This window comes from Mus caroli, unplaced genomic scaffold (genome assembly GCF_978045245.1).
Source record: "Mus caroli unplaced genomic scaffold, Mus_caroli_1 scaffold_9, whole genome shotgun sequence".
Lineage (NCBI taxonomy): Eukaryota > Metazoa > Chordata > Mammalia > Rodentia > Muridae > Mus > Mus caroli.
Window position 1 is genome coordinate 76842477 of NW_028227264.1, and position 72089 is coordinate 76914565.

The window sequence follows — 72089 nt, forward strand, 5'->3', positions numbered from 1 at the left end:
TCCCTGGTCATCTGGAGAGCCCAGGGAAGTCTCTCTTCTCCCTATTGCCTCAGCCCCAAACAATTACCACATCTGAGGCTCTGTTGCTGTGTTAGGAGGCACAGAGATTTACCATGGGTTCCCTGGGTGGGTGCGGGTTCCCCTTCTTCATATGGTTCCTCCTCACACAGATTCCTGCTCCCAGGTCTGCCTAGGGTCACCCTAGAGCAGCAGCTCTTAACCTGTGGGTTATGAACCCTGGGGGTGGGGGTGTGGTGGGGGTGGGCACTGAACAACCCTTCCACAGGGGTTACCTAAGACCATTGAAAAACACAAGTTTTTACATTACAATTCATAATAGTAGCAAAATTGCAGTTATGAAGTAGCAGTGAAAATAATTTTATGGCGGGGGGGGGGTCACCACAATATGAGGAACTATATTAAAGGGTCGCAGCATTAAGAAGAATGAGAACCATTGCCCTAGAGGGAACACCCTAGTCCACAGAGTGATTGGTTTTTTTTTTTTTTTTTTTTTTTCTGTTCTTTGTCCAGCATCCCCAGCCTGAAAGTGTCCCCAGCTGGTCTAGGATTCCATCTATCTTTAGGCTCCACACTGATTTATTCAGGTTGTGCTCTCCAGTTTCAGATGGCTCGGTTGGTAAAGAAAGAAAAGAAAGCCAGGCGTTTTGTGGTACACAGGTAGTCCCATTGCTGATGAGGTGGTGAGAGCAAACTCCTGGCTGGTTAACTAGCCTAGCCTTCTTGGCAAGTTCTTAGAAGAATCCTGTCTCATAAAGGAAGGTGGATAGTGCTGGAGAGCGGTGGCATTCACCTTTAACCCCAGCACTCCGGAGGCAGAGGCAGGTGTTTCTCTGAGTTCGAGGCTAGCCTGGTCTACAGAGCAAGTTCCAGGACAACCAGGGCTACACAGAGAAACCCAGTCTCAAAAAATGACACAATAACAACAGTAACAAAAAGATGGATAGTGTGTCAGAGCAATGACAAATGAGGTGGTTCTTTGGCTTTCATACACACAGACACATGCGTGCACACACACATAAGCTTGTGCACATATGCAACCTGAGGGCTGGGTAATGTGTAAGGAAAAGGCCTTCCTGCCTCAGCTTCTCCAGTAGCTGGGATTCCAGGTTTGTGTCACAACATCCAGCCTCCATATTTCTTTTTTACCAGGGATCTGAAGTATCCAGAATTGGAGGACTGCATTTAGTTTTTTAAAAATTCCAAATATTTTACTCTTTTTATTTATTAAAAAAATCCTGGAGACTAGAGAGATGTTTCAACAATTAAATCCTGGCTGCTCTTCCAGAGGACCCGTGTTTGATTCCCAGCACCCACAGTGGCTTACTGATGTCTGTAACTTCAGTTCCTATAGATGTTTGATGTCTTCTTCTGATCTCCCAGGGCACCAGGCATGCACATAATTTAAAACACTTTTTTTTTTTAAATCACATTTTATATATTTCATGTGTGTACCACAGTGTTTGTGTGAAGGTCAGGGACAACTTGGAAGAATCAGTTTTCTTCTAACACCACATGGGTCCCCTGTGTTAGGTCATCAGGCTCAGCAGGTGATCACACATCTCGCTGGCCTAGAGCTGACTGTACAGACCAGACTGGCTTGGAACTCATAGAGATCCACCTGCCTCTGCCTCCCAAGTGCTGCTGGTGGTGTTAAGGGTGTGTGCCACCATGCTCTTCTCTTCTCTTCTCTTCTCTTCTCTTCTCTTCTCTTCTCTTCTCTTCTCTTCTCTTCTCTTCTCTTCTCTTCTTTTTCTTCCTTTCTTTCTTTCTTTCTTTCTTTCTTTCTTTCTTTCTTTCTTTCTTTCTTTCTTTCTTTCTTTCTTTCTTTCTTTCTTTCTTTCTTTCTTTCTTTTTTGAGAATCTTAACATGCAGATCAGACTGGCTTCTGACTATTTATCCTGCCTTGGTTTCATGAGTACTAGATGACAGGAGTGTGCCACCGTGACAGCTTTATTTTGTTAATTTAAAATTTTGCATTCACTTATTACTTACTTATTTTGTGTGTGGGGCATGTGAGCTACATTGTGAGTGTGGGGGGTCAGAGGACAACCGTGGGAGTTATTCTCTTCCCACTGTGTGGATTCCAGAGATCAAACTCAGGTCATTTGGCTTGGTGACAAGTTATCTCTTGTTTTTATAATTTAATTAAAATATCTTTTTTTTCTTTAAAAAATATTTGTTTGTTTTTTTTTGATACAGGGTTTCTCTGTGTAGCCTTGGCTGCCCTGGAACTCACTCTGTAGACCAGGCTGGCCTGGAACTCAGAGATCTGCTTACTTCTGTCTCTTGAGTCCTGGGATTAAATGCATGCCCCACTGCCACCCAGCTAAATATTTATTTTTGTGTATATGTGTACACATTGGTGTGTGTGCCATGGCAATAGGTGGAGAACCACATTTAATCTGCAAGTACGCTTACCTGCCGAGCACTCTTCCTAACTGTTTTATTTTTTTGAGACAGCAGTTTGTCCTTGGTCTCCTACACCTGGAGACAGCTTCATCAGCAACACCTGTGGGAATGCCCACCCCTTTTCATTACTGCCTCTCCCACACCAAATGGGAGATGAGAGCCTGTATCTGTGTCCCTCCAGGTAGAGGAGCCAGGCATGGGTGCTGAGAAGCCTGAGGACCCAACACCACCTGGTTGCTGCTGATATCCGTGTGGCACTAGCCACCGCCCTGACTCCACCTCAGGGAGATGCAGATGCAGGTGGAGTGGATGTCAACGTCTGAGGGCCTGGTGAGTGTCCTCCCCAAAGAGGTCCTCATTGGTCCTACCTGCTGGATCCCACATGGGGGTTCTGGGAGTGTCTGGGCCTCTGTGCCTGCTGTGTGTGTTGTAAGTGATTGGAATGCCATGCAAAGTGAAGCAGAAGGCAGGCTGGCTGCAACTGAGAACCCTGAGGCTGTGTGGACCCTGGACTCTTTCTTTTATGAGATTAAGATTTCTCTCTCTCTCTCTCTCTTTCTTTTTCTTTTTCTCTTTTTGTTTTTTAAGACAGGGTTCTCTGTGTAGCCCTGGCTGTCCTGGAACTCACTCTAGACCAAGCTGGCCTCGAACTCAGAGATCCACCTACTTCTGCCTCTTGAGTGCTGGGGTTAGAGGTGTTTGCTCCCCCACCCCCAGCTTTTTCTTCCTGTGTAGCCCTGGCTGTCCTCGAACTTACTCTGTAGACCAGGCTGGCTCCAAACCCATAGAGATTCGTTTACCTCATCCTCCCGAGTACTGGGATTAAAGGCTTATTCCAGCACCACCACTGCCTGGCTCTTTCTCTTTTTCCTTCTCCTTCTTCTTCCTCTTCCTCTGTTTCCTTTTCCTCTTCCTTCTCCTCTTCTTTCTCTTCCTCCTCTTTGTTGTTATTCTTTTATATAAGATTTCACTATGTAGCTCTGGCTATCCTGGAACTCATAATGTAGATCAGGTTGTGAAGTCACAGAGATCCTCCTGCCTCTGCCCCCACCCCCAAGTGTGGAATTAAATGCGTATGCTATTACATCCAGCTGGGATTTATTTAAAAATCACATTTATTTGTGTGTATTAGTGTACTCAGAAGTCAGAAGACACCTTACTGGAGTTGGTTATCTCCTGTCTTGGTCCTAGGGATTTCATTCATGCTGTCCAGTTTCTCTGCAGCGCCTTTATCTATTAAGCTCCTGGATCCTAGATGTTCAACGCCCCTACCCCCAACCCCCCTAACCCCCTTAGCTTCAGCTGTACGGCTTGTCAGGCAAGTCTCAGATTAGTCCTGACAGGGTGAACTAGAACCACACACTTATTCTTGGGCCAATCAATGTGGCTAGGGCCTATAACATGCAGATAAACCAATCCCCATCTGGTCTAAGTAGGGCTCACTATTAGGGAATTCGTGAGAAGGAAGACTAGGGAAAAGTTGGTACCCTTCCCCTTTATTCCAAGTGCTTGGCTTCCTGGGATCACTTTTGCGGTCCATCGTGTAATCTTTGTGGGGTGGCTTTGCAGTTGGGGAGAATTTACGTCTGTCTGTGGCGCTGTGTGTTCCAGCTGCACCTAGTACAGTGTCCCTGACATTTGCCCCAGGAAGACCCCTATGCCTGTGACACACTACTGGTTCCTGCAGATGGCTTCACCCCACTCCTTCTGTGTGTGTGTGTGTGTGTGTCGGGGGAGTCCTGGAGCCGATGCCAGCTGAGGAGGATGAGGCGGATGACACATTAGCCAGCATCATTTCAGATCTGATCTGTCAAGGGGCCCAGCTCGGGACACGGACAGACCACACTGGCGAGACAGCACTGGCAAGACCGCCCTGCATTCGGCTGCCTGCTATGCAGCCAAGCCGCTCCTGGATGCTGGGGCGAACACCAACGCCCAGGATCATTCGGGCCGCACCCCTCTACACACCGCAGTGACAGCTGATGCCCAGGGTGACTTCCAGGTGAGACAGGTCTGTCTCTTTAAACTGCAGAGCTGGTGGGTGGGGATCAGACACACCTAGATTGGAGCCACGGTCTGTCTTGCAAGGCTTTTGTCATTTGGAAATAGAAATAGGTAGTGTCTCACCTAGATGTTTTTTTTTTTTTTTTTTTTTTTCCAGGACAGGGTTTCTTTGTGTAGTCCTGGCTGTGCTGGAACTCACTCCATAAACCAGGCTGACCTTGTACTCAGATCCATCCACTTGCCTCTCTGCCTCTGGATTAAAGGCATGCACCACTACTAACTGGATAGATTTTTTTTTTTTTCCCCGAGACAGGGTTTCTCTGTATAGCCCTGGCTGTACTGGAATTCACTTTGTACACCAGGCTGGCCTCAAACTCAGAAATCTGCCTGCCTCTACCTTAGAATTTTTTTTTAAAGTATCATTAAAATTACATTTATTTGGTGTGCATGCTCGTGTGTGTGTGTGTGTGTGTGTGTGTGTGTGTGTGTGTGTGATATGTGGACCTGGGTATGTACATGCCTATTGCCCCACTTGCTGAAGCTAGAGGAGGCTGTTGGATGTTCTGCTCCATCGTGCTCCACCCAATTTTTTGAGACAGAGCCCATCAGCGAGCCTGGAGTTAAGCTGGTGGCCAGAAAGCTCTCTTGATCCTCTTGTTTTCTCCCACACAGCCCTGGGGCACACATGGCCAAGACTGGCTTTTTACATGGACTTTGGGCTCTGAAGTCAGGTGCTTGTCCCTTGAGCCATCTCCCTGTCCTTCCACATCATACTGTTATTTAAATCCATTTTGGATGAGCATATCTTTGATTTACAATGTGCCTAGCATTTTAAGTCAGGAAATATTGGAAGCTCGAAGCTCATGGGTTCCAAAGCTGTGGTGTTTGGGGCCCTCAGGATGTGGTAACGTCTTTCCCTTGGCATGATGTCCTGCCATGCATGGCTTTTGTTGTTGTTGTTGTTGTTAGATTCTCATCAGGAACCACTCCCCTGACCTGGATGCCCGGATGGCAGATGGCTCTGCTGCACTGATCCTGGCAACCCGCCTGGCAGTGGAGTGCACGGTGGAAGAGCTCATCGCCAGCCATGCCGATGCAGTGGATGAGCTTGGTAAGTGCTTCGGAGGGGATGGGTAGGGCCTGTGGGTGCTGCTGCCCTCTTAATGTGAAGTCACACCTATGTTGACAGCAAGCATAGGCTTAGGTGTACACACCAGGGCTCCCAAATGGATGGAACAGGACCCACAGGGTGCTCTTAGTTCAGAAAAGGTGTAGACTCTCTAACACATACTCCTTTCTTCTCCTCCCCTCCCTTCCCTTTTTCTACCCTTCCCTTCTTTTTCCCTCTCCTATCTCCTTGACCCCATCCCCCACTTTCATGTTGTGACACTCCTCTTCCTCCCTTTCCTCTTGGGCTTCTTTCTAGGCTCCAAATAGTTGCTTGTCTTTGAGTCTGACTTATTTCACTTACTGTGATGATCTCCAGTTCTATCAATTTCTTGAAGATTGTTTAATTTGACTCCCCCAACTTTTGAGACAGGGTCTCATGCAAGCTAGACTTGCCTCCAACTTACTGTTTAGTCAACAACCTTGAAATCTGGACCCTCCTGCCTCTGCTTCCCAAGTTAGGCATTTGTCATCACATCCAGCCCAATTTCTTTCTTTGTTTTGGTTGAGTAGCACTCCATTGCACACAGTGCTGATGGACACCTAGGCTGACTCCATAGTGTAGTGGCTGTGAATAGCAATGTGGGTGTCACAATTGTCACAGGCGTGCATATGTCTCTTATTGTATGCTGACTCAGATTCCCTCAAGTATAGACCTAGGAGCATAGGAGTGCCATACCTGGACCTAGGGTAGTTCTACATTTAGTTTTTTGAGGACCCTCCATAGCGTTCTCTATACTGGCTACTATACTAGTTACTTTATCATTAATAGTGCATGAAGATCCCTTTTTCTAGTGTTTGTATTCTTTCTTTTTCCCTTTTTTGGCTGTTTTCGTGATTAAAGCCATTCTGGTAGCATCTAAGTATAGTTTTTGTCTATTTTTTTTTGTTTTTGTTTTTGTTTTTTTGTTTTGTTTTTTTTTGAGACAGGGTTACTCTGTGTAGCCCTGGCTGTCCTAGAACTCACTTTGTAGACCAGGCTGGCCTCAAATTCAGAGATAACCACCCTCTGCAAGTATCTGCCTCCCAAGTGTTGGGATAAAGATGTGCACCACCACCATCTCATTTTAGTTTGGTTTATATGTATGTACTTTTTTTTAAAAAAATTTTGTAAGTTTTCTTTATGGCTGAAAATGAATGATAAGAGCTTTTGTTTGTTTGTTTTGTTTTTGTTGTTGATGATGTTGTTTTGTCTAAGACAAGGTCTCACTATGTAGTCCTGGGTGGCCTGGAACTTGCTATGTAGACCAGGTTGACTTCAAACTCACAGAGATCTACCCTCCTTTGACTCTGGAGTGCTTGGATGAAAATTGTCCAGCTAATTGGTTTATTTATTGATTGTGTTGTTTGTTCTTTAGGCATATAATATTTTAAGTTCTTTATATATTCTGATTATTGATTCTTTGTTAGATGAATAACGAAATTTCCCCATTCTGTGAGGAGGACACTATAGAAGCATGGGGCTTTTCTATGCCCCTCCTTGTTCTTGAATAATGACACAGACACTTTTATATTTATTAAACGCTTCAGGCACTATGGCTGGGCAGACACTCAGCTATTTTAACCTGACTATGCTGACCTTGGGCTACTCCCCAGCCATGTGGCCTGTTACCTGCCACCCTAGGCTTGCTCTGCCACCTTTATTTGTATTCCACCTGAGACCCTCTTTTTCTGCTGGGCACAGAAATGCCTCCTTTTGCTCTCCTGCCCAGCCATTGGCTATTCAGCTCTTTATTTAACCAATCAGGAGGTGATGGAGAACACTGTTTTACAAAATACCAAGTTAGACCAAAGTCTGGACTGTAACCAGATCTCTGGGAACAGAAATCAGCATATAAATACACAGTGCACAGAAACATCCCCCAACAGGACACTTCATCACCAACTGGGGATAAGAGCTCATGCTTTGTTCACACTGACCTGCTTCTTAGTGCTGTACCCTGAGCCTGTCTAGATGGTTTGTTAAGGAAACGGACTCTCCTGCTACCTGCTAGACAGTGGGATAAACTTGCATGTGGTGACCTGTGGGGGCAGCTTCCTGGTAGTGGCCTCCTTGTCTTGGGTCTGTCATGAGCAATGGTCACCACAAGCTGTTCTTGTATCCAAAGGCCTCACACAGCTGTAGACTCTCTAAGACATTTACACACATTTGTTTGAAGTAGGCTTGGTTCTCAACTTCATCAGCATTGTATCTATGGTTGGGTAATTCTTGGTCTGCATGTTGGATGAAGGTCTGTGCTGTGCACTCCGGCCTGTGGGGCAGCATCCCACCAGGAGCATCCCACCTTTACAACGTTACTGAGTAGGGTGGGCTTCTTCCCTGGGTGGGCCTTTGTTTCAACAATAAGAGGATTTAGAAACGGTCTCAGAAGGAAGCTCAGACACAGTTAAATTAGAGTTTGATAGAAAAGCAACAGATCAAGCAAGCTGTCAGTCTCCCTGGAATAGAGAGATGGGGAAGAAGATACATTCATGTCTTTTGAGCTGTGGCTGGAAAGTGGCAGCCTGGTGGGAGCTGGGGGAGAGGTGAGCTTCTGAGGACAAGTGTGGGCTCATGTCCAGGCTTTAGCCAGGATCTGAAAGAAAAGGAATTGAGAAGAAAGAAAAGAGGCAGCCGGGCGTGGTGGCACACGCCTTTAATCCTAGCACTCAGGAGGCAGAGGCAGGCGGATTTCTGAGTTTGAGGCCAGCCTGGTCTACAGAGTGAGTGCCAGGACAGCCAGGGCTACACAGAGAAACCCTGTCTCAAAAAACCAAAAAAAAAAAAAAAAAAAAAAAAAAAAGAAAGAAAGAAAGAAAGAAAAGAGGCCAATGCATTTGCTATGCAAGGTCAAAGACCTGAGTTCGGATCTTCAGAAACCTGTGTAAATGCTAAGTGGGTGTGATGATCACCTGTAATTCCAGAGACAGGAGATCTTTACAGCAAGCTGGCTAATAAGATTAGCAACACTGGGGAGTTCTGGATTGGATTAAGAGACTTACGTCAATGTATATGGTGGAAGATCCAGTCTACACACACACACATACACACACACCCATGTATACACAGAAAAAGAGAAAAAACATATTCAGAAAAGCTGGCAGGGTGCATAGTAGTGGCTCCAATGTGCTGCCTGATGGAAGTCCTGCAAGCAGCTGCTTTAAGGGAGAGACTCCTAGGAAGGGAAAATACAATATGTCATTAAGGGGATAATTAGTCCTCTCCTGTCCTTAGCATGTCTTCAGGTGACTCAGATTTTTTTGAGGGACAAAGGCAGACTCCTGGACAGATAATTGACAGGCTCTATTGGGATACCTTTAAAAAATAGTCTATTTATGTTTACTTTATGTGTAGGTGTTTTGCCTGCATGTATGTCTGTGCACCCCATGCATGCAGTGCCCACACAGGCCAGAAAAGAAGAGGGCATCAGAACCTCTGGAACTGGAGTTACAGTCTGTTGTAAACTGTTACGTGGGTGCTGGGAACTGAAACTGGGTCTTCTGGAAGATCAACCAGTACTTTTTTTTTTTTTTTAGTAAAGATTTATTTATTTATTATATGTAAGTACACTGTAGTTGTCTTCAGACACTCCAGAAGAAGGCACCAGATCTTGTTACGGATGGTTGTGAGCCACCATATGGTTGCTGGGATTTGAACTCAGGAAGAGCAGTCAGTGCTATTACCTGCTGAGCCATCTCACCAGCCCATACCAGGACTTTTAACCACTGAACTATCTCCCAGCTGCCTGAATTAACTCTTGAAAGGAGACAGTTGTAAGTAGCATGTTGGGCTTCCATCAAGGATTGGAACTAGAACTCAGATTCTATTTAAGAAGCAGCTTTTTTTTTTTTTTTTGGTTTTTCGAGACAGGGTTTCTCTGTATAGCACTGGTTGTCCCAGAACTCTCTTTGTAGACCAGGCTGGCCTCGAACTCAGAAATCTGCCTGCCTCTGCCTCCTGAGTGCTGGGATTAAAGGCATGCGCCACCATGCCCAGCAAGAAGCAGCTTTGTATTACGTGGGACTCAACAAACTCAGACACTTCCAGCTTTTTATATGGTAATTTGAATTCTAGTGAATGGCAAGTTGATATCTCTCCAAAGTAGTCTTAGTCCTCCTGTAAGACTACTGTAACAGGCAAAGGGTGGGGGTGGGGGTGGGAGGGATGGGTGGGGGGTGGGCAGTCATTCATGGTTGATATTAGTTAATTTTTTAAAGGCAGAAATAGAGAGGCCAAAGGTAGAGAGAGAGAGACTTGATCTGACTTAAGGTGAGACTTAGGGCGTCTTGTGCGGATGGCCAAAATGCCTACAGGGGAAGATGGGATGTGGAAATGACTCCTGTAGTCCACAAGGGAAGCTGGGAAATGTAGTCCTTCAGCAGGAAACTTGGTCCTAATTCTGAGAGAATATAAAAAAATGCAGGGCAGAACGTTATAGCTTTTTCTTTTCTTTCCCCAGAGGAGAGTCTTTATCAGAGGGGTTAGTTCTGAGTCCAGTAAAGGCATATTCTCTGGCCATGTTGCCTGGTAGAGTCTTGATCAGGCCATTGTCATTCCGAATTCCTGAGAAGAGCTGGAAAATATTAGAGGGCCACAAGCAGATGATTTGGTTATAGAGTGGAACTGAGAGATTTTCTGGGAAGGTTGAGGGGTGGGGAGGAGCAGGAGCCTAGGCAGAAGAGACAAGAGTGGGACAAAGTGGGCAGAGGAAGGTACCAGGGTAGCAGTGACTGGTCCCATTGCCAGGACTGCTAGGTAAAATAAGCTAGCAGAAGCAGCAGGGAGCTACACAGCATCAGGGGAAGGGAAAAGTGGTCGATAAAGGGTTAATGTGAAGAACTTTATCTGGCCTGTGGTGAAAGAGATGTAGGTCCCTTTTCCATACAGCACCTAAACAGTCGTTTTGCAGATGTGTCAGGAAAAAATGGAGCTGTTGTGGGGCGAGAGCCTCTGAGAGAGCTCGCATGGGAAATTCTGTTTGGGTTCAGTAAGTACAACATTTAAAGACAGGATAAAAATGTAGGTATTAGGATAAAGAAGAGAGAAAGCGTGATGTAGGGGAGGAGCCAGAGTGGGAGGGAACCAGAAGGAACTTTTGTCTGGTCCCTGTGCCTTTAGTCCCCATTTCAAACCAGACAGCATTTGTTGGCGTGGAAGCAGTGCTGATCAAGGAGGGCAGCAGTCAGAGCTAGTCCTTTTGAACTGTGGAGTACCGGATCTGTCAAGGAGTTGACCTGCTCCTGGAGGGTGTTAGGCCGATCTGAGCTGGTGACACAGAGTTCACTGATGCAAAGAAGGCTTCGGTCCAGCTGTGACACAGAGAAGTTCACTGAAGGCTTCAGTCCAGCTGTTTCAGTCCAGAGTGGCAAGAAGAGGGGTGGCTTGGATCATTCATGGCCCATTATCCCCTTTTAGATGTCATCCAAACTGCTCTTAGGGGTCTGGGGTGTTGATCTCCCTGTAACTTCTTTAAGGCTGACAGAAGTGGGACGAGGGGAGCAGCCGTCAGAGTGCCTCAGAAGAGGGTCCATCCAAGGGGACATGATAGAACTTAAGAGTTGGCAAAGATCCAGAACATAAGTCCCAGGGTAATAACACACAGCTGAATGGAGATTGTTAAGAGACAAAGTTACAGAAGGAAGGCTTTGACAACCAGTTGAATACAACTGGACAACTGACCGCACCAGAGTTCTGAGGAAGAATAGGGTAGCTGTAAGTAAATGACTGTGGCTCAGTGCTGGTCACTAGAGCTTTCTCTGAAGATTGGAAGGAACATTTGTTGGCCCGGTTCGGTTTGGCTGCCACTGGCCTCTTGTGGCTGATGGCCACTTGGAAACGGTCTTGGACCAATGGAGAGTTGTCTCCTTTTAGTTCATCCAATGTTTACAATATTGGGCCAGGGATATAGCTCAGTTGGTGAAGTAATCCTGCTAGGTTCATTCTCTACCACATAAAATTAGGCAAGTTACTCTTAGGCAGGCCCGGGATCCCAGTGCTCAGGACCCATCTGCAGTTAGGAGGATCAGAGGTTCGACTTCAGGTGCACAGTGAGTCACAGGCCAGCCCAGGACACTTGAGTCCTTGTCTTTTTTTTTTTTTTTTTTAAAGATTATTTATTTTATGTATATGAGTACACCATAGCTGTCCTCAAACACACCAGAAGAGGGCATTGGACCCCATTACAGATGGTTGTGAGCCACCATGTGGTTCCTGGGAATTGAATTCAGGACCTCTGGCAGAGCTTTTAACCGTTGAACCCTTTCTCCAGCCTCTGAGACCTTGTCTTAACAACAACAACAACAGCTACAACAACAACAACAAAATTAGCAGTTAAAATCACATGCTGTTCTTGCAGAGGATCTGACAGGAGTTCTTACCACCCAAGTTGGGCTACCTACAACCATCTGTAACTCTAGTTCCAGGGAATCTGATGCCCTCTTCTGGACGCTGCAGATACCTGCACCCATATGCACCTCCCCTGTGCAAACATGCATATACACATAATTAAAAACTATAAAAATAAATAAATCTTAAAAGGAAAAGCCCACCCAGAACAGGCAATATAGGATATAAAGACAGAAACTATATAGACAATTGCCTAAGGCTTGGGATGGGAGGTGACTGATCAATGATGGACAATTAAAGTGATGAAAATGTTGTAAAAATGGATTAATTGTAAATTATGACTCAAAAATATATTGTCTTGTATATATTCAAAAAAAGATATTAAAAATAAAAATTTTGAGACATAGTCTTAGTTAGAGTTAACTGTCAACTTGACATAGCCTAGAGTCTCTGAGAAGTGTGTCTCAGATCAGTGTGAGATTGTCTTGATTGTTAACTGATACAGGACGGTTCAGCCCACTGTGGGAGGCACTGTTCTGGGGCATGTGATCCTGAGCTATACAGGAAGGTTAGCTAAGGAAGAACCTGCAAGTGAGCTGGCTGGCAGCACCGTCCTGCATTGTTTCTGCTGTGCTTTGGCTGGGAAGTGAGCTCCTTAGTTGGAGGTAATGTTGTGGAACCTGCCTTCAGGTTACTGCCTTACTTCACTCAGTGATGGATTGTGATCTAAGAGTGTAAGCCAAATAGGTCCCAAGTGCTGGGGCTACAGCTGTGTGTGCCACCACAACTGGGGTACTAGGGATTAAACCCACAGCTCCATGCATACCGGGCAAGCACTCTACTGACTTATCTACAAGACCAGCACATGTTCTAAATATTCTATATTTTAAAAAGCTTTACTATTAAAAAACATGCAAATAAGTGAAAATATCATATATCAAGTTCAGTAGTTAAGAGCACTAACTGCTCTTACAGAGGATCTGTGTTCAGATCCCAGAATACACAGAGTTGTTTATAACTTCCTGTGGCTCCAGATCCACAAAGATATGATATCCCCTCTGGCCTCCTTGGGCACTACAGTCACATGCACATACCCACACACATACATATAAATAATATTTTTTTAAGGGCTGGAGAGATGGCTCAGCACTTAACAACACTGTTCTTCCAGAAGTTCTGAGTTCAATTCCCAGGAACCACATGGTGGCTCACAACCACCTGTAATGGGATCTGACTCCCTCTACTAGCCTGGGTGGCCAGGGAGCCCCAGGATCTGTCTGTTTCTGTCTTGCAGAGCTAGAGTTACACACTTCCACACCCAGCTTTTACATGGGAGCTGGGGATCTGAAATCAGATATTCATCCTTACAGAAAGTCATTTGCCTGCTGAGCGGTCGTCCCAGCTCTCTTCTCTCTTCTCTTCTCTTCTCTTCTCTTCTCTTCTCTTCTCTTCTCTTCTCTTCTCTTCTCTTCTCTTCTCTTCTCTTCTCTTCTCTTCTCTTCTCTTCTCTTCTCTTCTTCTTCTTCTTCTTCTTCTTCTTCTTCTTCTTCTTCTTCTTCTTCTTCTTCTTCTTCTTTTCTTTTCTTTTCTTTTCCTTTCATTGCATGTCTTTTCTTTCTTTTTACAATTTTACTTGATTAATTGTTTAGGTCAAAATACAAAGTAATGGGCCAAGCCCATTATGGGTGATGCCATCCCTGGGCATGTGATCCTGGGTTCTATTAGAAAGCAGGCTGAACAAGCCATGAGGAGCAAGCCAGTAAGCAGCAATCCATGGCCTCTGCATCAGCTCTTGCCTCCAGGTTCCTGTCCTACCTGAGTTCCTGTTCTGTCTTCTAATAGTGAACAGTGACATGGAAGTGTAAACCAAATAAACCCTTTCCTCTCCAAGTTGCTTTAGTTATGGTGTTTCATCACAGCAATAGAAACCTTAGCTAAGACACAGAGAGGGGCCAGGCAGTGGTGGCGCACGCCTTTAATCCCAGCACTTGGGAGGCAGAGGCAGGCAGATCTGAGTTCGAGGCCAGCCTGGTCTACAGAGTGAATTCCAGGACAGCTAGGGCTACACAGAGAAACCCTGTCTCAAAAAACCCAACCCCCCCAAAAAAAGACACAGAGAGGGGGGAAGGGGGAGGGAGAGGTAGAGGTGGTTGTTGCACATCTGCAACTAGTACTAAAGGAGGAGGCAGGGGTATGCTGGGTTTGAAGCTAGCCTGGGGTAAAGAGTTCAAGGCTAACTTGGCTACTATAAAGACAATGTCTCAAAAACAAAACAAATAGAAATCAAAGAACAAACAACTACAACAGACATGAGAGCTGGCTTTTAAAATGAGATCACTCTGATGAAGGTGGGTGGAGAGGTGAGGGGAGAGTGGAGGTCTGCACCATGTCTGCCTGCGTGGTGCCATGCTTCCCACCATAACAATGGAATGAACCTCTGACATTGTCAGCCAGCCCCAATTAAATGTTTTCCTTGATAAGAGCGAGACCATTTTCTAACCTCATTAATCCATTAGTAGTTCAGTCCTTGAAGGAATCAGAGCCCTCATGATCCTATCATTTCCCAAGGGCTCTGCCTCTGAATCCTGCTACACAGGGCAACAAGCCTTCACCATGAGAGCTTTTTCAGGGTATTTGAGATAAATGAGACGATTTGTGGGAGTAGCCTTCAACAAATCAGAGCATGGCACTTTTCACACACATATCCCAACCTCTTTGCCCTTCCCTAAGGTTAATTCTGAGGTTGATCCACCGTTCCTTAAAGGATCATTCTCTCTCTCTCTCTCTCTCTCTCTCTCTCTCTCTCTCTCTCTCTCTCTCTCTCTCTCTTCCCACCCAAGAGTCTCATGTAACCTAGGCTAGACTCAAATTCAGTATGTAGCCAAGGCTGGCCTTGAACTTCTAATTGAAGATCTCTCTATGAGGTAGAATTCCTTGCATTTGATTGTTGGCCTGAAGAAGCCCACCTTTAGCCATGTGCATGAGTAAACTCCAGGGAGTAAACACTGAAAAATGCAATGACACTCAAGCAAAGAGAGAGCTTTTCTTCCTAAGGGCTGTGCACATGAAGAGAGTCACACAACTCTGGCTTTATGTGAATGGAAGTATCCCATAGAGGGAGCCCTCTCCTGCACCTAGTACAGCTAACTTCATTGCTAGCACCTGTGAGACTCTTTAGTTTTTTCAGGGGTGAGTGTGTCCTGTAATGGTTGGGGGAGAGGTCTTAGTCAGGGACTAGGAAGCTGTGATGATTGGTGATGGGAGCTAGGCCTCTGGGCATGCCTGTGGAGGATTATTTTGTGTTAATTGGAGTGGGAAGACTCATCCACTGTGGTTAGTGACATTCTTTGGCTCGACTGTACAAGATTACATCACAACAACCGCTGGGAAAAGAGAGTTGGTGGAATTCAAAGATTCATGTGTTCATAACTTCACTAGTGCCCTAGCTTCAGGTGTTTTATCTCAGTGGGCCTTGTTCAACCTCCCCACCCCAGGCAGACACGGTGCAAAAGGAGCTGAGAGTTCTACATCTTCATCTGAAGGTTACTAGCAGAATACTGGCTTCCAGGCGGCTAGAATGAGAGTCTTATAGCCCACACCCACAGTGACACACCTACTCCAACAGGCCACACCTCCAAATAGTGCCAGTCCCTGAGCCAAACATATTCAAACCATTACTGTTGCTATACTAAATATCCTGACAAAAAGCAACTTAGGGTAGGAAGGGTTTGATTTAGTTCACAATTCCATGTTAAAGTCTGTCACAGCAGGGAAGGCACAGTAGTATGAGCTTAGGACAGCTGGTCTCAGCACAGTGACAAGAGCAGAGCAAAGTGAATGCATGCATGCTCACTTCTTACCTTGCTTGTGTTTAGCTTGGTTTCTCCATTCTTACACAGCTCAGAATCTCTTACATAGTGTCTTAGGCAGGGTTTTATTCTGTAAACAGACACAATGACCAGGGCAACTCTTATAAGATAACGTTTAACTAGGGCTGGCTTCTAGGTTTAGTCCATTATTGTCAAGGCAAGAGCATGGCAGCATCCAGGCAGGCATGGTGCAGAAGGTGCTGAAAGGTCTATGGCTTCATCTGAAGGCTGCTGGTGGAAGACTGACTTCTAGGCAGCTAGGGTGAAGGTCTTAAAGCCCACACCCACAGTAACACACCTACTCTAACAAGGCCACATCTCCAAATAGTGCCACTCCCTGGGCCAAGCATATTCAAACCATGACACCTAGGGATTGATGCTGCCCACAGTGGGCTAAATCTGTATATAAGTGAGTTAAGCCAGTCTCCCATAGACATGCCCATTGATCAACACTATATAGACAATCCCTCAATCAGTTTCTCTTTCCAGGTGATTCTAAATTTCAGTTGACAATTCAAGTTAACTGTCCCAGTTACTTCTTCTGAGCACCTTTAGAAGCAGAGCCTACATAATGAGCCAACAGAAGATTATTTACCTTAGGAACAATCCAAAAAATTATGACAAGGGTTGAGTATGTTATCTCACTAGTAGGTTGCTTGCCTAGCAGGCAGGAGGACCTGGACTAAATCTTCAGTACTGCTACCAAGGAAGCAACAACAAAGAAATGATTTTGGAGGTGGCTTTGAGACAGTTAAGGAACATAGCCAACACAAAGCATGTCTGTCATCTTGGACATTTACTACTGTGGGCAATTGAGATGACATCCTACTGGGAATCTCTCAAACGTGTTGAGAAACACACATGTCAGTGTCATCCTTCTACGAACGAGGGGTGTGGGACTTATTTGCCAACTCTCATTAATCACTTGGTTAGGGCTGAACACAAAAAGGCAGTTGCTGGGCGAGCTCCATGACCTGAATTCAATCCTTGAAACCTTTATGGTCCTTGAAACCTTTATGGTGGGAGAACTGACTCCTGAAAGTTGTCCTCTCATCTCCAAATGTGTAACTTGGCATGTTCATCACGCCCAAAATGATGATGGTAATGGAAGTGACATTATCATCATCATCATAAAATAAAATAAAAATTATAGGAGCTGCTGAGATGGCTCAGCAGTAAGGGAAACTGCCACCAAGGCTGACAACCTGCATTCAATCCCTGAAACTTTCATGGTGGAAGAACTGACTCCTGAAAGTTGTCCTCATGACTTCAGGGTCAATCTGGGCTACAGAGCAAGCTCCTGCCTTCAAAACACATCACAAAAGGCACGGAATTTTCATGCAACCCATGAATTCCTATTTATACCTTAAATCAGCTTGAAGTTACATTTAAGATATCATATAACTTGAATACTATGGAAGTAGATATACTATATTGTTTAAAGGAATAGTGCTTAAGAAGTTGCATCTGTTCAATACAGATATCACTGTAGAAGACCTAACTATATTTCCTTTTCCTTTTATTTATTCATATTTTGAGTGTATACACATCTACGCATTTGCATGCAGTGGAAGGCTGGGGTTGATATTAGGTGTTTTTCTAAATTGCTCTCCACCTTATATATCAAGGCAGGGTCTCTCACATGAGCCCAGAACTTACTGATTCAGGTAGGCAGCTTGCTTCAAGTCTCCCCTCTCTTTATCTCTTGAATGTTGGAACTACAGGCAGGCCACCATGGCCACCTGGAACACACATGGTCCTCAGTTGCATGTGCACCTGTTTGCACACATATACAAAACCTGCATGCACACATACAGACACACACAATCATACACCGTACACCAATACACAGAAAATATAAAGTCATTGAAAGCAAACAAAAAAGAGAAAGTTCAATTGATAACCATGTCCTAATGCCTTTAAGAAACACACTTCTGTGTTGACCCAGAAAAACAGATTCAAATACATAACTCAAGTTCCAATCTGTTGCAAAAATATTATTAAAGAAGCCAGACACAGGGTTACTTTCATGGTTTCCTATCCATAACCCAAGTTATTACTTATTATACTCCATCTGGGCTGCTCTTAGCAACCAGGCAGTCCTCTGGGCTGTGTTCTCTTAGCCCAGACGCCATGATGACTCTTCTTGTTTCTCTGTCCCATAGACATTCTTTCTTCTGCACATTCTTTCCATCCCACTGTGGCTTCCTTTCTCCACTCTCTCCTTCCTTGTGGTCCCTAGTCCAGGAAACCTAAACCTGGTCTATGTCTCTTTTCCCTAGCTATTAGCTGTTGACATCTTTATTTACCAATAAGGATTAAATGAGGGCAAGGTCCCTCAGGCAGACTCCAAATCTTGGAGGCCAACCCTTAGCATTACAATAAACAGTAAAAGACAAAACTTCCTCACTGATTATCTTAACATTTATGTTTTATGTGTATGGTTGATTTGTCTGCATGTATGTACAATGTGCTGTGTACATGCCTAGTGATCACAGAGGCTCTGGGATTTCCTGGAACTGAAGTTAACAGATATGTTATGAGCCATCATGTGGGTGCTAGGAACGAATCCAAGTCCTCTGCAAGAGAAACAAGAACTCCTAATTAGCCAGACTCAGGTTCCATCGTCCTGAAAGCTGAAAGGGCCTGGCCCAGAGCAAGTGAAAGCAGGACCTTCATCTTCATCTGCTCACTTGGAGCACATGAAATGTGCACCCTATGAAGGTTCCAGAACAGCACTTGCCTGCAGGGGTTTCCTGTGGGTGCTGAGTTCAGGGACCTGCCAGTGTCATCCCCACTGTGATAGCCAGAGACCCAGGGTTCTTCCTGAGAAGTGTGGGAAGGCAGAGAACCAAGAATGCTGGGGAGAGAGGGTCTGGTCCCTCCTTTTTCTATTTCTTCTCATCAGGAACCCCTAAGGCTGAAGCCCTCTCCCTGCTGCTTCTAGCTCTCACCATACAAGGTTCTCCCCCCTCTCCCTCCCCCTCTCTGTGTGTCTGTGTGCCCATGTAGCTCTGGGCTGCAGGATCATGTAGCTCTACACTCCCAAGACCACTTGTTTCTCTCTCGCCACCATCCGTGTACCAGGGTTCTGTGTCTGCAGGGCTCAGAGCTGGAAGGGGCTCCCTCCTGTTCCCTTCTGAGAACAATGCAGATTCTCCTGGATTATGCAAACCCAACTTAAAATTGGAATTAAAAACCTTCTAAAGAACCTCATGGAAGGATGTCACTGTTCAGACAATCTGAAAACTTTGCCTCCCTCCATTCATTTTTAGGCCTTTGCCTAAGGTGGGGATGGTCAGATGGCTTCTGTAGCCAGAATGTAATTCACCATAGCTATGATAGGTTCTCACATCACTGTGAATGTCTCTGTCTGCCTAAGAAGAGAGGGGATGAGGACCAATTCTCATATTCTGGGGTCCCTAGAGCTTCCGTCCCAGAGGCTCTACACTCACTAACAAGCCTCCCAGGGCCAGGCTGGTGTTATGAGAAATTCTCTTTCCTGGTCCTAGGGTCTTTTCCCCTAGTATCTAGCCCTAAGCCTCATAGCAGGCAAGGATTAATTGGAATACTCCTTTGCGGACTATAATTTTGCTTTTATTCCCTCAGATAGAGGGAGGAGATGACAGCTATATCCAAGCTGTAAATACACAGCTTGGACTGAGTCCAGAGAGTTTCTTCCTCTGTTCTGACTATCCCCAGGCCAGGTCTCCAGGCTTCTTGTTTCTGTGCAATCTAATCTTCTCACTGACTGATTCATTCCATCTTCTCCCATCTTCTCACTGAAGTGTTCTACCTGAACTCATATTAACTTTGGCAATATGTTCTAATCTTCTGCTTCCTCCTCCTTCTCCCCTGGCTTGTTCTGTCTTCACTTGTGTCTAGCTTATTCTCTCTGCCACCTGTTTTTGCAAAACTATCCTGCTAAAACACACACTCTCACCCTGTGCTGCTCTAAAATAGCATCTCCTTCCTGCGCTGTTCTTGTGAGAGCTGGGCATATCCTAGCTCTGACCCATTCTGTCGTCTTTCTCTGATTTGTCTCGTTGTCTGCCCCTCCATTAGATGTTACTTTCAAACATGGCTGTTTCCTTCTACAAACTAACCTTAGCTTCACTGTTAGGGATCAGAGGATGTGCCTGTATTCAGGCCAGATCATACTGTAATCCAGAGCGTGTGTGTACTCCAGCTGATCATACAGACCTAGATGCTCTTTGCATCGATGTGATCCCTTGCCAAGGCAGCCATGTCGGATTAAAATTTCCTCCACAGAGGGCCAGTTACAAATGCATCCCCAGCTCCATCAGTTCTTTCAATGATAGTATCACCTCAGCAGGTCAAGGCTGCTTCCCCAAGATCCTATGTTTGTGGAAAGAAGTAGTAGATAATTTGATGTGGTTACTCAGGATGCCAAAGCCTAATTTAGGGTCCCACAACCCTCAGAGGCTTGCTCTTTTTGGATAGTTTTAGTCCTGTAAGTAACCTCAGGGAACTCACTGGTTCATCAAGCTAGACCTGGCTGGAACTGTTTCTCCAGGTTGCTGTTGGTGTCCCCTCTATGGGGTAAATACACTTTACTTAAGTCTTTCCTCAAAAGTCACAACAGTTAATGCCTGAATAGAGACTGACAGAATCAAAGATGAGCTGAGGAGAGCAGTGCTTGCCAAGACCTGTGGCTTCCATGATCTCCGAGAGGGTGGAGAATCCACACAGGCAATCCTGGTGCGGCTCGCTCGATCCATGTGTTGTGGGACGGTGGCTCTCTTTGCTGTAGTGGTGGCTGCATGTTCTCTGTGATGTGTGACTGGACATACAACTGAGACTTGGCTGTCTGACAGTGGAAATGAGTCTCTGATGACTGGCTTACTCTTACCATGACAGGTAGTTGATTATTTCTGTCTGAGATTCCTATGTAAGGGGAACCCCAAGATATCTGTCTTCCCTTGTGTGAAATGGAGTGTCATGCATCCGTGATGAGTGGGATCTGCCACCTGAATGTAGAGAAAGTCTTGTGTTCCTGGAGAGAAGCATGCATGGAACAGGAGTGCTGGTTAGTTGTTGAGGCAGTTGCATGTCACTGCATTGAGTAATAAAACATGAAGCTGAGGGTGGGATGACTGTTCAGAGGGAACTTACCTGTTTAAGGGAGTAACTGCAAGTGGCAATGGCATCCCCCATGTTAGTCTCTAACTTGGATAGAAAAAAAGGGTGAGATGCAAGTATTGGCTTGCATTTCTTTTTTAAAAAACGTTATATTGATTTCTCAGTCTCTCTCTTTCTCTCTCTCTCTCATCAGTGTGTGTGTGTGTATGTGTGTGTGTGTGTGTGCTTGTCTCTGTGTGCATGCATTAGCATGTGCAAGCACGTGCTTCTGGTCAGAGGACAACTTCCAGGAGTCGATTGTCTCCTCTTACCATGCGGGCTTCTGAGACTGTACTCAGATCTTCGTGCTTGGTAACAAGTGCCTTGGCCCTCTGAGCCATCTTGCCAGTATGTTTTGTATTTCCTGTAGCTAGGTAGAAGGTGAAAGTGGAAATCAAATACAAGTTAGATATGTGCTGAGGAGTCCTTCCTGGGACCCAACAACTTGCAACCTATGACAAGGTCACAGAGACTGAGGAGGGAAAGAACGTAGTAGAAGTAATAGAAGATACCTTGAAGGTCCAACCTTTACTAGAGAAGAAGAATTCACCATACAGACAGGGGCTCACCATGTGGACAGGGGCTGGCTAGATGGCTTAGCAGATAAAGGTGACTGTTGCACCTATGGTCCCCATGGCAGAAGGACAATCATTACCTGCAACTTACCATACAATATGGTACACTTGCGCGGGTGCACGCGCGTACACACACACATGCACACGCGCACACACATACACACACACACACACTATATGTATAATATATAGATTTAAAAATATATATTATAAGCCGGGCGTGGTGGCACACGCCTTTAATCCCAGCACTCGGGAGGCAGAGGCAGGCGGATTTCTGAGTTCGAGGCCAGCCTGGTCTACAAAGTGAGCTCCAGGACAGCCAGGGCTATACAGAGAAACCCTGTCTCGTAAAACCAAAAAAAAAAAAAAAAATATATATATATATATATATATTATATATTTACTTGTTTTGTTTTGTTTTTTCCTCTTCTCGCTCTGGCCCCACTTGCTCTGGCCCTAAGATTTATTTACTCATTATATGTAAGTACACTGTAGCGGTCTTTAGACACACTAGAAATGGGTATCAGATCTCATTACAGATGATTGTGAGTCATCTGTTGCTGGGCTTTGAACTCTGGACCTTCAGAAGAGCAGTCAGTGCTCTCAACTGCTGAGACATCTCTCCAGTCCCTATTTGTTTGTTTTTTGAGACAGAGTTTCTCTGTGTAGTCCTGGCTGACCTGGAACTCCCTGTAGACCAGATTTGGCCTTGAGCTCAACAATTTTTTTTTTTTTTCGAGACAGAGTTTCTCTGTATAGCCCTGGCTGTCCTGGAACTCTGTAGACCAGGCTGTCCTTGAACTCAGAAAGTCGCCTGCCTCTGCCTCCCAAGTGCTGGGATTAAAGGTGTGCGCCACCACCGCCTGGCAACAATTTTTTTTTTTAAATGAAAAAGCAGACATGCATAGAGGATGATAACCTTGGACAAGGAAGGGAACATGGTAGTGACAGAAGATGTCCTTCAGGTCCAACTTTTAATAGTGAGGAAAGGAAATCCATGATCCAACATGCAAGACAGGAGACCGAACAATGGCCCAATATTATGACATGGGATTAGAGAGATGGCTTAGTGGTTAAGAGCATTGGCTGTTCTTGCAGAGGACTGTGTGTGTGAACCTGTCTTGCACAGGTTCTATTACCAGCACCTGCATGCAGATTATAATCATCTGTAACTCTAGTTCTAGGGGATTCAATGTTCTCATCTGACCTCTGTGGACACACACTCAACATACATACATGCTTGCAGATAAAAACATTCATACACATAAAATAAATATTTTTTGTTTTTGATATTATAATATAGTTACATTTCTCCCTTCTCTTTTCTCCCTCCAAATGCTCCCATATACCCTGTTCTTCACATTCATGGTCTTTTTTATCACTAATGGTTATTGCATGAATATGTCTATGCACACACAGACACAGACAGACAGACACAAATCTAAATATAACCTATTTAGGAGCCTGGTGCAGAGGGTTGACAGATGATGGCAGCAGTGGTGGGTGCTCTATGTAGTCAGTTGCAGCAGGGCAGAACATTAATTAGTGTGGTTCTGAGGGGTGGGGAGAACTTGAGGAGAACATGGATGTGGTGGTTTGAATGAAAACAGCTGCCAGAGACTCACAGAGAGTGGCATTATTGGAGATGTGGGTTTGTTGGAGTAGGTGTGACCTCAGAGTAGGTGTGGCCTCGTTGGAGGAAGTGTGCCTGTCACAGTGGGTGGGTGTTGAGGTTTCAGATGCTCAAGCCAGGCCCAGTGTCACTCTCTCCTTTCTGTCTGCATATCCAGAAGCAGAACTCTCAGCTACCTGCTACCTCTCTAGCATGCCTACACGCAGTCATGCTTCCTGACATCATGACAGTGGACAAACCTCTGTACTGTAAGCCAGCTCCAATTAAGTGGACATGGTGTCTCTTCACAGCAATAAAGCCCTAACTAAGATGTTTAGTGATGAAAAACTAGCTAGAAAGAACAGACATGCGGAAGCTCTGGGACTCTAAATTAGCCCTGCGCAACCCAAGTAACAACATCAAATCATCTACTGTTTTCTTCCACAAAGGCAGAGTTTTTGGGAAGCAGCCTTGACCAGCTGAGGTGACACTCCTTATAGATCATCAGGAGCACTGATGGAGTTAGGGATGCATTTGTGACTGCTGTCCTTAAAGGAGGATTCCAATTATTCTTTCCTTACTCTGAGGCTTAGGGCTGGATGCTGGGGAAAAAGACCCCAGGGTCTCTAGTTCCAGGAGAGAGAGTACTTCTCAAAACATCATCAGCCTGGCCCTGGGAGGCTTGTTAGTGACTGCAGAGCTTCTGGGACAGGAGCTCCAGGGACCCCAGAATATGACAGTGTGGGTCCTCAGCCCCTCCCTTCTTAGGCAGAAAGGGACATTCACAGGGATGTAAGAACATATCATAGATATGGTGAGTTACATTTTGGCTACAGAAGCCATCTGACCATCCCCACCTTAGGGGGAGATCTACAAATGAATGGAGGGAGAGAAAAATTTTCAGATTGAACATGACTTCCTTCCATGGAGCTTGTTTCAAAGGTGTTTAATTCCAATTTTGGGTTGGGTCTGCAGCACCTAGGAGAATCTATAATGTGCTCAGAGGGAACGGGAGGGAGCCCCTCCAAGCTCTGAACCCTGCAGACACAGAACCTGTGTACAGGTGGTGGCGAGACAGAGAGAAGAGGGTTAGGGAGTGTGGGGCTACAGGCTCATGCAGCCCAGAGTTACATGGGCACACAGACACAGACACACTTCTCAGGAAGGACCCTGGGTCTCCGGCTGTCACAGTGGGGATGACACTGGCAGGTCCCTGAACTCAGCACCCACAGGTAACCTCTGCAGGCAAGTGCTGTTTCAGGATCTTTGTTGGGTGCACATTTCATGGACTCTAAGTAAGCAGATGAGGGTTTCAGGTCCCATCAAGTGACTTCTTGGACTTGACGGTCTTCCTGCCTAAGAAGTGGGAGCATGAATCTGGTCCTGTGTTTACAACGTGTCTCAGCCAGGTTCTTTTAGCTATCAGAATGCTTGTACCTCGAGTTCTGTGTTTGAATCAGGTTTCCGGTTCATTTGGAAGATGTGTCTTAATGAAAGATCTTAGAGTCCTGGCAGTCCAGCCACATGCAGGATTTCCAGTTCTCAGTTTTAGGGTTGGGAATTTAGTCATAGCACTATTTGTCAACTGTGAGTTCATAGGAGTTGTCTTTGAGTTCACAGATAAGACTCAGAGGGGTTCAGCCAGCTGTCAGGAGTCATCATGTCCCTTACAAGTCTGTTCTGGGGATTCACACTGTCCTCACACTTGAACAGCAAGCATTCTTCCCCCCACTGAGCATCTCCTTAGCTGAGTAGTGCACCATTATTGGCTGTCTGCCTTCCCTGCTTCATTTTGTTTTTCATACACTGTTAGGTCAGGAGTTCTTATCTAGGATTTCTTTCTAGATCTACATAAGCTAGCAGTGGCCTTACTGTCTTCTTTCCCCATCTGAAGATCTGTACTTTGTGTCTATGGCCATATTGCCCTGAGTGTACCTGACCTTGTTTGTCCTTAGAAGCCGAGCAAGATTAGACCTGCTTAATACTTGGATGGGAGACCTAGGAATACTGGGTGCTGTAGGCTTCAATTTGTTTCTTTGTGATTTTTTTTTTAAGATTTATTTTAATGTGTGTGTGTGCCACCTACTCTTGGGTCTAAGAAGGAAACTCTCATCCTCCAAAAGAAGAGGAAGTCCTCTTAACCTCTGAGTCATTTCTTCAGGCCCTGATTTATAATTTTTTCCTTTGTTTTGTTTTTATTTCCTGTGTGTTTCATGTACATCCGTGTAAGAGTGTTGGATGAGAGACAGTTGTGAGCTGCCGTGTGGGTCCTGGGAATCAAACCCGGGTCCTCTCAAAGAACAGCCAGTACTCAGAGCCATCTCTCCAGCATCTCTTTTCTTTACCCTCCCTCCCTCCCTCCCTCCCTCCCTCCCTCCCTCCCTCCCTCCCTCCCTCCCTCCCTCCCTCCCTTTCTTCCTTCCTTCTCCCCCTCTCTCTGTGTCCGTCTCTGTCTCTCTGTCTCTGTTTCTCTCCTTTCTCTTTTCTTGCCCCTCTCTCTCCCTCCCTTGCTCTTTTGAGACAGGGTTTCTCCGTGTAGCCCTGGCTATCCTGAAACTCACCCTGTAGACCAGGCTGGCCTCAAACTCAGAGATCTGTCTGTCTATGCCTCTACTGGGATTAAAGGCGTGTACCACCATTACCACCTGGTTAATTCTTTTATCTTCTTATATGTTGAGGAGACACCTTGCTGGTTGGGTAATAAGTGATCATCCCTGAATCCCTCTGTCTTATCTGCAAGCCAGTGATGATTCTCCTACCCCACACCTGGTGCCTAGCCAAGCCTCACTGCTCTGCCTTGTTCCACTAACCCTATCTCCTCTCAGGCTCCTGAGAAGCAGCAGGACAATGGGACCTGGCTGGTGACAGAGTTCCTGCTGGTGGGATTCTCCAACCTCCCAGAACTGAGGCCCACTCTCTTCATCTTGTTCCTCCTCACCTACCTGGTCACACTCAGTGGCAATGCCACCATCATCACCATCATCCAGGTAGATCGCACTCTCCACACACCTATGTACCGCTTCCTGGCTGTGCTCTCCCTCTCTGAGACCTGCTACACACTGGTCACCATCCCTAATATGCTGGCTCATCTGCTGATGGAGAGCCAGGCCATCTCCATCGCGGGCTGTCGGGCCCAGATGTTCTTCTTCCTAGGCTTGGGTTGCAGCCATTGTTTCCTCCTTACCCTAATGGGCTATGACAGGTATGTGGCCATCTGCCATCCCCTGCGCTACTCTGTGATCATGAGACCCACTGTCTGCCTGTGTTTGGGAGCCTTGGTTTTCTGCTCTGGTTTCTCAGTGGCCTTGATTGAGACCTGTATGATCTTCTCCTCGCCCTTCTGTGGCGCAGGCCTTGTGGAGCACTTCTTCTGTGACATTGCGCCTGTGCTGAAGCTCAGCTGTGATGAGAGCTCACTCAAGGGGCTTGGCATCTTCTTCCTGAGCATCCTCGTGGTGCTGGTCTCCTTCCTCTTCATTCTCCTCTCCTACGCCTTCATTGTGGCTGCCATTGTGAGGATCCCTTCGGCCTCTGGCCGGCGCAAAGCCTTCTCTACCTGCGCAGCCCATCTCACGGTGGTCATTGTGCATTTTGGTTGCGCCTCCATCATCTACCTGAGGCCTGACTCTGGGGCTAATCCCTCCCAGGACCGCCTGGTGGCAGTGTTCTACACCGTGGTGACACCGCTGCTGAACCCTGTGGTTTACACCCTGAGGAACAAGGAGGTGAGGGTAGCGCTGAGGAAAAACCTGGCACGGGGCTGTGGAGCATTTAAGTAAAAACTTGTATGTGTCTATTTGCTTCTCTAATAATACAAGTATATTTAAAGAAACAAGACCTTCATCCCGGAACTCTAGCTCCCTACTGGGAAGAGAGGAGGCAATTCTGTGCCAGATGAAGTAACTTCTGTTATTTGCCAGTGCCTGAGAAAATGTAACCACAGTAAAGGGTGCCTTATCTTTCTCATGGGTTCTTGGACTTGATGTGGTGCAATGTGATCTGTAGTGCCTAATGTTTGCCAGTGGAGGGCGCCACTGATACAACCTATGGATGGAGAGGGGCAGAGGGCAGTTTTTTTCTTTAACATTTTTGTTATTTTTATTATCATTTTAGTTTCTTAATTTTTTTCATGTAGCATATTTTCATTATAGTCTTTCTTCTCCGAGGTCCTCCTTACCTCCCTACCCACTCAACTTCATGTTAGTGATCCTCCCAACAAAGAACAGTGTTTAAAGAAAAACTGTGGGTTTTAAAATATTATTTGAGGACTTCATATATGAGAACTACATTTACATCACTTCCGTTTTCCACCCCACTCCAGTGTCCACACAGAAGTTTTAACCAGGAAAGGGAGTGAGGACCACAGGCCAGAGTTGTAGCTCGGTGGGAATGCAAGGGTGGGTGTTTTCCCCCTCCCCCCCCCCACCCGGCTGTTCAAGGCTGCCTTTTGGTCAGAATCACACATTTAAGTGCAATTTTTTAAAAAAGTACTTTTAGTTTAGCTTTGTTTGCTTGTTTTTCAAGACAGGGTTTTTCTGTATAGCCTTGGCTGTGCTGGAACTCTCTCTGTCATCCAGGATCTTGAATTTATAAAAAAATCTGCCTGCCTCTGCCTCCTGAGTGCTGGGATTAAAGGCGTGTGCCACCTCTGCCTGGCTAAAAAAATTTTAAGTTAGCATACAAAATAATGGATTTAAAAAAAAAAACTTCTTCTCTCATATATTATACTGACTCCAGTTTCCCCTTCCTCTTCTCCTCCCAGTCCCTCCTTCCCACCTCCCCTCTCTCCCAGATCTGCCCCTCCTATAGTGGATTTCTTAGTGGCATTTCATACATATGTGTTGCTAAACTTTGTTCAATATTCATCCTCCTCCCCGACTTCCACTCCAGCCCCTTAGCCCCATCTTGCTGGTCCCTTTCTTCTCCAAAGAGTGTTCTTCTGCTTTTAAGTCAGATGTCCTCCATTCTTCTGTTTACCACACCCCAAATGTGCATTTCCTTGAATGTGCGTGCGCACGCGGACACACACACACACACACACACACACACACACACACACACAGAGCAAAGATAAGGGATCTTTTCTCCCGTCTCATGGTCCCATTTCTAGTTTCACTATAGCACAGATCCCTCTGTATGAACACATGTATCAATTTAAATCTAGGAACCACTCATGAAAAAAAATTATACTTGTATTTCTCAAAATTTTATTTAAAACTATTATTTTAAAAATGTGTATGAGTCTTATGCTTGCATAGATGTCTGTGCACCAAGTGTGTGCTTGGCACTCAACAAAGCCAGGAGAGTTGCACTGGTTCTCCTGGATCAACAGTGATAGACAGTTGTGTGCAGTCCAGTGGGTGCTGGGATCCCAGGTCCTCTGGAAAAGCAGCCAGTGCTCTCTTAACCACTGAGCCATCACTCCAGCCTCAGAGTCAGTTTCCTGAATCTGGCTTATTTCACTTAAGGCAATGATCTCTACTTCCATGCATTTTTCTGTATGTGCAATGATTTCAGTTTTCCTTATTGCTGAATAAAATTCCATTATGTACATTGCCAGTTTTATTTTTAATCCATTCATTTTTTTTTGTGGGCATTTAGTCTGGTTCCATTTCCTTGCTATTGTGAATAAAGTAGCAATAAACAAGTACCTTTGTGTTATTTTGTGTGTGTGTGTGTTAAGTCTCCCAGATATATGTCCCATGGAGGTACAGCTGTGAAACCTGTATATTGATTTCTATGGTGGCTACACCAGATTCAGTTCCCACTGCTAGTGTTGAGAATTCTTCTTTCCCTACATCCTTGCCTATATTTATGACAGTGGTTGTCTTGGAGATAATTGTTCTGACCAGGGTAAGATGGCATTTCAAAGCAGCAACCAGACCTTCCAGAGCTCCCAGGGACTAAACCACCAACGAAGAGGGACCCATGGCTCCAACTGCATATGTATCAGAGGATGGCCTTGTCTGGCATCAGTGTGAGGGGAGGCCCTTGGTCCTGTGGAGGCTCGATGCTCCAGTGTAGGGGAATGCTAGGGAAGTGAGGTGGGAGTGAGTGGGTGGGAAGGGGAAGCACCCTCATAGAAGCAGGGGGGATGGAGGATAGGATAGGGGGTTTGTAGAGAAGAAACTGGGAAGGGGAATAACTTGAAATGTAAATAAATTAAATAACCAATAAAAAAAGAAAGAAGAATGCTGAACACTTTTTCAAGTATATATTGAGTATTTTAATTTCTCTTTTTGAAACTTGTCTATTCTGTTCATTAGCCCATTTATAGGTTATATGATTTTTGGTGCTTAATTCTGCAATTTTTCAAAAAAAATTTCAATGAAAAAAATTTTTAGTGTGTATATGTGTGTATGTGTATGTGTGTGTGTATGTGTGTGTATATGTGTGTGCATGTGTATGTATATGTGTGTGTGTATGGTATGTTTGTATGTGTGTGTGTGTGTGTATATGGTGTGTGTATATGTGTTATGTGTGTATGTGTTTGTGTGTGTATGTGTGTGTGTGTATGTGTGTGTGTATATGGTATGTTTGTATGTGTGTGTGTATATGGTATGTTTGTATGTGTGTGTATGTGTGTATGGTGTGTGTGTATGTGTGTGTATATGGTATGTGTGTATGTGTGTGTATATGGTATGTGTGTATGTGTGTATGTGTGTGCATGTGCATGTGTGTGTGTGTGTGTGTGTGTGTATATGGCATGTTTGTATGTGTGTATATGGTATGTTTGTATGTGCGTATATGTGTGTGTATGATGTGTGTATGTGTGTGTGTATATGGTGTGTGTATGTGTTATATGTGTGTGTATGTGTGTGTATATGGTATGTTTGTATGTGTGTGTATGTGTGTGTATGGTGTGTGTGTATGTGTGTGTGTATATGGTATGTGTGTATGTGTGTGTGTGTATGTGTGTGTATGTGTGCGTATATGTGTGTGCATGTGTATGTATGTGTGTATGTATGTGTATGTGTGTGTATGTGTGTGTATATGTGTGTGCATGTGTATGTATGCGTGTGTGTATGTGTGTATGTGTATGTATATGTGTGTGCATGTGTATGTATGTGTGTGTATGTGTGTGTATATATGGTATGTTTGTATGTGTGTGTATGTGTGTGTGTGTATATGGCGTGTGTGTATGTGTTATGTGTGTGTATGTATGTGTGTGTGTGTATGTAAGTGTTATGTGTGTGTATGTGTGTGTGTATATGGTATATGTGTATGTGTGTGTATATGGTGTTTGTGTATGTGTATGTGTATGGTGTGTGTGTATGTGTTATGTGTGTGTATACACATGTGCCATGGTGCTTGTGGAGGCCAGAGAGCAACTTTTGATTCTATCCTTCCACCCTGTGGATTCTAGGGATCATACTTAGGCCACCCAGCTTGGAGCACATGCTTTTGTCCACGGAGTCTCCTGCCTGCCTGAACCATGCAGCTCTTTGTATATTTCAGTTATGAATCCATCAGTTGATGCAGAGTTGGTAAAATATTTTCCACTATGTAGACTGTCTCTTTGTTCTGGTGGAGGTTGTCTTTGCTGTGTAGAGGCGTTTTAATTGTATGCAACCCAGCTCTTGGAACTTTGTCTTGTGTTGTTGGCATCAGAATGCCCCTGCTTATGCTTCTATCTGAAAGTATTTCCCTAGTGGTTTTAAAGTTTCATGCGTACAGGGTCAGGTTTTACTTTGAGATCTTTGATACAGTGTTAATTGTGCAAGATAAGAAATATGGATCTAGTTCCATATTTTTGGCATAAGTATATCCATTCTTCCTGTTGCCATTTATTTTATTTTTATTTTTAATTTTTGTTTTGAGCCAGGGTTTGTAGTTTTGGCTGTCCTAGAACTTGCTATGACTCAACTTGCGGGTCTTAAGCGCACAGTGATCCTCTTGCCTCTGTTTCCTGAGTTCTGGTACTAAAGGTTTGTGCCACTATGCCCAGCCCAGCACTATTTAAGAAAGACTTTTTAAAGGGACATCTGTGCCAAACATCAGGTGTGTTTGTGTGGGTTTGTGTCTGAGCCCTCTGCTCTGTCCCATTGCTTGGCATCTTGTTTTGTGTCAGGATCATGCTGTCTTGTCACTATGGCACTATAGTATAATTTAAGATCAGATATTGTAATACCTCCAACATTGTCTTTCTGCTCAGGATATCTGTGTCTGTTTTCAGTCGTTTATTCATGCTTCCATATGAACTTTAGGATTTTCTTTTGGTCGGTAGATATATCTTTGCAATTTTGATGGGAATTGTATTGATTTTGTACATGGCATTAGTCAATACAGGTCTTTTCATGTTACTAATTCTGCTAGTCCATGAGCACGGGAGAGTTTCTAGGTTCTAGTGTTGCCATGGACCAGCCACAACCGGCCTCAGTCGGCCCCCCTCAATCTGCAGGAAAAAAATCAGGGTTCCAGTACAGGTTGGCGAAAAGGATGACAAACAGACATGGACACAAGGGAGTGTGGTATCTGAATGTAATTTGTCACAAAGCAAGCAGACTTATAAGTGACTTTTATACAAAACAGAGGAATGTATACAAAAAGCTAAAAGGAACCAATTGGGATAAAAATCAATGTTGACAACTGGGATCAAAAGCAGTCCTACCTAAGGTCAGCTTAGTAACAGGAGCCAGGTGAATGGTCTGACGCAATGCTAGTTTATTGTTAAACCCACCACCAGGGGTCCTTTAGTAAATACCTGATTATGCTATTCCTCTGGGCCTAGTGATAAACATGCACCAGGGGAGTTCTGTTCTACTCACCCTTTCATGAATAATACAATATTCCAGTTCCTCCTAAAACCACAACCCACCTTCTTCCTAGGCCATTGTAAATTCCTGTGTATGGGAGTGACTCGGCTATTGATCTAAGTATTTACTATGTAGATTTCTAGCTCAATTCAAGTAAATTGTAATGCCTGATTTCTTTCACTGTCTCCCTTACAAGACTAGAGGTAATTCTGAATGTTACTGAATAGGTAACATTCTTACTGAATTCCAAGCCCAGGGTTGGCTCAAGGACTGCCTAGGACATTAGAACACTGGTGGAGGCTAATCTAACTTAGCTATATGTCAAAATCAATCCTTAAAGGCACTCATAATGAAACAATATTGAAGGAAAGCACACAGATCCGTTTACCAACTAAAGCAAGGACATTGGAGCATTCGTTATTACAGGATGCCACGGTTCCAGGAGACTAAGTTTCCATGAACTTTTCACTTTGGGACTGCATCCAAGCTTTTGGGCCTGTCACTTAAGTGGAGTGGGTATGGCATAGTGTCATCTTTTAGTGCCATTTGATAGATGCTATCTGCATACTGGGCACTATCTGTGGGGATCTTATGGGCTCTGGCCCCACTGGAGCCATCAAAGAGTTGCAGTTCTCTCCAAGGGGGAGCCAGAGCAAGGTGGGCTGCTGGGCCTTTTCGGTGGCTGGGCTGCAGCTTCCCTGGAGTTGGTGGCAGGCAGCAGCAGGACACAGTAGCCAGTAGTGGGCAGCTAGGAGTCAAGGTGTGTGTGTGGGGGGGACACCAAGCAGGAAGTGGCTGTGGCAGAGTCCACAGCAGCTTCTGTAGCAAAGCTTTGGGAGAGATTACTCTTCCCTGGAGTGTTACAGCTCGACAAGACAGGCACGCTCAGATGATCTTTGATGGAATAACTTGTGCACTTTATTCCTTGTGGATAGGATCTTATAAACCTTTTGAGGTGGATTGGGGTCTGGCAGCAGATGCTTTCTATTGGCTTGGTCTGAGATGTTAGGGATGCCTCATCTGCATGTGGAGGGGCTGTAGGTGTTGTACCTACATGACTGACTGACACAGTTCTCTCCATGGAATGTCATGGTCATGTGTTCCAGGACAGGAACCTGCTGGGAGTAAATTTAGATGCCAACCATTCTCAATCATGAGAACTGCCTGGGCTCCTGAATCCATTTAGGGGTGAGTGTTCAAAGGTCTCTCATTCTGCATAAAGTCTGTCCTTGGGTCTCTGTATTTTTTCCTCTCTGCTTCTCTGATGATGGCTGAGCAAGTCACTGATCTGTGAGTATAGCAGAATGTTATTGGTATTTGGCTTTACCCTAAGTTCCTGAGCTATCTAGCCTCAGGTTCTTAGTCACTCAAACCATGTCAGGTTTGGGTTCCATCTTGTGCTGAAGTCAAATCGACATTGGTTAGTTACTCTTACAAGCTTTGTGCCACCATTGCATGAACATGTTAGCATACCATTGTAGATCAAAGAGTTCGTGGTTGGACTGGTATTTATGTTTCTCCTTTGGTAGCATTCAGAGTACCTTCCTGGACTAAAGAATCTAGAACACTTCGGAGAATGCTCTCTATAGGTACCAGCTTGACTCCTCCTTGTTCACGGAGTTGTCTTCAGCTATGGGGCCTTGCTGTTAGTTTATGGGGCCACTTACAGTCCCAGCAACAGCCTCGGTTGTTTGGGGATTCCCACGGACAACTTGATTAGATATAACCTAATCCCAGGACTAGAAGTTTCATTTGTGACAAGAGCTGGCCAGTTGAGAGTCTGTCTCCCCCATTATTTGATGATTCCATTTAGGCTGCCTTTATATATGTGTCTATTTTAGAAAACTTCTACTATATTAGGTTTCCATATTACCCAGTGGCTCTTAATTTTGGCTGTCTCCCTCCTTTTTTACCCTTTACCCTCCCCTTACCTGCTTTAGCTTCCCATTCCAGCTTTCCCATCCATACATACCTGTCTATTCTATTTCCCTTTGCTAATAAGATCTCTACCTATAGTCCCTTACTCTAGACCTAACCTCTGTCATTCTACATATTGTAGCTTGGTTATCATTGACTTAACAGGTGATTTCTGCATATAAATGAACACATTCTATGTTTGTCTTGCTGGGTCTGGGTTACCTCACTCAGGATGATTTTTTTTTTTCTAGTTCCACCTGAAAGAACCTAACCCACTCAATTTTAGAACAGACAGTCATGTGTAACCTTAACTTTCAATTTCCTGGGCTGGAGAGATAGCTCAGTGGTTAAGAGCACTCACTGCTCTTCCAGAGGTCCTGAGTTCAATTCCTAGCAACCACATGGTGGCTTACAACCATCTGTTATGGGATCTGATGCTCTCTTCTGCTGTGTCCTAGAAGAGCTACAGTGTACTCACATACTTTAAATAAAACAAACAAACAAACAAACAAACAAACAAACAAACTAAAACAAACCCCCAAAAATCAGTTTTCCCAAAGAAGCAGGCCAGCCTCCTCAGGAGGAGCCACAGATAATGGGTCATTAGTCAATAGTAGCCCTGACATTTGGCGGAGAGGGAGGATGAACTAGGAGTTGAGTCAGTTCCTAAGACATCTGGTCAAGAGAGATAATGAGCCCTGAATTGGGACAGTTCTTGAAATTTCTCTAATGCCTGACCAAAAATGGTAAAGCTAATATAGTAATCAATCAGAAATTGTACTAATGTAATTTCCACAACCTAACCAATCATGTTAGAGATTACCTAACACCCCAGAAAATTCCCTTAGCCCTGCATAAGAAGAGGCTGTGAGCTCCCCTCCTTTTCCTCATTTTGATGAATGGTTGATCCGGAATGCTGGTTGTTTCTGAAGAATAAAGGAATGCGATCCCATTTCGATACTTATTGCTATTCATGAATAAACAAGTGTTGTAACCTGACCTCCAAGTCTGAGGCTTCCTTCTCACATTTGTCCTCAATTCACAACAGTTTGCAACAGTTTCGAGACAAGCAGGCCCCCCCCCCCCCCCCCAGTTTGCCTTCTTGTTTAACTTCTTTGGATCTGTGGAATGTATGCTGGGTATTTTGTATTTATGGATAATATTCCCTTGTCAGTGAATAGATACCATGCATGTCCTTTTGGGTCTGGGTTACCTAAATCAGGATAGTATTTTCTGATTCTGTCCATTTGCCTGCAAAATTTATGATGTCCTTGTTTTTAATAGCTAAATAGCATTCCATTGTGTAAATGAACCATATTTTCTGTCTCCATTCATTGTCTGAGGGCCATCTGGGTTGTTTCCAGCTTCTGGCTATTACCAGTAAGGCTGCTATGAAACTAATGGAGCATGTGTCCTCATGGTATGGTGGAGCATCTTTTGGGTATTTGCCTAGGAATTATATAGATGAGTCTTCTGATAGAACTAGTTCCAGTTTTCTGGGAAACTGTCAGATTGATTTCCCGAGTGGTTGTACAAGTTTGCAATCCCACTATCAATGGAGGAGTGTTCCCCTTTCTTCATATCCTTACCAGCATGTGATGTTGCTTGAGTTTTTGATCTCAGCCATTCTGATTGTAAGGTGGAATCTCAAAGTCATTTTGATTTGCATTTCCCTGATGACTAAGGATACTGAGAATTTCTTTTAAGTGCTTCTTGGCCATTTGTGTTTCGTCTGTTAAGAATTCTCTGTTTAGCTCTGTGTGCTATTTTAATTGGGTTGTTTGGTTTCCTGGTGTCTTATGTCTTGAGTTATTTATATTGAAAGGGCAACATAAACCCCATATTCTCGATTTAAAGACCCCCATTTGTTTCCATTTAAGGACCCCATTTGTCTCCATTTAAGTACCAGGGCGCAGGAATAGACCATAAGTCCCAGAAACTAAGTCATAGGACACCAGTTCTAGGAACAGACCATAAAATCTAGAACGAGATCATAAACTCTCCTCCCAAAGAACAGCCTGGAGGTAACCACACAAATTGGGAAATGTCTCATCTCAGAATGGACCATCTGCACTGGGCAGCCCTATCTCATCCTAGAGTTAAATGTTTATGAAATGGAAATGCAGACTACAAATAACCCCATTTAAAAATGGGGTACAGAGCTAAACAAAGAATTCTCACCTGAGAAATACGGAATGCCTGAGAAGCATGAAAAAGTGTTCAACATCCTTAATCATCAGGGAAACTCAAATCAAAACAATCTTGAGATTCCACCTCACACCAGTCAGAATGGCTAAGATCAAAAATTCAGGTGACAGCAGATGCTGGCGAGGATGTGGAGAAAGAGGAACACTCCTCCATTGTTAGTGGGATTGCAAGCTTGTACAACCACTCTGGAAGTCAGTCTGGCGGTTCCTCAGAAAATTGGACATAGTACTACCAGAGATCCAGCAATACCCCTCCTGGGCATATACCCAGAAGATGTTCCAACTGGCAATAAGGACACATGCTCCACTATGTTCATAGCAGCCTTATTTATAATAGCCAGAAGCTGGAAAGAACCCAGATGTCCCTCAACAGAGGAATGGATACAGAAAATGTGGTACATTTACACAATGGAGTACTACTCAGCTATTAAAAACAATGAATTTATGAAATTCTTGGGCAAATGGATGTATCTGGAGGATATCATCCTTAGTGAGGTAATCCAACCACAAAAGAACTCACATAATATGCACTCACTGATAAGTGGATATTAGCCCAGAAACTTAGAATACCCAAGATACAATTTGAAAAACACAAGAAAATCAAGAAGAGGGAAGACCAACATGTGGATACTTCATTCCTCCTTAGAATAGGGAACAAAATACCCATGAAAGGAGTTACAGAGACAAAGTTTGGAGCTAAGACGAAAGGATGGACTATCCAGAGACTGCCCCACCCAGGGATTCATCCCATAATCAGCCACCAAACCCAGACACTATTGCATATGCCAGAAAGATTTTGCTGAAGGGACCCTGATATAACTGTCTTGTATGAGACTATGTCAGTGCCTGGCAAATACAGAAGTGGATGCTCACAGTCATCTATAGGATGGAACACAGGGCCTCCAATGAAGCTAGAGAAAACTTGCAAGGAGCTGAAGGGGTCTGCAACCCTATAGGGGAACAATAATATGAACTAACCAGTACCCCCAGAGCTCATGTCTCAAGCTGCATATGTAGCAGAAGATGGCCTAGTTGGCCATCATTGGGAAGAGAGGCCCCTTGGTATTGCAAACTTTATATGTCCCAGTACAGGGGAACGCCAGGGCCAAGAAGCAGGAGTGGGTGGGTAGGGGAGCAGGGTGGGGGGAGGATATAGGGAACTTTCAGGATAGCATTTGAAATGTAAATAAAAAAATCTAATAAAAAATCATTTGCTACAAAGTTAAAAAAAAAGGAATGCAGACTACTGACCACCTATGACACCCTAATCCTTCTAGATAGCTCTCCTGGTTCCCTATAAGAAGGCCTGCATGCCTTTATCTGGAGTTGCCATTTTAGAGAATGGTTGGCCCCCACATGCTGGTTGTTTCTGCAGAATAAATGCTCTTTGGTTTTGCATACCATGTGAGTCTGGGGTCTTCCTTCAGCAATTTTCAGACCCTTACAATATATTTTGGATATTAGCCTGCTGCTGGATGGAGGATTAGTGAAGATCCTTTCCCAATCTGTTGGCTGTTGTTTTGTCCTGTTATAGTGTCCCTTGCCTTACTGAAGCTTTTCAGTGTCATGAGGTCTCATTTATCAAGTGTTGATCTTAGAGCCTGAGCCACTGGTATTCTTTCAGGAAATTGTCTCCTATATCAATAATTTCAAGGCTATTTCCCACTTTCTCTTCTATGAGATTTAGAGCATCCAGTTTTATGTTGAGGATCTTGACCAGCTTGGACTTGAGTTTTGTGCAGAGTGATAAATATGGTTCTATTTGCATTCTACCTACAAACATCCAGTTAGACCAATACCATTTGTTGAAGATGCTTTCTTTTTTCCATTGTTTGGTTTTGGCTTCTTTGTCAAAGATCAATTGTCCATAGGTGTGAGGCTTTATTTCTGGGTCTTCAATTCTGTTCCATTGATTGACCTGTCTGCTTCAGTGCCAGTGCCTTGCAGTTTTTATTACTGTAGCTCTGTACTACAGCTTGAGGTCAGGGATGGTGATTCTTCCAGAAGTTCTTTTATTGTTCAGGATTGTTTTAGCTATCCTGGGTTTTTGTTTTTCCATATGAAGTTAAGAATTGTTCTTTCAAGGTCTATAAAAAATTGTGTTGGAATTTTGATAGGGATTGCATTTGGCAAGATAGCCATTTTAACTATGTTAATCCTACCAATCCACGAGCAAGAGAGATCTTTCTATCTTCAGATAACTTCTTCAATTTCTTTCTTCAGAGACTTGAAGTTCTTTTCATAGATCTTTCACTTGCTTGGTTAGAATTACATCAAGATATTTTATATTGTTTGTGGCTTTTGTGAAGAGTATGGCTTCCCTATTTATTTCTCTGCCTGTTTATCATTTGTATAAAGGAGGACTACTGAGTTCTTTCAGTTAATTTTATATCCAGCCACTTTGCTGAAGTTATCAGATATAGGGGTTCTCTGGTTGAATTTTGGGATCACTTATGTATATTTATCATATCATCCATGAATAATGATACCTTGATTTCTTCCTTTCCAATTTGTATCCTCTCGATCTCTTATTGCTCAAGTTAGAACTTAGAAGTATATTTAGTAGGTAGGGAGAGAGTGGGCAACATTGTCTTGTCCCTGATTTTAGTGGGATTGCTTCAAGTTTCTTTCAATTTAATTTGATGTTGGCTATTGGCTTGCTGCACATTGCTTTTATGTCTAGGTATGTGCCTTGAATCTCTGATCTCTCCAAGACTTTCAACATGAAGGGGTGTTGGATTTTGTTGAAGACATTTTTCATCATCTTATGAGATGATCATGTGACTTTTTCTTTCAGTTTGTTTATATAGCTTATATAGATTACATTGATGGATTTTCATATACTGAACCATCCCTGCATTCCTGGGATGAAGCATATTTGATCACAGTGAATGATGTTTTTAGTATATTCTTAGATTCGGTTTACAAGAAATTTTTTGAATATTTTTATGTTTTATGTTGATGTTCATAAGTGAAATTAGTCTGAAGTTCTCTTTCTTTTTTGAATCTTTGTGTGGTCAGGGTGACCATGGTTTCATAGAATGAATTAGGTAGTGTTCCTTCTGTTTCTATTTTGTGGAGCAGTTTGAGGGGTAATTGTATTAGCTCTTCTTTGAAAGTCTGGTAGAATTATGTACTAAAGCCATCTGGCGCTGGGATTTTTTTGATTGGGAGACTTTTTTTTTTTTTTTGGTTTTTTGAGACAGGGTTTCTCTGTGTAGCCTTGGCTGTCCTGGAACTCACTTTGTAGACCAGGCTGGCCTCGAACTCAGAAATCCGCCTGCCTCTGCCTCCCGAGTGCTGGGATTAAAGGCATGCGCCACCACGCCCGGCTTGATTGGGAGACTTTTAATGACTACATCCATTTTCTTAGGGAAATAGTCCCTCATGGGACAGTTTAGATAGTTTATCTGATCTTGATTTAACTTTGGTAAGTGGTATCTGTCTAGAAAAATATCCATTTTGTTTAGATCTTACAGTTTTATGAAGTACAGGCTTTGACGTATGACCTAATGATTCTTTTTTAAATTTGCCCAGTTTCTTTTGTTATGTCTCCTTTTTCATTTCTGACTTGTTGATTTGGACACTGTCTCTGTGCCTTTTATTTAGTCTGGCTAAGAGTTTTTCTATGTGTTGATTTTCTCAAAGAATCAACTCTTGGTTTTGTTGCTTCTTTGTATCATTTTCTTTGTTTCTAGTTGATTGATTTCAGTCTAGAGTTTGACTATTTTTTGCCATCTACTCCTCTTGGGTGTGTTTGCTTGGTGTGTGGGAAGTGGTGGATAGGGGTGAGGAGGTGAGGGTAGGGTGATCTAGGTCCAGCTCATGTATGCTCTTTGGTTGGTGGTTTAGTCTCTGAGAGCCCTCAAGGGTTCAGGTTAGTCGACTCTGTTGGTCTTCCTGTTGAGCTCCTATCCACTTTTGGAGTCCCCAGTCTTTCTCCCAACTCTTCCATGAGAGTTCCAAAGCCCCATCCAATGTTTGGCTGTGAGTCTCTGCATCTGAGTCAGCTACTGAGTTGAGCCTCTCAGAGGACAGTTATTCTAGACCCCTGTCTACAAGCATAACAGAGGATCATTAGTAGTGCCAAAGATTGATGCTTGCCCGTGAGATGGGTCTCTAATCAGGCTGGTTATTGCGTGGCCACTCATTCCCTCAGTCTCTACTCTATCACCCATCCATGCATTTCTTGTAGGTAGGATAAATTTGGGGTTGAAAGTTTTGTGAGTGGGTTGGTGTCCCTATCGCTTCACTGGGGTTCTTGCCTAGCTACAGGAGGTTGCCTCTTAAGATTCCATATCTCTAGTGCTGTGAGTCTCAGCTAAGGTCACCCCCACTGATTCTTGGGAGCCTTCCTTATCCCAGGTCTCTGGCAGGCCCTCAAGATGCCCCTACCCTGCCCCCCGACAGTTGCAGATTTCCATTCATTCTCATGTCCATCTGTCTATCTTCCCTGTCTCTCCCTGTTGCGGCCTGCCCGCAGTCCACAACACGAACGGTTCAACTGAGAATGGCAGTTCGAACTGAAAAGAGAGGAATCTAGACGGGGCGGAAGAAACAATGGAGCCAAGACAACAAACATTCTGATCAAGGCTCAATTTTACTATTTTCAGACACTCAGTTATAAAGGAAGGGGGAGGGAACCCAATATCCCGCCAAGTAACTCAGGGTCCAGTAGCAGGACGAACACGTGTGTGCCTCCAGGCAGCAAAGGCAGGTTCCAGCAGTAGGCGTGGCAGGACGAATGAGCAGGAAGCTCCACCCTTGAGCAAGCAAGTTCCAGGCTGGGGGAAGGGAGGCCACATCTCCTCCCATTAGTTAACAAAGCAAACAAACAAACAAACAAAAAAGGGGGTGGCCTGAGGCAGAAAAATTATCTATGTTCAATAGTTCTGCCTGAGTTCTTAGGGCTAAAGAAAAAACCTGTTTCCGTGGGATTCCCTAACTTTTCTAATGGTAAACTGTATTTGGCTAAGACTGTCTTTATTATCCTAGTAAACCACTAACAACAGAATAGGCTCTGACTTTATAATGCTAATTAGTGCTGAATAGGTAGTTACCTGTTTGCATTTTAAGTAGGGCGTTGGAACCCTGGCTGAGTTTAACTAAACAAATTTAGAATAACACTGAGCTGATAATCCTCCGCAATTTTGGGTGACAGGCAGGGGAAACAGTGAGAAGGGGTAAGACCAGCTCTTTAGTACAAGGCCAGTTGGCTTTTTTATTTGGGTGGGAGTCAGTGAAGGGCTTGCCCTTACGACAGTAAGGTCTCCAACCTCTCTCCCCCCTATTAATTAAGTTTAAATAGGCAATGCTTAACAGAGGTGATCAAATGATTTTTTTTTTTCATCCATAGATGAGTGGGCCTTTAACCTTGACTTGGGTGGACATTGACCTGATTCCTCCCGTGAGCATTATAACAACTCACATCTGTGGCTCTTGGTATCTTTTGGGGAGGGGAGGCAGAGCCTTAAGTATTTTTGGTTTTTAGCTGGAATCAGATACCAACCTCTTTCAAATCAGGTGTGTCACACAGGGAACTCAGAAACGGTCAAGCTGGACCTTCCCTCCGCAGTAATCTCCTGCGCCAAGCGGTACCCATACTGTATTCATATGATTATGAATCAGTAGCGCAGTTCTGAGTTATGCGTGGTCTCTATATGAGACTTGTCAACCTCAGATTTAGCAAGGCCTAGACAAGAATTATGTCAGTATTAACACCATTAATTTTGGTTAAAATAGGAGCTGAAAGTCTTTCCTCTTCTTCTCTGTTATTCCCAATAGCCTGCAGAACTAAGGACACCTTGCAGTAACAGCAAGGGTGAAAAGCCAGAGGCCAGCTAAGGGACTAAGCCCATCTCTATCAAAATAAGAACTAATCTCTATAAATATATGAAATTTCTACTTCCCTAGCTCTCCTGGTAAATCTAAATCTTATCTCAGGCTGAAAACCACATGCTGGGATGTCCTTGGAAGGGAGATTAGCAGTACCACCTGTTTGCTCTTAGGGGCGGAGAACCGGAGAATGTAGATTGACCTGCTTGAGAAAAGGAAGAAATCTAAACAATGAGAGAGTAGCACTGTAAATTTTCTGTTTGGAGAAGTCAAGGTACTTTATTTAGATGCAAATTGTAAAACTAAAGCTAATCTCCGGCCTCCTGTAGGGGAATTGGCTCAGAGGAAAACAGTTTTTCTGAGAGCTTCCACTCCCAGCTGAACTCTAAGCACAAGAGGAATTTTAGTCTTTAGAATGATACTTACGAGAAGAGACAGAATCTGTGTTTACCTGACGAATTAATCTCTCTGGTAGCCACCGTGCTTCATCTTCATCTCGTGAAAAAACACAAACCGAGCCTCTTCCCCAGATTAGAACTGGATCTGGACCCTTCCATTTATTAGTCAGGGCGTCCTTCCATTTTACCAATGCATAAGAATTAGAAGTAACTGGGTGCCAGTGGCGTTCCGCTGCAGACTGACCTTTAATGTCAGTTTGCAAAAAGTTTAGGACAAATAAGGTGAAGGCAAGATGAGCCTTTGGTGACCTTGGGGGATATGCTCTGAATTAACTTTGCTAGGTAATTTAGAATATAGGAATCTCTAATAATTGAACTGAATATTAGACCAGTCTAAGATTGAGTTAGAATGGCTGGTCACACTGAAGAAGAGTGAAAAATCATTATGACTCTATTAAATGACTAATTTTACTAAGTCTGAATATACAGTCTCTGATGTACTATTGCCATAAAGTTAAAAGGCTAGAAGCTAGTCTAAACTGGAAAAATGACAAGCAAGGATTTAAGGTAAACTTCCCTTGAGAAGCATTAGTTAATAAAATACTTTCCACTTAGGAAACAATATATACTGAAAGATTAAAACTTTTGGCTTCTTGTAAAGAAGCAGAAACAATAAACATTTTTCTTACATAATGTAAAGCTATATTAGCCATACGTAGAGGCAAAATTTTCTAGTGATTACCAGTTTACTAGAAGCAAAAATCTTTGAATTTAAGCATTATTTTAAACATCTGAATAGATCTGTAACACTGTTAAAAAGAAATTTTCTTGAACACAGGGAAAAACTTTTTTAGGCATTGTTTACAAAACAAAAGAAAGGGCCACAAGCCGCTCTGGGGCTGCCCAGAGCCCTGTATTGACTCAAAGGTAAAATACTTTTTAATCTGAGCATTAATCTTAAATTTGCAATCAAACTGCAAGCTGTAGTCAATGGAACAATGGCAGTTTTAACCATAATTTTTAAGTTTTTGTGCAAGGTTAGGATAATATCTACAACTTTGGGAAAGCAAAACCTATGTTTAAAACAATTTATCACTGTTAAAATCAATATTAGAAGCATTACTATCATATTACGAAGTTTGGATATCAATTAATACCTATGAATACCTATTAAAGCAAGCTTTAACGCTTTAATAAAGAGGCATTGCTTTATATCTTATCTTAAATTTTACTATTTAGGATAGGAACCACATTAATCATTATTTAAACTAGAAATATCTTAAGAGACTCAGCCTCTGAAGCTTAATCTCAAACTTTAACTCGCTTGCCGTGTGTCCCTATGAGTAGCACCTCCCGAAGTGGTGACTATAGGTGAAGCGGGAGATTCGCAAGAGGACCAATTCTCATTAAGGTAATGGGCAATTCCTCTATCTGAGTGATTTTTGTTAAAATTCAGTCCATCATCAGAGTTTCCACATTTATCAATTTTTGAGTTAAGAAGATCTTTTTCTGAGGAGGCCTTCTCTGATAGGCACTCCTCCTGAGATACCACAAGCTCCGCCTGAGGGCAATTTAGCCCTGGAAAAGTTGTATCTTTTATAGCATCATTTACAAGCACCCAGAGACCTAGGGTAAAATTATCTGTCTGAGCGATATTCAAGGCCTCACCAACTTTCTCCCAGGTTCCACAATCTATCGTTTCTTCTTCTTTGAACCATGGACAACAGCTATCTATCTTATCTAAAAAATTTCTTATTAATTGTACTTCAAGCCTTACTCCTCTGGCCTGAAGCAACTCCTGAAAACTAAAAACAACCGCCTGATCCATGACTTTAAACCCTTCCTTCTTCCACCTAAGCAGCTTTCTAAAAAGCTGCACACCGCCTGTCTCCGTATCTAGTTCCGATTAACGAACTACTGACCCCAAGCAGAAACAGTGTTGGGTCAGCACTGATTCAAACTTGATTCGTATCCTACCGCATCCTCAGCAACACTTTACAAAACTGAAATTTTAGGCTAGCGCTAGCATGTGTACCTGTCCGTTGCTCCGATGCTCCTCTGATACGAAGATCCTTTCCTTTCTTGTGGAGCTCCACACAGCAGTCGTTTCTCTTAGCATCACCTCTGCCATTCTTCAGGTCCCAGTTCTGGCGCCAACTGTTGCGGCCTGCCCGCAGTCCACAACACGAATGGTTCAACTGAGAATGGCAGTTCGAACTGAAAAGAGAGGAATCTAGACGGGGCGGAAGAAACAATGGAGCTAAGACAACAAACATTCTGATCAAGGCTCAATTTTACTATTTTCAGACACTCAGTTATAAAGGAAGGGGGAGGGAACCCAATATCCCGCCAAGTAACTCAGGGTCCAATAGCAGGACGAACACGTGTGTGCCTCCAGGCAGCAAAGGCAGGTTCCAGCAGTAGGCGTGGCAGGACGAATGAGCAGGAAGCTTCACCCTTGAGCAAGCAAGTTCCAGGCTGGGGGAAGGGAGGCCACATCTCCCTATACCGGATCCTGATCCTTCTCTTATTTCCCTCCCCATCCTTTCTCCTACCAAACTCCCTCCTCCATCTGTCTTCTGTGACTATTTTATTCCCCTCTTCTGAGTGAACCAATTCCTCATCTTATACTGATAACTTGACTTCCATTTTGCATACATGATCACATGTATGCAAAGCAAAGTATAAAGTTCTCAGATTGCATACTTTCAGATACTTCGAAGTATCCAGTTTCAGACAAGAAACAAGGAAGCAAGAAGTGAAATACCTCAGTTATATAGAAGGAATTATATAGTTTAATATGACTTGCAAAGGTGCACATTATTCTTAGATGTGTCTTATATGAGCTTAGCCATCTATAGACTGGAATTCTTGGTCTAGAATCACAGCAAAATGATCAAAAAATGAGTTTGTTAAAACAAGAGTCATAAGCCGGGCATGGTGGTGCATGCCTTTAATCCCAGCACTTGGGAGGCAGAAGCAGGCATATTTCTGAGTTTGAGGCCAGCCTGGTCTACAAAGTAAGTTCCGGGACAGCCAGGGCTACACAGAGAAACCCTGTCTAGAAAAAACAAACAAACAAACAAACAAACAAACAAACATTCAAAAACCCCCAAGAGTCATATTTTCTCATAAATCTTGACCACAGAGTTACATAAACTAAGATTCTTGATGGATTGAGACTATCTCATCTCTTGGAAGCTACTGAGACAATTTTAGAGATCATTGTATCATGGCTATAGTACTTCATTCACTGTCTCAACTATGTCATCTTATAGAGTCTTAAACACATTAGGACCTGACATAAGGATCTTATCATAATCCTGAATACATCTCCAAACAATCTATGTACAAATATGCATCAGGGCTCAGAATGTTAATAACTCTTTAGGGAGATATAACTCAAGGGATATCAATAATTGTGCTTGAGATCAAGTAGATGAGCTGAGAGATTGTAGTTAATTACTTGTTATCAAAAGGATGCTCCCTCAGTCCATCAAGGGGTGGCTTATGGACTCATCTATGACATTCTATTTGTTTAAATAACAAACAGAAACGACATTTAAGCACCATGCTATGAAAAGGTGTAAAATAACAGTGAAGAGTCATCACTTATTTGCCTGTAAAAGTCTTTAGACTGCAAATTCTTCTCTTTATATTACCTACAGTCCAGATATTCACCACCAATATATACCTAGTTGATACCTTCTTAGAACAAATGAACTTTTTTTTTTTTTTTTTAAACAAGGAAACTGCTTTGGGGTGGTATCAAGAGTACAGGAAATTTGAAGAGAAATTGCTGACTGTTATCTTGCTACCCCACATCTACACCACCTTCAATTTCCACACATTGCTTTATTTGGGTAGGAAGCAAAATTTATGAACTGATATTGAGTCATCTCTATGAAGAGAAAGCCATTATTTACAAACTGATGGACATTCTATGTGTATAATTTTCATGGTGGGCACCTTTATTCTAACATGCATCAAGGCTACAAAGCCACATACAGTAGCGTCATTGGCACATCTCCTTCCTGTGCTTTTGGAACTGCTTAGAGTTTGGGGATGGAAATTGAAAGCTGTTGTTAAGCTAGTAGTTTTCTAAAGATCATCATGCTATCAGAGAAGGTTAAGTAGTGGATGAATTCAATTATCTACATGTTGGGACGTTCCATTTCTACATGTCAGTGGTACAACTAGCCATGGATAAAACAATATTACAGAAAGTTAATGTTCAGATGCAAACAGCAGACATCATTGGTGCATTTAAATTCAGCTATTGATCTGCAATTGATGAATTCAGCAGAATCATTAATTTCTCTCTCTCTCTCTCTCTCTCTCTCTCTCTCTCTCTCTCTCTCTCTCTCTCTCTGGTTTTTCGAGACAGTGTTTTTCTGTGTAGCCCTGGCTGTCCTGGAACTCACTGTATAGACCAGGCTGGCCTCAAACTCAGAAATCTGCCTGCCTCTGCCTCCCAAGTGCTGGGATCAAAGGCGTGTGCCACCACGCCTGGCTATTAATTTCTCAAGAACTGTGGCAAACCTGTTTAGAGTCAGGCATGGGCGTGATAAGGGATACAGACATGAAAGCACAATAGAAAGCATATGGTGTGAGTTCTGCAGCTCTGGCCAAGTTAATAATAATAATAATAATAATAATAATAATAATAATAGGACTACCTTCCATTTGAGACATGAGGGTGCCACACTCTTTTATGATGGTCATGTCTGGCCTGTGCCTTACCTGTCCTTTTCCCTCTCCTCTAGCCTGGTATCTTTAGATGTGATATGTTTGCCTCACCCTAAATGGTTTTTATATGCATAGTTTGATGTTAACTTGTGTTGTAAGTCTCCTTCAGAGGAGATTATCCTCGGGTTCTGCTCAGTGTGGGCTCAGATGAAATCACAATACCTGTGGCTGAGGAAGGTCTTCAGACACATATTCATATTCAGCTTGTTTTCACCTGCATGTGGGGTCTCAGATGTAGGAGTAAGTGCTCCAGGGTTCTCCATGGGCTCGAAGAGGCCAGTCAGAAAGGAACTGAAGTGATTCAAGTGGCAATCTCTGCCATCACTATAACTGCAAACACAGCATTACACACATGAGCTGTGTGCGTTCCTGCTGCACACTGTGGGTGCACCGCCATGGGACTCACAGCCTGGCAGACACTCAGTTAATATGCTCTTCTCTTGGATTTTATCTGCTTTTATCTGGGAGTTCTTGTAGACTCCCTTTACTGTGTTTAGCTACAGAAAATTTGGATGTCTCTTCAGAATATATTCTTCACAGCTGGATGGAGATGTGGTGATTGCTGTCTGTTTTCTACTCACATGTACAATCCTCAAAACAAAGTTACTGGAGAAGGTTACAGAATATGGATTTTGTAGTGGAGTAAGTTCTTTTCCTCATTTTTTTTCTTTTTCAAATTCAGGATGTCTATGCTCCCGGGAAAGTGTAGATGCAAGCATCCCCACTCCCTATTTATCACATTATAGCACTCTCTCACTTCCATCTTCCTGGGATACTGACATTCTAGTGACTTGTTTCTTTTAAAGATGAAGAGGCAATTTGGGTTTTATTCAATTTACTTTCTATATTTGTCACTTGAAATTTCCCCATCTTACTTTGCTCTGCCTTTGGACTTTAACACTTTCATGTCATCTCTGCATGAGAAGGAAGGGTTGACAAAGTATTTTGACAAATTCTAGAAGTACAGTTGTACTTCTGTGAGAAGAGATAATGCCATTCAAGGAAGTGACCACTGTGAGAATGGAGTGACAAGAGGTGCCTGTGTTAGTTGCTATAGATTTCAGAGCAAGCACATTGGAGCCCACACCTGACACTCCTTGGAGGGTCAGGCACCAAAGGCCAGAGTCGATGCAATGATTCCTAATGATACTCTGCTATACTCATAGACTGGAGTCTAGACCAATTGCCATCAGAGGGGCTTCATCCAGCAACTGATGGAAAGAAACACAGAGACTAAACCTTAATCAGAGCTTGGGGAATGCTGTGGACGAAGGGGAGTAAGGATTGTAGGAGTCAAGGACATCACAAGAAAACCCACAGAATCAACTAACCACAGCTTATAGAGGCTCACAGAGACTGAGCTGACAAAGACCATGCATGTGTCTGACATAGGACCTCTACATATATGTTACGATGTGTTCTTGTGGGACTCTCAACAGGGGGAGAGGAGGTGGGTGGTAGGTGGGATGAGTGGTGGGTGGTGAGTACTGCTGTGTAGGAATAAACTAACCCCACACCTATTATATCAACTGGCTATGAAGGTGTGTCCCTGTATTCTCAGTTGTTAATTGCTGTGCTGACAGGATATATGGTATTGCCATTTTTATAGCTCTCAAGACCTGCCTTGTATATGTAAATGTCTCTTCCTCACCTGTCCACCGAGATGGCTCTCTGAGATTGTCACATTAAAAAGCAAGCTGCCATGGGGAAGGTCAAATGGCCCTCAGCCTGGCCAAAAGGACTACCTTAGCAGGCCTGCTGCTGGTGGGTTCAGAACGCGTAGCTGTGGAGTCTCTCCCACCATGCTAAGCAACTGTTTTTGTATGAACATTTTGTGGCTTTTGATAAATAAAGAGCTGGCAGCTGGAACTGGGGCAGAGGGACAGAAGAAGAGGAACAGGGCAGGGAAGTCAGGTGGAGTCTGGATGGGGAGCTGAGGGACTGCCCCAGCAAATAGGCTAACAGCCTATTTGGTACAGATGGTACAGATGTCTCCATGTCTTTATTATTGAACCCCATGGAACCTCTGAAAGCCCCTGCAATACTGCTGTCTCTGACTCTTTTGCCTCCTTTTGGGACACTTTCCCTCCTACTGGATTGCCTCATTCAGTCTTAATATGAGGGACGTGGTTAGTCTTAATGCAACATGATATGCCATGTTTGGTTGATATTCCTGGGGGAGTGTCTGCCCTTCTTTTTGAAGGGAAATAGAAGAGCAGAGGTGAAGAAGAGGGACTGGGAGGAGGGGAAACTGCCATCAGGATGTAATATATAAGAGAATAATAAATAAATAAATAAATAAATAAATTTTAAAAAAAAAGAAGAAAAAGTTGGGGGTCAGCAGAATCTAAGTATCAGCCTAACCTGATTGCTCACCATAGGATGTCCGGACCATGCTTCTAGGGTCAGCCCCATCAGCAGTTGACTCTTGACAGTCATCTAAAGAGGAAAATGGTCTCAGGGCCACCTGGCTCGTTTCCCAAAAGTGTCCACTCCCCCTACTGTGTAGCTGTTAACCTAAGATATTAACCAGATGCTCATTCACCTTCTGTCACCCTGCTTAACTTCTGCTTGCTTAGAAAAAACAAAAATCCACGATAATGCCTCATACAGCAGACACACACCCAGAGTTGAGACAACTGTGGCTTTTGCCTTTAAAACCCCCAGCCTCTGTCTTCCTCTTTTGCAGCAGCTCTCAGACTTGTACAGGAGGCTGTAGCTATGTTGCTGTGGGGATGAAATTATGTTTTATAATACAGTTCTTCCTTTCTCCTGTTTTTTTTTTCTTTTGCTTACTTTTGGGGTTTTGGTGCAAAGTGACCACCAGTGACCATGATCACATTCTTTCTCTGACCAGATGTCCCCCAAGGACATAGCTCTCTCTCTCTTGGCATTGCCTCTCTGATCCTTCCTTTCCACTGAACATAGGTGGGAAGGCTCATGGCCGATGACCACAAGGGTGCAGATTCTGGAAGACTTGAAAAGAGAGGTGTACAGGAACAGAACCCACATAACACTTATCACAAGGATCCCAGGAAGTGGGGGCTCATTTTTCACAGAATCCTGGAAAAATCCAGGGCAGATGTTGGAATCCTCAGCCAGTGGTGGCTATCTTGAGGACACTGATTTTTTTTTTTTTTCCGAGACAGGGTTTCTCTGTGTAGCCCTGGTTGTCCTGGAACTCACTTTGTAGACCAGGCTGGCCTTGAACTCAGAAATCCACCTGCCTCTGCCTCCCAAGTGCTGGGATTAAAGGCATGCGCCACCACACCCGGCTGATCACTACTATTTAGAGGATACCACTATTGACCCAACATTCAGAACGAACTAAAATTGCAAAACATGACATATAAGCTGCTGTTCATTACGTAAGCGGGGTGAATGAACCAGGAAGAGTTTAACACACTGATGTTCCCGACAAGTCAGGTGCATCAGGTCATTGCCAGTAGGGGAGGAGTAGAGAAACACTGTATCAACATTAATTCAGGGAGCTTGTACAAGGCAAGTGTAGCTGAAATTAGGCCCGTGAAAAGGAGCATCTAGACATTATGTTGCTTAGGAAGAGAAAGCAAAGAAGAGTCACCATCAGGAACATTTATAGGACTAGTGATCTTGTTAACTTAGTCCTGTAATATTTTGCATAATTCAATTATTACCTTTAAACCCTCATATGTTTATAAAATTCACCTTTATACTAGCATTTTCTAAGTATTTTATTATTTGAAATACATTGAGGCTGATAACATACAGCACCATCTAGTTAACTTGGACAGATGTTATTTCTGTATGTTGGGTGTGTACAAGTTCCTGTACAGATTCATTTGCACAAAGCATGAACAAACTAAATCCTAAATAGCTACAGGTTGAGAATCCACAGACCCAGAGGGACTAAGTCAAGGAGGGTGCTAGGGGAGGGTTGGTGGAACTTCCTGGGAAGGGTAAACAGAACATTTTGTAGGTGAGGAAAGAGGGGTGGAGGGAGAGACTATGGGGAGAGACAGAACTGGGGGACATAGGGGAGTGATGTGCTAACCTAGTGCAGCAGAAACACCCTGGACTCTAGGAGGATGACCTAGCAATGGAGAATAGCCTGAACCAGCCAGCATCTGTAACCAGGCAAGGCTTCCAGTGGTGGGGCTGGGACAGCAACCCAGCAACAAAGCCTGTGACCCACAAATTGCCTGTCCTGCCTACAAGATTTGCTGTGGCAATGATAGCTCAGAACTTGAGTGGACAACCAATGACTTGTTTAACTTGAGACCCAGGCCACAAGAGGGAGCTCATGTCAGATACTGTCTGAGTGGCCAGGAACAAGAGGAGGCTGAACAACCCAGACACCTAGGATAGAACCAAAGATTACTACACACACACACACACACACACACACACACACACACACCACACCAATGAAATGATTTCTAATGACATTCTGCTATACTCATAGATTGGTGCCTAGTCATCAGAAAGACTTTCTTCAGCAGCTGATGGAAGCAGATGCAGGGACCCACAGCCAAACATTAGGTGGAGCTTGAGGAAGCCTGAGAATGAATGGGGAGGAAGGATTGCAGGAGGAGAGGGGTCGATGACACTATGAGAACACAGCCTATATAATGAACTAAGCAGGGCTCACAGGGACTGGAACACAATCACAGAGTGTGCAGGAGCCTTCTCTAGGTCCTCTGCACGCATATATCTATTGGTTGTGTAGCTTGGTGTTTTTGCAGGCCTAACAGCGGGAGTGGGGGGGATCTCTGACCATTTTGCCTGCTCTTGGGATCCTTTTCCTCCTACTGGGTTGCCTTGTCCAGCCTTGATGTGAGGGTTTGTGCCTGGTCTTACTACATCTTGTTACGCCACGTTTGGTTGATATCCCTGGGAGGCCTGCTATTTTCTGAAGGAAAAAGGAGATGCAGTGGATATGGGGTAGAAGGGAGATTGGGTGGGGGGCAACTGGGAGGAGTTGGAGAGAGGGGAAACTGCAGTTGGGATGTACTGTATATGAGGAGAATAAAAAAGCTTTTACAACAATATGTAAGCAAAAACAAAACAAACAAAAACATGACACATAAATGTTGGGTACTTTAAAATAGAACGTATTCCTTGTCAAACCTTGTAGAGTAAAACAAACTTATCATCAGATGGGAATGTCTCATCTTCTGGAAAGTGATTTATTTGTTTATTTATTTTTCTAACAAGCTCCAACAATTTTATTTCTTCTTCCACAACATGCTTCCAATACCATTACATGATTAAATGTTTTACATATTAAAGCAAAAAAAAATTATTCCCAAGAACCCACGTACATTCTGTTTAAGTGACTTGTTATAGATGAACAAAGTGTAAGCAAGCAAGGTATTTTTTCTTAGCCGGTAAATCACAATTTGTGAGTACAAAGAAAGGATCAATTATTCTCTTGTTTATCTTAAAAAGTTATTTTACGAAGAAAATCTTAAAAGAATCACAAACCTACACCTTTATATTAAAAAAATAGTCATTTCTACCTTAAATCTTCAGGGTGCACATCTACTCACCGATTTTTTTATTAAATCATCTCAGGAAGCCAAGGCAAAAATGAGTGCAAGAAATTATTCATCACCTTGGTCACCAGAAAGGCACACACATCAGCTAGTCCTAGTTAGGGAGCCACTGTTCTTGTTCTCTGACCTCAAAACATCCCTAGCTCAATTATCAGAAGTGCGACTTTCTGAACTTTAAATTGTTCTCCCAAATTTTCTATGTCAAAGCCACTATCAAAAAGCATCTTGGCCTGGGTGGTGACACTCCTCGGGCAGCTCACTGCATTGTCGTCTGGTGCCCGCCCCACTGCCTGCATCACCGCCACAGTCTTTAATGAGTAGACATATTCCTCAGTTCTGTGGTGTTCTCGGTCACACATTTATGGAGTTTCTGAAGGGCAGTGGAGATTACTGCCAGGCACAGCACGACCTCTATGCAGACAAGTGAACTGTAGAAATTCATGACTACTCCACCAAGAAGCCCCCATAAGAGTGGATAACCTGGACACAGGCATGTTGAATTGAAATCTGCAGAGCATTTGACAGAAGCTCAGACCTGGATGGGGTAAGCCTCAGTGCACTTCCTTTGTATTGCCTCAGTATTACTGGATTGAAGAATCACTGCTTCTTGTTTGGAGGTTCATTTCATTGCCCGTTTCTCCCAATTCATACTCAAAACACTGAGAATTTCAAGTGGAGTATATTGTATATTGAAGTAGACTTCAGATTGTTTTTTTGTTTTAAATCCTTTCTGTATTCAATTTTTTAAATTCTTTCATAACCCTACTGGTTGTTGTTGTTTTTTTTTTTAACTAAATTAACATGGCTCGAATGAACCGCCCCGCTCCTGTGGAAGTCACATACAAGATCATGCGATTTCTTATTACACACAATCCAACCAATGCAACCTTATAGAGGAACTTAAGAAGTATGGAGTTACCACAATGGTAAGAGTATGTGAATCAACTTACGACACTACTCTTGTGGAGAAAGAAGGCATTCATGTTCTTGACTGGCCTTTTGATGCTGGTACACCACCATCCAACCAGATTGTCGAGGACTGGTTAAGTCTTGTGAAGATTAAGTTTTGTGAAGAACCTGGTTGCTGTATTGCTCTCCATCGTGTCGCAGGCCTTGGCAGAGCTCTGGTGCTTGTTGCCCTAGCATTAATTGAAGGTGGAATGAAATATGAAGATGCAGTACAACTCATAAGACAGAAGCGGCGCGGAGCTTTTAACAGCAAGCAACTTTTGTATCTGGAGAAGTACCCGGAAATGCGGCTCCGCTTCAAGGATTCCAATGGTCATAGAAACAACTGTTGTGTTCAATAAAACTGGGGTGCCTGATGCCATTGCCTTAGAAGTGGAACTCCAGATGGGACCTGATTTGTCGTACGTAATTGCCCAATGTGTCGGCTTACCGAATAAGTCTACTGAAGCTCCACAGGAATATTGAAAAACCAGTCTTACCAGGCCACAAGTTTGACAGAATTGCAACCTCTATATTTGAACTATGATCAACATGTTTGGACACTTAGCAAAAGATTTTTGCTGGTTAGCATTTAAAATGTGCTTATTATTTCTACCAATTGACCTTTCCTAAAATAAGGTATTGAGTTATGTCATTAAATGTACTCCTGTGCCAGAATATTACTAGTCTATAAGGAATTTAGAAGGATTCGGTGCCAAAATACCCGGCACAATACTTGTATATTTTTAGCATCATACAGAACCAAAATTGCAGGAACTAAGAACTCTAGAGCATCCATGGTGTATTCCTTCAGTCATTTCAAACACTGCAGGGCTTCTCTCGCTATCTGCCTGCCCACTCTGTTTACATCTCCCACACTTACGCCAGAATACATCAGGTTTGCTTAGCCATCCTTTATTTTTTCTCTAAGTCTTGCGCTGATTATTTAATATCTCTGTCTCGTTTTGTTCTGTTTTGGGAAACCTCTGTTTGAAAATCAACTTTGTTACAGAAGCACATACCTTCAGTAATGTCTCCAGACAAAAAGCCTTACAGTTAACTTAATGTTTGCACTCAGAAGTGCAACCTAACAGGGAGGGCCTAAAAAAGAAAGGAGAGGAGGCTATGAAATATTTTTAGTAATATGTTGCCTTTGTCTTGTGCAGAACATGTAGAGTATGCTCTTTAATTTAGTAAATATTTTTAAGATGTAGAGAGAGAAACATTGTTGTAGCTAACCAATTCTTAATCAAAATTTCTGAAACTTTTGTGTTTTCCATACCTATCAGAAGTTTTCCAGCCTGTTTGAATGATGGCTTTCCTCTTCTCTTCCCAATCTCTTGCAAAAAAGACAAAGTGGGATCTGCTAGTGAACTGAGGAGAAATGTTTTATATGCCTTTTGAGCTATGTAACTTAATAATTGGATACTTGATCATTTGCTTTATTATGTAATCGATAAAATGGTGATGTGTATTAAAGTTAGTTCAACCATATATTTATACTGTCTGGGAATGTGTGGTTGTAGTTCTGTCTGGGAATGTGTGGTTGTAGTTCTGTCTGGGAATGTGTGGTTGTAGTTCTGTCTGGGAATGTGTGGTTGTAGTTCTGTCTGGGAATGTGTGGTTGTAGTTCTGTCTGGGAATGTGTGGTTATAGTTCTGTGGGAGAAATAGTTTGCCAGTGTTCACCAGCTTGTAAAAACTTAGTACGAGAGCTTCAACATCTAAATAAATGATGAAACGCATTCGTCACTGAGGTCACTTTGCCTAAAATTAACTTAATTTGTAGAAAACGATGGATTCAGTTACTATCATTTCAATTTATGGAAACATTTTTAGGGTTGCCAAGTGCTTTTTATTAAAAATTGCTCTTTAAAGGTCTAGATAGTTGTGAATCAGTTGAATGTTGGGCACCGAGGGGAAACAGTTTGTAATAGGTGATGACCTTGATTTTAGTTCAGTTCCATCAGTCTCATGTAGCTCTGTGCAATTTCCAGTCCAGTTTTCTCATTTTTAAGTTCATTACATGCCTGTATATATTTTGAAATTAATTTGAACCTGAGTATTTGGCACATGATGGCTTAATAAATTTTAACTTTGAATAATAAATAAAAACCCCAAACCATCTTAACCTAACTTTACTAACTACATCTATAAATTCTTTCTAAGGGTGGCGGTTGAATCATCAGTCTATTCCAGCAACACTGTTTGGAAAAGATCAATCACTAATATTCTTTTTTTTAATATTTTTTATTAGGTATTTTCCTCATTTACATTTCCAATGCTATCCCAAAAGTCCCCCATACCCTCCCCCCCCCCACTCCCCTACCCACCCACTCCCCCTTTTTGGCCCTGGCGTTCCCCTGTACTGGGACATATAAAATTTGCAAGTCCAATGGGCCTCTCTTTCCAGTGATGGCCCACTAGGCCATCTTTTGATACATATGCAGCTAGAGTCAAGAGCTCCGGGGTACTGGTTAGTTCATAATGTTGTTCCACCTATAGGGTTGCAGATCCCTTTAGCTCCTTGGGTACTTTCTCTAGCTCCTCCATTGGGGGCCCTGTGATCCATCCAATAGCTGACTGTGAGCATCCACTTCTGTGTTTGTTAGGCCCGGGCATAGTCTCACAAGAGATAGCTTATCTGGGTCCTTTCAGCAAAATCTTGCTAGTGTATGCAATGGTGTCAGCGTTTGGAAGCTGATTATGGGATGGATTCCCGGATATGGTCCATCCTTTTGTCACAGCTCCAAACTTTGTCTCTGTAACTCCCTCCATGGGTGTTTTGTTCCCAATTCTAAGAAGGGGCACAGTGTCCACACTTTGGTCTTTGTTCTTCTTGAGTTTCATGCGTTTAGCATATTGAATCTTATATCTTGCGTATCCTAAGTTTCTGGGCTAATATCCACTTATCAGTGAGTACATATTGTGTGAGTTCCTTTGAATCACCAATATTCTAAGTGCCAATGATACTGCCCAGTGAGGGGCTGGAAACCCACTTAGAGTTTTCATGCCACGAATAGATTATGAGGTGTGTGGTAGCTGTGAGTGCAGGAAGTAGGTGGATACTCACCCGCATTAGGTCTTTAGGACACATAGTCCTTGGGACTCTACCTCTCTGATTCACTCCTATCATGGTTGTTGCTAGCCAGTGGACTGCATTTCATGAGTTCTAAAGCTGTTTTGCTGTTCTTCTTGCATGGCCTCCCAACATAAGATGAAATAAGCCCTTTTCTTCCCTAAGTTGCTTTTGGTCATAGTATTTATCGCAGTAATAGAAAATCAAACTAGAATAAGAGCAATTGTAAGTTAACAGCAAAATTGAGTATAATGTGTGGGATTTGCCATGTATAGGTTGCCCTTTACACACATCCCCATGTGTTTTTCTGCCAAATATGTGCCATGTAATTTCTACTGCAATTAAGATACAAATAGGAATCTAATGAAGTAAATTTCATGAGTGTTACCCATGTGGTGGTGGGACTTTTTCATAATGCAGCTGCCTGAGGGTCAGCCATGCTCCTGTAGTATACACAATAAACCCATTGGAGCTTAAAAAAAAAAACTGGTAGGAAGAGTACAGAAAGATATCAGGTAGGCACTGAGAGGCTCAGTGATAGAACACTATGGGCTCAGTCCCTAGCACTTGAACATGCTTAATATAATTTTCTAGGTCCTTTTTACCCCAAACAAGTTGAGAATCAATTTTAACCACCATAGTTCAGTATGGTGACTCAAATCTATAGCACCCAGAAGGCTGAGGCAGGAGGATCACTGTGAATTCAGGCCAACCTGGGTGTGCTGGATAGTTTTATGTCAATTTGGCAGAAGTTAAAGTCATTTGTGAGGAGAGAACGGTACAGCGGAATGCCAGGGGCAAGAAGTGGGAGAGGGTGGGTAGGGAAGCAGGGCGGGGGGAGAGTATAGAGAACTTTCAGGATAGCACTTGAAATGTATATAAAGAAAATATCTAATAAAAGAAAGAAAGAAAGAAAGAAAGAAAGAAAGGAAGAAAGAAAGAAAGGAAGGAAGGAAGGAAGGAAGGAAGGAAGGAAGGAAGAAAGAAAGAAAGAAAGAAAGAAAGAAAGAAAGAAAGAAAGAAAGAAAGAAAGAAGGGCCACAGGCCTCATCCGGCCAGATCAGCGCCGGGGTAGCGGGAGCGCAGGGTTGCCTGACACCCGCCAGCTACCCACGACCCCCGCCGCAGGATTTTGGGACTGCTGGTGTTTGGAACACAGCTTCTGCTCCAATCCAATCACGCGGGACCTGAGACTGCTCTGGTTGGGGAGAGAGAAATCCGGCCTACATAGGGCCACAACCCTCTTCCGGTCAGAACAGCACCGGGGCAGCTGGGGCGCAGGGTCGGCTGACACTCACCAGCTACCCACAACACCCACCACAGGATCTTAAGACTTCTGGAGAGTGGAACACAGCCTCTGCTCCAATCCAATTTCACGCGGGACCAGAGACTGCATTAGTTAGGGAAGCAGAAAAATGGCCTGAGTAGGACCACAGGCCTCTTCCGGCTGGACCAGCACCGGGGTACCGTCAGCTACCCACGACCCCCGCCGCAGGATTTAGAGACTGCTGGTGAGTGGAACACAGCTTCTGCTCCAATCTTTAAACAGTGACAACGATAACAACTAACCCCAGAGATTACCAGATGGCGAAAGGTAAACGTAATAATCTTACTAACAGAAACCAAGACCACTCACCATCATCAGAACCCAGCACCCCCACTTCGCCCAGTCCAGGGCACCCCAACACACCGGAAAAGCTAGACACGGATTTAAAAGCATATCTCCTGATGATGATAGAGGACTTCAAGAAGGACTTTAATAACACACTTAAAGAAATGCAGGAGAACACTGCTAAACAGGCAGAAGACAATAAAGAGGAAGCACAAAAATCCCTTAAAGAATTGCAGGAGAACACTGCTAAAGAGTTACAAATCCTTAAAGAAAAACACGATAACATAATCAAACAGGTAGAAGTCCTTAATGAAAAACAGGAAAACACATCCAAACAGATGATGGAAATGAACAAAACCATACTAGACCTAAAAAGGGAAGTAGACACAATAAAGAAAACCCAAAATGAGGCAACACTGGAGATAGAAACCCTAGGAAAGAAATCTGGAACCATAGATACGAGCATCAGCAACAGAATACAAGAGATGGAAGAGAGAATCTCAGGTGCAGAAGATTCCATAGAGAACATCGGCACAACAATCAAGGAAAATGTAAAATGCAAAAAGATCCTAACTCAAAACATCCAAGAAATACAGGACACAATGAGAAGACCAAACCTACGGATAATAGGAGTGGATGAGAATGAAGATTTTCAACTCAAAGGACCAGCAAACATCTTCAACAAAATTATAGAAGAAAACTTCCCAAATCTAAAGAAAGAGATGCCCATGAACATACAAGAAGCCTACAGAACTCCAAATAGACTGGACCAGAAAAGAAATACCTCCCGACACATAATAATCAGAGCAACAAATGCTCTAAATAAAGATAGAATACTAAAAGCAGTAAGAGAAAAAGGCCAAGTAACATATAAAGGCAAGCCTATCAGAATTACACCAGATTTTTCACCAGAGACTATGAAAGCCAGAAGATCCTGGACGGATGTTATACAGACACTAAAAGAACACAAATTCCAGCCCAGGCTACTATACCCAGCCAAACTCTCAATTAACATAGATGGAGAAACCAAAGTATTCCACGACAAAACCAAATTCACACATTATCTCTCCACGAATCCAGCCCTTCAAAGGATAATAACAGAAAAAAACCAATACAAGGACAGGAACCACGCCCTAGAAACAACAAGAAGGTAATCCCTCAACAAACCTAAAAGAAGACAGCCACAGGAACAAAATGCCAACTTTAACAACAAAAATAACAGGAAACAACAATTACTTTTCCTTAATATCTCTTAATATCAATGGACTCAACTCCCCGATAAAAAGACATAGACTAACAAACTGGCTACACAAACAAGACCCAACATTTTGCTGCTTACAGGAAACTCATCTCAGAGAAAAGGATAGACACTACCTCAGAATGAAAGGCTGGAAAACAATTTTCCAAGCAAATGGCATGAAGAAACAAGCTGGAGTAGCCATTCTAATATCTGATAAGATTGACTTCCAACCCAAAGTCATTAAAAAAGACAGGGAGGGACACTTCATACTCATCAAAGGTAAAATCCTCCAAGAGGAACTATCAATCCTGAATATCTATGCTCCAAATACAAAGGCAGCCACATTCATTAAAGAAACTTTAGTAAATCTCAAAGCACACATTGCACCCCATACAATAATAGTGGGAGACTTCAACACACCACTTTCACCAATGGACAGATCATGGAAACAGAAACTAAACAGGGACACAGTGAAACTAAGAGAAATTATGAATCAAATGGATCTGGCAGATATCTACAGAACATTCTATCCTAAAACAAAAGGATATACCTTCTTCTCAGCACCTCATGGTACCTTCTCCAAAATTGACCACATAATTGGTCACAAAGCAGGCCTCAACAGATATAAAAATATTGAAATTGTCCCATGCATCCTATCAGATCACCATGGACTAAGGCTGATCTTCAATAACAAAATAAATAATAGAAAGCCAACCTTCACGTGGAAACTGAACAACACTCTTCTCAATGATACCTTGGTCAAGGAAGGAATAAAGAAAGAAATTAAGGACTTTTTAGAGTTCAATGAAAATGAAGCCACAACATACCCAAACTTATGGGACGCAATGAAAGCATTTCTAAGAGGAAAACTCATAGCTCTGAGTGCCTCCAAAAGGAAACTAGAGAGAGCACACATTAGCAGCTTGACAACACACCTAAAAGCACTAGAACAAAAGGAAGCAAATTCACCCAAGAGGAGTAGATGGCAGGAAATAATCAAACTCAGGGGTGAAATCAACCAAGTGGAAACAAGAAAAACTATTCAAAGAATCAACCAATCAAGGAGCTGGTTCTTTGAGAAAATCAACAAGATAGATAAACCCTTAGCCAGACTCACTAGAGGGCACAGGGAAAGCATCCTAATTAACAAAATCAGAAATGAAAAAGGAGACATAACAACAGATCCTGAAGACATCCAAAACACCATCAGATCCTTCTACCAAAGGCTATACTCAACAAAACTGGAGAACCTGGATGAAATGGAGAAGTTCCTAGACAGATACCAGGTACCAAAGTTGAATCAAGATCAGGTTAATGATCTAAACAGCCCTATATCCCCCAAAGAAATAGAAGCAGTCATTAAAGGTCTCCCAACTAAAAAAAGCCCAGGACCAGATGGGTTTAGTGCAGAGTTCTATCAGACCTTCAAAGAAGATCTAATCCCAGTTCTTCACAAACTATTCCACAAAATAGAAACAGAAGGTACTCTACCCAACTCATTCTATGAAGCCACAATTACTCTGATACCTAAACCACAAAAAGACCCAACAAAGATAGAAAACTTCAGACCAATATCCCTTATGAATATTGATGCAAAAATCCTCAATAAAGTTCTTGCTAACCGAATCCAAGAACACATCAAAACAATCATCCATCCTGACCAAGTAGGTTTCATCCCAGGGATGCAGGGATGGTTCAATATACGGAAATCCATCAACGTAATCCAGTATATAAACAAACTCAAAGACAAAAACCACATGGTCATCTCCTTAGATGCAGAAAAAGCATTTGACAAGATCCAACACCCATTCATGATAAAAGTCTTGGAAAGATCAGGAATTCAAGGCCCATACCTAAACATGATAAAAGCAATCTACAGCAAACCAGTAGCCAACATCAAGGTAAATGGTGAGAAGCTTGAAGCAATACCTCTAAAATCAGGGACTAGACAAGGCTGTCCACTTTCTCCATACCTATTCAACATTGTACTTGAAGTCCTAGCCAGAGCAATTAGACAACAAAAGGAGATCAAAGGGATACAAATTGGAAAAGATGAAGTCAAAATATCACTTTTTGCAGATGATATGATAGTATATATAAGTGACCCTAAAAATTCCACCAGAGAACTCCTAAGCCTGATAAACAGCTTCGGTGAAGTAGCTGGATATAAAATTAACTCAAACAAATCAATGGCCTTTCTCTACACAAAGAATAAACAGGCTGAGAAAGAAATTAGGGAAACAACACCCTTCTCAATAGTCACAAATAACATAAAATATCTTGGCGTGACTCTAACTAAGGAAGTGAAAGATCTGTATAATAAAAACTTCAAGTCTCTGAAGAAAGAAATTATAGAAGATCTCAGAAGATGGAAAGATCTTCCATGCTCATGGATTGGCAGGATCAACATTGTAAAAATGGCTATCTTGCCAAAAGCAATCTACAGATTCAATGCAATCCCCATCAAAATTCCAAATCAATTCTTCAACGAATTAGAAAGTGCAATCTGCAAATTCATCTGGAATAACAAAAAACCTAGGATAGCAAAAACTCTTCTCAAGGATAAAAGAACCTCTGGTGGAATCACCATGCCGGACCTAAAGCTCTACTACAGAGCAATTGTGATAAAAACTGCATGGTACTGGTATAGTGACAGACAAATAGACCAATGGAATAGAATTGAAGACCCAGAAATGAACCCACACACCTATGGTCACTTGATCTTCGACAAGGGAGCTAAAAACATCCAGTGGAAGAAAGACAGCATTTTCAACAAATGGTGCTGGCACAACTGGTTGTTAACATGTAGAAGAATGCGAATCGATCCATTCCTATCTCCTTGTACTAAGGTCAAGTCCTGTGGCGGGGGTCGTGGGTAGCTGGCGGGTGTCAGGGGACCCTGTGCTCTAGCTACCCCGGTGCTGTTCAGGCCGGAAGAGGCCTGTGGCCCTACTCAGGCCAGTTTTCTGTTTCCCTAATTAATGCAGTCTCAGGTCCCGCGCGCAATTGGATTAGAGCAGAAGCTGTGTTCCACTCACCAGAAGTCTTAAGATCCTGTGGCGGGTGTTGTGGGTAGCTGGCGAGTGTCAGCCGACCCTGCACCCTAGCTACTCCGGTGCTGTTCTGACCGGAAGAGGCTTGTGGCCCTACTCAGGCCGGATTTCTGCCTCCCCAACCAAAGCAGTCTCAGGTCCCGCGTGATTGGACTGGAGCAGAAGCTGTGTTCCACTCACCAGCAGTCTCAAAATCCTGTGGCGGGGGTCGTGGGTAGCTGGCGGGTGTCAGCCGACCCTGTGCTCTAGCTACCCCGGTGCTGCTCCGGCCGGAAGAGTTCTCTTTCTTTCTTTCTTTCTTTCTTTCTTTCTTTCTTTCTTTCTTTCTTTCTTTCTTTCTTTCTTTCTTTCTTTCTTTCATTTATTTGTTAATTTTTTCTGACCATAGTTTTCCCTCTACTCTCCTCCAGTATCTCCCCAACTCCCTTCTTCCCCAGATCTACCCCCTCACCTCCCAGGGACTTCAACTGAACAAGGCATAACAAGCTACAATGGGACCAGGCACATGCCATCAAACTAAGGCTGAATGAGGCAATCTAGTAGGAGGAAAAGGGTCCCACAACTAGGCAAAAGACTCAGGGACAGTCCTCACTCCCACTGTTCGGATTCCCATAAGAACACTGAGTTAAGTTTTTAAAATGTTTTAGAAAGATAAAAATAGAAATAAACTTTCTGTTACAGAAAAAAAAAAAGAGCGCTGAGTTGCATAACCACGTGTATCTGCAGAGGACCTAGGTCAGAGCCCTACAGGCTCCCTGATCTCGGTGAACCCCTAGGAGTTTCTGTCAGCTGATTTTGCGTTCTCATGGTGTCCCTGACACCTCCAGTTCCTCACATCCTTTCTCCCTCCATCTGAAGGACTGCCCCATTTTCATTTTTGAACTTCACATGTATAAAAACATTAAAGATTGTCATGAGTATATATGTGTTTTGTCATGGTACTTTATTGTTCTTTTTTTTTTACTTTATTATTTAATGTTTTTAAAATTTTTGTATTTGAAAATCCTTCATATAAATATTTTGATCATTTTTTACCACCACAACTCTTCCCAGACCCTCCCCACTTTTCTCTCCTCCCATATGCATGTGCTCTCTCTCTCTCTTAAAATGGTGACCTTTGTCCAAATGTCAATGTGCTTTGCCATGCATTTATTTATTAGTTGTTGATCTTAGCGCCTATGCTAATGGTATTCTGTTTAGAAAGTCTTTTACTGTATCAAAGAGTTCAAGGCTATTTTCCCCACTTTCAGGTTCAGTGTATCTGATTTTATGCTGGGTTTTTCGATCTATTTGGAGTTGGGTTCTATGTGGGATTGTAAGTGTAGATCTATTTCAATTCTTCTACATGCAGACATCCAATTTGACCAGCGTCATTTGTTGAACATGTGTTCTTTTCCCAGTATGTATTTCTGCCTTTTTTTAAAATAAAAAATTAGCTGGAGAGATGGTGCAGAGGTTAAGAACACCGACTACTCTTCCTGAGGTCTTGAGTTCAATTCCCAGCAATCACATGGTGGCTCACAGTCATCTGTAATGGAATCTGATGCCCTCTTCGGATGTGTCTGAAGAGTGCACTCACATACACTAAATAAATAAATAAATTTAAAAGAAAAACACCCTTGTTAATTGCACTCCCTGGATCAAGGCCTTCCCAAGCTTTTAAACTGTATAAAGATTAGGTGTCCATAGGTATATGGGTTTATGTCTGGGTCTTCAATTCAATTCCACTGATAAATATGTATTTTCTTGTGCCCAAACGACATTTTTTATTACTATAGCTTTATAGTACATCTTTAAATTATTGATAGTAATGTCTCCCCCAGTTCCTTCATTATTCTGGGTTGTTTTAGCTATCCTATGTTTTGTGAGGTTGATAATTGTCATTTCCAGATCTCTGAAGAAATGTGTCAGAATTTGGGGGGAATGCATTGAATCTATATATTGCTTTTGGTATGAAGGCCATTTTTACTATATTAATCTTACCGATCTGCTGGAGACAGCATACAATGACAGGGACTGCCTGCAGTAGGCCGGGATGGAGACATCTCAGAAGCCCACAGCAGCTTCTTGTAGAAAAGGATGGCGTCTGGGACCCTGAGAAGCAGGAGACACACCCCTCCAGGGGACCTGCCATCTGAAATAAGGGACTGCCTGCAGTAGGTCAGGATGGAAACAACTCAGTAGCCCATGGCAGCTCTTTGTAAAAAACAGTTGTTCCCATTTCTCCTAACCTTAGCCCTAGACAACGGCTGTATAGATTTCATTTGCGTGTGACTGCTTTTCAGTTGACCTTGGTGTGCATAATTATTCTATTATATCTGTCTTTCCTACTTCTTTCTCCTTCTGCTCTGGTGAATTCTGTGAAACTAGATGTTCCTTGATGTAATAATTCTTAAACAATTAAAAATTAAGGCATGGGCCACAGCACAGCACAGTCCTAATGGCCCAGGTGCATGCTGTGAGCTCTCATCTTGGAAACAATGTAATAACTGCACAATGGTAGTTCCAGATTAATGCTTGACTTGCAAAGAAAGTTTGAAGAAATTATTAGAAAATGAAATAGAGCCAACACTGGGACCCCCAAAAAGGAAAAAAATTATTAAAGTTATGAAATAAGTTTTGCATAACATTTGAGAGTGGTTTTTGGATAAGCAAGTCAGTATTAATATGTAAAATCTTATATTAGTAAAAATAAGTCAAAACACTAAGACTCTTGGGAGAGTCATTGTGTGCAATGTGCAGAAGCAGAAAGCTAGTGGAACTACTGAGTTAAGGGTTAACTTGATTCTTTCTGGCCACTGCCTGGCAGCTTTGCCCATGTCATCCATCATTAGAGCTTTACAAGAAAATGCAAGTAGCTGGCCTTGGAGCTCTGAGCTCTGAAGTATAATCAGTTAAAGTTTAAGTAATGATAAGTTTGCAATTATTATTATTTTAGCTATAGGCCTGGGAGTAGGGAAGCTTGAAACGTTGGGGAACAATTGTAATTCTTGATTCTGTGTGAGACATGGCTATTCTTTTGAATTTGTTTTGGCAATGGTTATACAATGTTTTTTCCTTTGCTTTTCAAGTATCAATAAAAGACTGGGGTAAGAAAAAGGTGAGAAAGCATGAGAAGGGCATGTGAAGAGTGAGTGAAGAGAGAATGTGAAGAGTGAGTGAAGAGAGAATGTGAGGTGTGTATGGAGTGTGTGTGTGTGTGAAAGAAGAGTGCATGTGGTGTGTGTGTGAAGTTTGTATGTGAGAGTGAAAGGGGAATGCACAGAGGTGTGTGTGAGTGTGAGAGTTCAAGAAAAGCAAAGCACGTGGGAGAAAAGCAGAGAGCACAAGAGAGTGCAGAGTGTGTGCAGCATCAAGCTGCGAGTGAATGAGCGAGAGAGAAAGAGAGCAGAGAATGAGAGAGAAGAGAGAGAAAACTTTAAGCCTTTGCTTGTCAGCCTGTACCCAAAAAAGTAGTCTGGGGACTGGAGAGATGGCTCAGCAGTTAAGAGCACTGACTGTTCTTCTGAAGGTCCCGAGTTCAAATCCCAGCAACCACATGATGGCTCACAACCATCCGAAATGAAATCTGACTCCCTCTTCTGGAGTGTCTACAGGTAGCTACAGTCTACTTACATAAATATATATATATTTTAAAAGTAGTCTGTGTATATTTATTATGTGCCTTCCAGATATCCCTGCTTCCAGCTGAGAACTCCAGTCCTGTGTCGAGGTGGACCCTGACACTGATCCATGAGCCTAGGAGATCTTTCTATCGTTTGGTATCTTAATTTTTTTCAAAGAAGAAGTATTTATCATACAAATCTTTCACTTGCTTGATTAGAGTTACCCAAGATATTTTATAGTGTTTGTGGCTCTTGTGAAAGGTGTTGGTTCTTGATTTCTGAGTTCATAATTCATTTATATATAGAAAGGCTACTGACTTTATGTGAGTTGCCTTTGTATTCAGCTACTTTGAGGAAAGTGTAGGAGTTTCCCAGTGGGGTTTTTTTTTTTTAGGTTCACTCAGTGATTCTATATTATCATCTGCAAATGAAGATACTTTGACTTCTTCCTTCCCAATTTGTATACTTTTGATTTCCTTCAGTTGACTTCTTGCTCTAGCTAAGACTTTAACAACTATATTGAATAGATATGGAGAGTTGAAACCCTTGTCTTGTTCCAGATTTTAGTGGAATTGCTTTGAGTTTCTCTCCACTTAAGTTGTGTTGGCTATGGACTTGCCCTAAACTAGCTTATGTTGAGGAATGTTTCTTATATCCCTAATATCTCCAGGAATTTTATCACAAAGGAGTGTTGGATATTGTCAGAAGCCTTTCTGTGTATGAGATGATCATGTGTGTGTGTGTGTTTTTGTCTTTCAGTCTGTTTTTATGGTCAATTACATTCATCTATTTTTGTATATTGAACCATCCTTATATCTCTGGGATGAGGCCTAGTTGATTTTTTTATGTGTTCTTGGATTCAATTTGCAAGTGTTTTATTGAGTATTTTTAGGGGGAAAATAGTGTGTAATTCTCTTTCTTCATTTGGTCTTTATGTGTTTTGGGTATCAGGGTAACTGTGGCTTCATAAAATGAAATGGGCAGTGTTTCTTCTGTTTCTATTTTGTGGAATAATTTGAGGAATATTGGCATTAACTCTTCTTTGAAAGACCAGTAAAATTCTACGCTAAAGCCATCTGTCCCTGGACTATTTCTGGTTGGTAGACTTTGATGATTGTTTCTATTTCATTCGGGGTTATAGGTCGGTTTAAATTGCTTAAGCTGAGTAAATCTTACTGATTTACTCATTCAAAAAGAATGAACTTTTTGTTTCATTGTTCTTTGTACTGTTTTTCGTTGTTGTTTCTATTTTATTGATTTCAGCCATGTGTTTGGTTGTTTCTTTCCAGCTACTGATTTGGGGTGTGAATTCTTTGCGATGTTCTAAAGGTTCCAACTGTGCTGTTACATTATTAGCATGAGCTCTGTCCCCTTTTAAAAATGTAGGTGCTTAGTGCTATGAGCTTGCCTCTTAGCAAAGCTCTCACTTGTCCTATAGGTTTAGATATGTTGTATATTCATTTTATTCAATTCTTAATTTTTGAGTTTGTAAATTTTCTGTTGTTTCTGTTGTTGTTCATATCTAGCTTTAATCCGTGGTGGTCAGAAGTTATTTCATGTGTGTTTCTTGTATCTGTTGAGACTTTGTGTGTGAGTATGTGAGCAATTTGGGAGAAAGTTTCATGAGATAGTGAGAAGAAGGCATATTCTTCCATGTTCGGGTGAAAGGTTCTGTAGATTCTGTGGTAGGTTCCTTTGGTTTATAAAGTCTATTATCTCATCTATTATCTCCAGCATTTCTCTGTTTAGGTTTTGCCTGGATGCCCTGTCTAATAGAGACAGTGGGGTATTGAATGCTCCTGCTATAAGTGTAGGAGGATTATGAGATTTATGTTGTTCAAATGCTTCTTTTACAAACTTGGATGTCCATGTTCTCACTGAATAGATTTCTTCCTTTGATGAGTATAGAATGTTCTTCTCAATATCTTTTGATTAGTTTTTTTATTAGATATTTTCTTTTTAAAAAATTATTTATTTATTTATTTACTTATTTATTTATTTATTTTTGTTGTTGTTGTTGTTGGCTTTTCGAGACAGGGTTTCTCTGTGTAGTCGTGGCTGTCCTGGAACTCACTCTGTAGCCCAGGCTGGCCTCGAACTCAGAAATCCGCCTGCCTCTGCCTCCCGAGTGCTGGGATTAAAGGCATGCGCCACCACGCCCGGCTGATATTTTCTTTTTCTTTTTTTTTTTTTAAGATTTATTTATTTATTATATGTAAGTACACTGTAGCTGTCTTCAGACACTCCAGAAGAGGGCGCCAGATCTCGTTACGGATGGTTGTGAGCCACCATGTGGTTGCTGGGATTTGAACTCTGGACCTTCGGAAGAGCAGTCGGGTGCTCTTACCCACTGAGCCATCTCACCAGCCCCAGATATTTTCTTTATTTACATTTCAAATGCTATCCCGAAAGTTCCCTATACCCTCCCCCCACCCTGCTCTCCTACTCCCACTCTCACTTCTTGGCCTTGGCATTCCCCTGTACGGGGGCATATAAAGTTTGCAAGACCAAGGGGGCTCTCTTCCCAATGATGGCCAACTAAGCTATCTTCTGCTACATATGCAGCTAGAGATACGAGCTCTGGGGGTACTGGTTAGTTTATATTGTTGTTCCACTTATAGGGTTGTAGACCCCTTCAGCTCCTTGGGTACTTTCTCTAGCTCCTCCTTTGGGGGGTCCTGTGTTCCATCTTATAGATGACTGTGAGCATCCACTTCTGTATTTGCCAGGCACTGGCATAGCCTCACAGGAGACATCTATACCAGGGTCCTTTCAGCAAAATCTTGCTGGCATATGCAATAGTGTCTGGGTTTGGTGGCTGATTATGGGATGGATCCCCGGGTGGGGTAATCTCTGGATGGTCCATACTTTCGTCTTAGATCCAAACTTTGCCTCTGTAATTCCTTCCATGGGTGTTTTGTTCCCTATTCTAAGGAGGAATGAAGTATCCACATATTGGTCTTCGTTTTTCTTGATTTTCTTGTGTTTTGCAAATTGTATCTTGGGTATTCTAAGTTTCTGGGCTAATATCCACTTATCAGTGAGTGCATATCAAGTGTCTTCTTTTGTGATTGGGTTACCTCACTAAGGATGATATCCTCCAGATACATCCATTTGCCCAAGAATTTCATAAATTCATTGTTTTTAATAGCTGAGTAGTACTCCATTGTGTAAATGTACCACGTTTTCTGTATCCATTCCTCTGTTGAGGGACATCTGGGTTCTTTCCAGCTTGATTAGTTTGATTTGAAGTTTATTTTGTCAGAATATTAAGATGGCTACACCAGCTTTTATTGGGGAAAAGAGACCATTGATGTTGAGGGCTATCAATGACCAATAATTATTGATTTTTATTGTTGCTGTTGTTATTGTGTGAGTCCCCTTCTTTGATTTGCTGGTCTAAAATTATTTATTTCCTTTGTTTTCTTAGGTGTAGTTAACTTCTTTAGGCTGGAGATTTCCTTCTAATTTCACCTATAGGAAGGCTGAATTTGTAGAAAGATACTGGTTACATTTGGTTTCATTTTGGAAGGTCCTACTTTCTCCATCTATTGTGATAGAAAGTTTCTCTATATATAGTACTCAGGGATTGTATTAGGGTCTCTTAGAGTCTAGAACATCTGTCCAAGCCCTTCTGGCTTTTAGAGTCTCCACTGAGAAGTAAGGTGATATTTTAATAGGTATGTCTTTTTATGTTTCCTTGTCTTTTTCCATTGCAGATTTTAATATTCTTTCTTTGTTCTGTATGTTTAGTATTTGATTATTATATGCTGAGGGGGACTTTCTTGTCCAGTCTATTTGCTATTCTGTATGCTTCTACATTGATAAGCATCTCTTTCTTTTTTTATTTTTTATTTATATGAGTACACTGCAGCTGTCTTCAGACACATACAAGAAGAGTGTATCAGATCCCATTACAGATGGCTGTGAGCCACAATGTGGTTGCTGGGAATTGAACTCAGGACCTCTGGCAGAGCAGTCAGTGCTCTTAACTGCTGAGCCATCTCTCCTGCCCAAGCATCTTTCTTTAAGTTATAATTTTTTGTCTATGATTTTGTTGAAAATATTTTCTTTTCTTTTCTCTTCTTTTTTTCCCTTTGTTTTTTCTATACAGGGTTTCTCTGTATAGCCCTGGCTGTCCTGGAACTCACTATGAAGACCAGGCTGGCCTTCAACTCAGAGATTAATTAGCCTGCTTCTGTCTCTGGGATTAAAGGTGTGTGCCACTACCTCGTGGCTTAAGCTGATTCCACTTTCTAGCTATTGAAAATAGAGCAGCAATATACATGGACAAGCAAACATCTCTAAAACTGGATAACTAGTTCTTAGGGTATTATGCCTCAGAGTAGCTTAGTTTTATTTTTTATTTTATTTTTTAATTCTCCATACTGATTTCCACAGTAGTGCTCCCAATTTTCAGTCCCACCAGCAGTGAATGAGGGTCCTTTTTCTCCCATGTCCCCAACACCATTTGTTGTCAGTTGTCTTCTTGATCTTACACATTCTGACTGGGGTAAAAATGAGGTCTCAAAGTAGCTCTCCTTTGCATTTTACTAAGGTCTAGGTAAAACATTAAGGCCTAGATGGAATGTTAAGGCCTAGGTAAAATGTGAGGCCTTGGTAACTGCTACCTGGCTAGCTTGCCATTATAAGGAAACTTTCTTATACGTTTCTGTCGTTACTAGGAAACTTTCTAATGTGAAGTTGATTACATATTCTATTATGTTCTGTGCCCTTGGAAACCAGTCATGATAGAAGTCAGTAGAACTGTTTTGTATAGTTACTCACAGTAAGCTTGGGCCTGAACCAATCACCCAGCAGCATTTCCTGCACCTGTGTATAAGCTTTTATGGTATAAGCTGCCCCTGGGATGGATCCCAACATAAGAGAGACACCTGCACCAATATAAGAAACAATTTGGAATAAGACTTCCATTGTGAGTAGTGGTTGAGTGAAGTTTAAGTTTTCAAGTCCTCCCTGAGAACTGACATCCTATTTGGCAGAAATAGATGTGAGTGGACAACTGACATCCTGGTTGGCAAGTTAAGACAGGAATGTTAGACCAGTCCCATCCTGATAGACAAATTAAGACATGAATGCTACACAAGGCAAATCCCCTGCCACAGTTGAATACCCCAACCCCTGGGAACAGGTAAGCATAGAACAAAGACGTGCTCCTACCCCTATGCCTAAATCCTGATTGGTGGAATAACTTGGCACAGATGTTTGCAGATCTCAGGCTTAAAAAGACCTGTAGGGCCTTAACTTGGGGTCACGGTTCAATTCCTGAACCAGGACCACAGCCCTGGTCTATCAGTCCTGAGTTGTGTGCTCAAAACGCAAGCCCTATCAGACTGAGATCAGTGTCAGTGTCAGTTGTGAGGTGATTCCTGGACCCCAACACATTTCCCTAATTGCTAAAGATGTTCAGTGCCTTTAAAGGTATTTCTTAGCCTTTTGCTTTTGTTGTTCTTTTGAGAACTCTGCTTAGATTCATAGCACCTTTTTTTGATTGGGTCATTTGTTTTGTGAATTCTTTCTGTATTTGGAACGTTAATCTTCTGTCAGATGTGTAGCTGGCAAGAAGTCTCTCACACTCTGCAGGCTAGCTCTTCTCTTGATTGGCTGTTTTCTTTGCTGTATAGACTTCAGTTTTATGACATTCCTTTTGCCAATTGTTGGCCTTAATTCTTGAGCGTTCCTGTTTGTTTTCTGTTGCTGTGATAAAACGCTGACCAAAACTCAACTTGTGGAGGAAAAGACTTATTTTGTTTTACAGTTTATGGTCTATCACGGAGAGACGCCACAGAAGAAACTCAAGCCAGGACCTAGAGACTAGACCATGAAGTAATGTTGCTTGCTGGCTTGCGCAATCTGCTTCTATCTATAACACAGGACAACTTACCTACAAGTGGCACTGCCCACTATGGGATGGACCCTCCCACATCAATTATTAATCAGGAATATTTCCCACACATTTGCCTACAGGCCAACCTGATAGAGATTTTTTTTTTTTCAGTTGAGGTTGT

The 72089-nt window shown here is 42.8% G+C and overlaps 1 pseudogene; it reads left to right on the forward strand.

Annotated features, from left to right (window-relative positions):
* The first annotated feature begins 53325 nt into the window (after nucleotides 1-53325).
* LOC110303723 (protein tyrosine phosphatase type IVA 1 pseudogene) lies at nucleotides 53326-53848 on the forward strand (annotated as a pseudogene).
* The last annotated feature ends 18241 nt before the right edge of the window (nucleotides 53849-72089 follow it).